Source organism: Nuphar pumila, chromosome 6, assembly GCF_984573655.1.
Source record: "Nuphar pumila chromosome 6, dmNupPumi1.hap1.1, whole genome shotgun sequence".
Taxonomy (NCBI): domain Eukaryota; kingdom Viridiplantae; phylum Streptophyta; class Magnoliopsida; order Nymphaeales; family Nymphaeaceae; genus Nuphar; species Nuphar pumila.
The window spans coordinates 5,994,193-6,066,281 of record NC_143254.1 but is presented as its reverse complement, the minus strand read 5'-3'; the positions used below and the strand labels follow the sequence as shown (position 1 = coordinate 6,066,281).

At 37.6% G+C, this 72,089-nt stretch overlaps 2 protein-coding genes across 2 annotated transcripts; one reads left to right on the top strand and one right to left on the bottom strand.

Annotated features, from left to right (window-relative positions):
• The first annotated feature begins 17,974 nt into the window (after window positions 1-17,974).
• Window positions 17,975-34,950, top strand: LOC149833758 (uncharacterized). Its single transcript, XM_090011002.1, has 9 exons — window positions 17,975-18,200; window positions 18,728-19,006; window positions 19,351-19,695; window positions 26,505-26,566; window positions 26,719-26,793; window positions 27,343-27,442; window positions 27,559-27,630; window positions 27,724-27,834; window positions 34,208-34,950. Exons 2-9 carry the CDS (start codon window positions 18,779-18,781, stop codon window positions 34,625-34,627), a joined length of 1,413 nt encoding a protein of 470 aa, XP_089867128.1. The 5' UTR covers window positions 17,975-18,200; window positions 18,728-18,778; the 3' UTR covers window positions 34,628-34,950.
• A 24,604-nt stretch (window positions 34,951-59,554) lies between these two features.
• LOC149833757 (EIN3-binding F-box protein 1-like) lies at window positions 59,555-63,363 on the bottom strand. Its single transcript, XM_090011001.1, has 2 exons — window positions 63,115-63,363; window positions 59,555-62,342 (listed from the first exon to the last, which is right to left on the bottom strand). Exons 1-2 carry the CDS (start codon window positions 63,137-63,139, stop codon window positions 60,313-60,315), a joined length of 2,055 nt encoding a protein of 684 aa, XP_089867127.1. The 5' UTR covers window positions 63,140-63,363; the 3' UTR covers window positions 59,555-60,312.
• Window positions 63,364-72,089: the final 8,726 nt, after the last annotated feature.

Sequence of the window (72,089 nt, the reverse complement as noted above, 5' to 3'; positions counted from 1 at the left end):
TATATTGTAATGCCCAAAATTTCTAGCTTGGAATATGTAAAAATTTATCCCAAATTTATTTATTTTTATTTTTTTTGAAATTGATAATAGAGATAACACAGCAAAAATATAGTTGAGTTTAAAAGTTGAACAACCTTGGGCAAGTTACAGAAATGAATTAGTAGAACTGGACTGGACCCAATTCTTATCAGCACCGAATCCATCTCCACTCACATAATGCGAAAAAACATTTTCATTCCAAAATCACATAATTTGTTCATAAATTGAAATACAAGTTTGTATAATTAATTAAAACATCTCAAATTAATTGGGACACACAAAAGTAATCTTAGGATTGTCAATATAAGACGAAAAGATGGTTCTAGGCTTCACAGTCGTGCTATCACACTACTTTCTCAATCATCACCTGCACCCCATGAAATGAAGTCAAACTCTTATGAGTATGTAAGAAAATCCACAATCATATAGCTAATAAACAATATCAAAACATCTATCAATGATATCACATTATACTGTCATGGCCACAACATGTACTCCATGTCATTGTATTTTTAGGACAAAATTAAATAATTTATAGTGTACATCTCCATGACATGCTATATATTTTATTTATGTCATAGTGTATATGTATCATAACAAAATCGTGTAGCATTCATTTTAAATCAGCATTGCATGCTACTTGACAAACATGACATTCTACAACCATTTCATGGCATCATTAAGGAACATCATCATATCATGCTTTTTATTCAAGATATGCATCATGGTTTATATAGGATTCATTCCTTGACATGATGTACAAATTTTGTGGTAAATACATATATGTGCATACTTCATCATATGCATCTTACCTCATCATGAATGCATGAACAAATATACATATGCATTCAACATAAGCATGCTCAGTTAGGCAATACATAAAGTTGAATATATATGAGTTATTTTTTGTCATATGCATCTCATCTCATAGTGAATACATAAGCATATGTACCTATACATAGGCATGTTTTACTTGTACATTACATCAAACTAATGATGTATGAGTTACTTCATTATATACATCCTCATATTATCATGAATGCATGAATATACATAAGCATGCTTACTTGTATAATACATCCAACTGAATATATATAAGTTACTTTGTCTTATGCATTATATGCATGCATGGACATATGCACTTGTATATAGGCATTTAATTCATGACCTACAGTGGATATCATATTCATTTGGTATCATTTTAAATTCTCTCTCTCTCTCTCTCTCTCACACACACACACACAAATATATATATATATATATATATATATATATATATATATATATATATATATATATATATATTCTTTTATCACAAGTTTCATGGAGTGGGTTGGGCTAGTCAGTCTACCCTGGTCAAAACACATACCAGATCTGAACCCATGTGGCTCAGATCGGTCTGCTTGGCTGGGTTCAAACCCAGGCTGAACCGAGTACTCAGTTCAGACTGATCTGACTTGCTTGGGTGCAAACTAGGTCTGAACCAAGTGGATTGGTTCAAGCCAGTCTAGCCTGGCTGGTACATGACCAAGTCTGAATCGAACATGGTTCAAACCCAATCGGGTATGTTTAGTATAGACCGGGTTAGAAACGTGTGCATAGTTCAAGCCGGTCTGGCCAACAAGGGTTCTAACTTTTGGTCTGTTGAAAAAAAAAGTTAAGATTTTATTTTTATTAATCTATAAATATGTTTCTTAACATCAAAATATTTTCAATATGATAAACTTTATAAATTGTTTCTTGCCTTTGAAATATTTTCAAAATGATAGGACTATATTAACTTTTATGAACAATAGTTCTTACCATCGAAATGCTTTCGACAATGATTTAAAAATTGTTAAGGCCTCAAGAAAATTTGTGTAGAGCATTTCTAAACTCAATGGGAGAGCTCCTTATGAGCTCTCCTCTCCTCTCTATTATAAATAGGGATGTATTCTCCATTGTACAATACTTGTAGAAAATGCTTTTTAAGCATTTCACATTCTAATAAAAATTTCTTTTTTATTTTTGTGTTTCCCATTTTTACCCTTTTATGGGTCTTGTGTGAAGTGTCTTCCTAGACACTTATTTGGTTGGTTCAAGTGCTTTGGTGGAACACCACCACTTTCTTACATGGTATCAGAGTCGCGGGATTATTAGATCTTGGAGAAAGTTCACCTCGGTTTCTATGCCCCTTGTGCAAAAGGTGTGTTATCACCTTGTTCTTGCAAAAGTGTTTCGTCACTTGGAGAGAAGTGTTTCATCACTTCATTATCGGCTACAAAACATATCATACAAGAACAATATTTTTAACGATTGAAGGTTTCATCATGATAAGACCACATGAATAATACGTAAACAATGGTTCTAAAATGATAAGACACAATGAATCATCTATGGATCAAGTTTCTAATCATGGAGATGCTAAGACATAAGATATGATATATAAACAAGGCTCCCAACTATGAATATGATTCAAAAATGATAAGTTATAATGAATAATAAATGAACAAGGTTTTTAACCATGAATATACTTTAAAATGATAAGACACAATGTATGATATATAAACAAAGTGTTTAACCATGAATGTGCTTCAAAAATGGAATGACACAATAAACAATACATGATAAGGCTTTTAACTATAAATGTGCTTAAAAAATGATAAGACAAACTAAATAATTCATGAACAAGGTTTTTAATCATGAATATGTTTAAAAAATGATAAACCATAATATATAATACATAAACAAGGTTTATAATCATGAATGTGCTTTAAAAATGACAAGACAACAATGAACAACATATGAACCAAGTTTCTAACATGAAACATGGATCAAAATAATGAAACACCATTAAGATTGGTGAATATCATTTTCGACCATGGTTTTAAATTAAAAATATCATTAATATAAGATAAAACACATGTATATGTGCATTTATGGGTTTTTCCATAAAGATCCTTGTCTACACTCATATGCATTACAAGAATGCATGCACTTATGGATGAAACTAGTGTATATTCAAAATATTGTATGAGTGAGAGATCAACTTACTCTTTTTGATGAAATGTTGCTTAACCTTACCAAAATATTCCTTTACTACAAACTTGTGTAGAATGAAGTCCCTTTAAGGTAGCCTACACTATACATTAGTGAAAAAAGAATGAAAGAATCCTCTAAAATTCAATGAATGTAAGAGAGAGAGAGAGAGAGCCAATGAATGACACTCTTCTACTTTTTCAGAGGTATTTATAGGCAAATTTGAAACCATATGAGATGTGTGGTTGTGATGAGGGAAGATGAAGTGTTGTAGTGGAGTCTAACCCTCCACTCTAAAGAACGTTTTATCATGTTGACTCATGCCCTCTTTAAGTCATGTGAGAATTTATACAAAAATGGTAAGCTACTACAAGGCCTTACCACATGCCTTACTACCTTTGTTTTTTCTTGAAAAAGTAGAGATCTTTCTTTGGGATCCCATGTGAAGAGGGTCCTTGGTTCTTACCCCTTGCATAGTTTTCAAGGTTGGTTCTCTAGAAAAAAATGCTCCTCCTTGGATGGCTTAGTTGGTTCCATTCAAACTAAGTCCAACTAACTCTGCCATTATATTATTTAATATAGTCATTCTACTTAAAAACATTTATTTTATTTATTTATATTTTAAAAATTCTTAATTAATAAATTTTTATATTGGATCTTCAATTGGATCTGACTGCAATTTGATCTGATTCAATTCATGCTTAATTTATTTAATACTTAGTGTAAGTCTTCATCAACCTTACTTTTGGTTGATGGATCTAGTTAATAAATTTTTTATCAAAGTATTAATTCACTGTTCTAACCAATTTTTTATTTTCCTCTGCTTGACTAATTGGTTGACTTTTTCATTATTATTGTTATTATTATTATTATTATTATTTTACTCAGTTATTATTCAGAACAATAATTATCATAATACTTAGAAAAAAATCAGAACTTAATTACTTTCTTAAATTCATCACACCTACATATTAACTTTGACCGTTGAAATGAAATTTCCTCAAAAAGTCTTGTTTCAATTTATTGAAAATTTTTATGGATCTTACATATATAGAGAAGAGGGTTTAAAGTAGAGGGAGAGAGAGGGAGTTGATGAAATACATACATTTGTTGAAAGTCATACTTGAGATTTCACTACAAATGAATGCCAAAATTGTCTTATGGGTTCTTTTGAAAAATAGTAACAATGTTCAGGACCTTAAGGTGGATTTTTTTTTTAAACTTTAGATGCATCCTTAAATTATGCTTAAAACTTAGGTGCCAAATTGAAAATTACCTAATTTTCAATTTTAATTAAAATAAAATAATTTAGTATTTCAGAGAACATGTCCCCTACATTCTTTCATTCATCCCAAAGATTGATGTAATTTCTTTTAGTTATGGTAACCACAAAGCATATCTCTCTCTCTCTCTCTCTCTCTCTCTCTCTCTCTCTCTCTCTCTCTCTCTCTCTCTCTCTCTCTCTCTCTCTAGTAAGGGTGAGCAACGGGCCGGGTTTGGGCCAAGGTTTTAGGCTTGAGCCCATTAGGTATTGGGCTAAAACCCAACCCATTATATATGTGGGCCGGGCCGCGGGCTACCGGGCTGGACCGATGGGCTTGAGTTATTTATTACTTTTTAATAAAATAAAATAAAATAAAATAACTATTGCATAGTAACTTGATAACTATTACTATTTACCTAATTAGTTACATTAATTTTATGAAAACTAAAAGGATAATTAATTGGGTGCATGAGAAATTGAGAACTTGTTAATTATTACAATTTACAAATGCATTTGGGCTGGCTCGGTTAGGACCCAGCCTGCTTCACATTGGCCCAATGGGCCAATGGACTGGGTCATGGGCTGCTCTTCAAACCGGACCCCATTAAGAACCATGTCAAAACCCAGCCCTGTTAGTAAACAGGCCGGGCCGCACATCAAGCCCTGTGGGCCGAGCTCTAAACGGACTAGGACTGGGCCGGCCGGATGCCCAACCCTAAGGTGTGGGTGAAAGTTGGTAAGATGACCTTCCAGTTAAATTTTGGTTCAGTTTTCTTAGAGAATCAAATAGCTTACAGAGACATTCATTTGTTTTAATTATTTTTTGTTAGTAGGTAGCTTTAGGGCAAGTTGCATTTGGAATCACATGCAAATCAACTTTCAGCCTTACAAAAAATTTAATTAGCTATGAATCAATTCCTTCTTTTTAGTGGAGCCCACTCGTATTGACATTCGGACGTACAACTGTACAAGCAGTATCATAATAAATTAAGTGCCATTCTCTAATCACTTCATGTGGGCAATTAATAAAGGAGAAATGAGAAAAAAAAAAGGCAAGGTAAAAGTATAGTAATATATTCTATACTTTACTGATGAGCTTTGTTGAATAATTCACCCTTAATTAATAATTATTGCTGGTGCTAGAGCTGGGAAACAAGATGAGCCGCTACTAGCTGATTCATGTTCGGTTCAAACAGGGCTCGTTCGAACTCATGAAATAGACTCGGCAAACTTAAACATGAATAACTAATGTTCGGCTCAGCTAAGCTTGTTAGTGAATAACAAATATATTTTGCATATATTTTATGTCATAGAATAAGGATGATTAAAGCGTTTGGCTTGCAAGCAATAAGCTTTAGAGCTCAAATCCTATTGCTTACAATCATTTATTTTTAAATAATACAATTTGACCTTGACTCAATAGGTTCAGGGTCCAAATTCTATTATTTTCAATTATAAGAAAATATATTTTTTGTTTTTAAATGAGCTCTTAGGCTTTTCATAAGGTCAAGCTCAGTGTGGCTCACCAAAAGAAATGAGTCAAGCTTGAACATCCTCTGTTTGGTTCATTTACCAGCTCTAGGTGTTGTTGCATCGACCTCCACTCTTGTCTATGTGTGTGGGTGCTGAGCATCAGCCTCACGTGTACAGTATTCACACATGCCATGATAGGAGAATGTCTGTGAAGATTAGCATGGGAAAAAGATGACAGAGACAACAACCATTGAATTCCAACCTTTCCCATTCAGGGTTTGAAGAAAGTAGGATCTAACACTAAAAGAAAAATGTGGATTAGCGACCGTCGCTAACGTGTTTAGTGATGGATTATCGACAGAAAGGGTTCGTCGCATAATCCTAGTCGCTAAAAAATGACAAGATTTCTATCAGCTCTTCATTTTCTCGAGCTGCCCCTCCATCCACGCCTCTATCAGCTCCTCTACGCTGATCATCTCCAGCATCCTATAAGAGAACTGAAATGTTAGTATTGATAAACAAAATATAATGAAATAAATTATATGAAATACACCTAATCTAATGCAATCAAAGTAAATAACTGAATGACACATAGACTAACAATAGAGTGAAGGACATTAACAAAATTCAGATATGTGTTCTAAGACTGACAAAAAAATTTCATAGTGATTCAATCATGCAGATATGTGTTCTAAGGTTGTAAAAAAATATCACAGTGATTCACGCATGCATATATGGTTTATAAGGTTGTCAAATAAATGTGTTATGTATAATAATCATGCATATATGTATTTTAAGGTTGTAAAAAAACTTTCATAGTGATGAAATCATTCTTATATGTGTTCTAAGGTTGTAAAAAAAAATTCATAGTGATTTAATCATGCATATATGTGTTCTAAGGCAATCAAAAAAATTTATAGTGATTCAATCATGCATATATGTGTTATAAGACATTAAAACAATTTCATAGTGATGAAATCATACTTATATGTGTTCTAAGGTTGTCAAAAAACTTTCATAGTGATTCATTCATGCATATATGTATTCTAAGGTTGTAAAAAAACTTTCATATTGATTCAATCGTGCATATATGTGTTATAAGTCAGTCTAAAAACTTTCATATATGCTAATATCATGCTCATATGTGTTCTAAGGTTGTCAAAAAACTTTCATAGTGATTCAATCATGCATATATGTGTTTTAAGGCAGTAAAAAAACTTTCATAGTTATTCAATTATGCATATATGTGTTTTAAGGTTATCAAAAAACTTTCATATTGATTCAATCATGCATATATGTGTTATAAGGCAGTAAACAAACTTTCATATATACTAATATCATGCTCATATGTGTTCTAAGGGTGTCATAGTGATGAAAGAATGCTTGTATGTGTTCTAAGGTTGTCAAAAACTTTCATAGTGATTCAATCATGCATATATGTGTTATAAGGCAGTCAAACAATTTTATAGTGATGAAATCATGCTTATATATATTGTAAATTTGTCAAAAAACTTTCATATTGATTCAATCATGCGTATATGTATTATAAGGGTGTCATAAAAATTCTATAGTGATTCAATCATGCATATATGTGTTCTAAAGGTGTCAAAAAAATTCATAGTGATTCAATCATGCATATATGTATTCAATCATGCATATACTAGCTTGAAATCTAATGACATGAAACAAATTACATGAATCTTTATACTTGACGGGCACTGAAGCTCATATTGAATGCAAACGAAGTTCTTCTGTCCCAAAAAAAGTTGCTCAACTCATTATGGACAAGGTTGAGAATGACTTCATGTAAAAAGTCATGCATTTTATCCTCAAGATGTTGACAAACACCATCCCAAGACATAACAGAGTCAATCAGACGGTGAGAGTTGATGTTGGTGGGAGAACTCTGAGAGCCCTGGCTGCAGGAGGCAATGACTGGTGTGGTGTTCATGTTACTCCCAAACCCAAACACATGACCCTTTTGGGGTTCATCGGTTGCCGTCACCCATGCTGCAAAATCAAAAGTTGGATGTTGAGTGGAGTCATCGCCATATCACTCTACCATCTGCTGCTTGTATGACTCCTATAAAGTAATGATTATAGTATGAATTAATAATTAAGAATTACAATATTTATGGTAACTTGTCTATTACAATGTTTATTAATACAATAAATGCATACCGTTGTCGTACGTTTATGTGTTTCAACAAACACATCCTTGTAAGGCACAATACCTTTTTTTTCTGCTTCCTACGAGGTCAAATGATAAACAAATTAATTAAAAAGTATGCAACAATACTTATAAATTTGACAATATATATATTAATGAGTTACCATTTTCTTCTGGTGGCTCCCAAAAGTCTTAGATATACCTATGTGTAGATGAGCATCGGGCATCTTCGCTCAATTTTGTGCAGCTTTTGCTGAGCGGTTTCAAAATTCATTGTTCGCCCACTTATCGCACATTCCCTCCCAATAGTCTTTCCTGATAGTAGAAGGGTCATGACCCTTACACTGCAGTGGATCATTTATCCCACCAGCTTCTTTTATTGTTGCAGTCTTCATATTGTGCAACATGTCGATAAATCGATTGACAACCAACTTCTGCCACACTACCCTTGCATCCCTTACCTCGTTCGCAGTTGTGAAACGATGCGAAGCCTACAAATACTTTCAGAAAGTTAGCACACATGACTATAACAAAAAATTCAATATGAAACACATTAGTTATGATAAACGATTGTATATCATGAATGAGGACAATAATCTGTGCAACACCTCCTTCGTATATTCTTTCCATTGAGTGACTGGTCCTGGAAAATGCTGAAGTAGTGACTTTCTAATTTCTCGTATTACTTCTTGTGGCTCGAACCTTTCACTGCACATGAATTAATACACATTAACAATCGATTGTTGATATACACTATTTGTAAGATAAGTATTGGACAAGTGACAATAAAATACTTACGATCAACTATTTGAATGAGTCATCATGTGTCAGACTGAGAAGACTCTGCATCCGGTGTTGTCTCGTGATGTGTATGACTAGCTGGTGTAGGTGGGTCATGTGTAGGCGAAACATCACGTATAGAATAATGAGTTAAAAAATCACACAATGCACACTTAAACTAATCAAGTATATAATTATTTAAATGATATACCTATTAAAGCATTACGTGAAGATGAAGGCTGAGACTGGCTATCACTGAGCTGGAATCCTATAAAGACGATTGACAAGTAACAATTTTTATATCAACATATAAGAAAAAACATAATGAATGCCTATATTTAAATATAACACAGGCATCTACCTAATGATGTCCCACGACCTCCACTTGGTCCTCGACCACTGTTACCTCCACGAACCATATTCTAACAAATAAAAATGTTATTTGGATCAGTTACATGATATGCAATTCCATGAATACATAATCAAATAAAAAATAACTTCATACAAGCATGAATACAGTCACATTAAACATGACAATACATTCATATCACATCAATGTTCTATGATGTTACAGATATTATCCTAACCAGTTAAAAAGAATCATAAGAATGCTATGATGAAAAAAATATCTAATTTGTCATGCATTCATGATGGATATAATGATTTGATATATATATCACACACACACACATACACACACACATATATATATATAATGTCATTCAATCACAAGAATTATGATGCATGCATTGATAACTTAATATTTTTATGTGCAAAACCATTCATTTGAACCATGTTTTAAGTATTGATAACTTATCATTCATTTTCATGTGCAAACCCATTCATAACACGATACATTCATTTGAAACATGTTTTCATGATACAATTTCACACGAAAGGCATAATCAAATTGAAAATAACTTCATGCAAGCATGAATACAATTACATGAAATATTGCAATACATTCAAATCATTCATATCAAAATAATGTCAAATATGTACCTGCAGCAAATACACTGAGTGTATGAATAGAAAAGTGTTGCATTCAATAAATTAAATAATCTGTGATGCGCTTGCATCACTTACTCACCACGGGTATTTACTCGATTTGCATTGCTTTTTCCTTTGCATTTTATTTATTTATTTTTGCATTGCATTTTTAACCGCATGCGATGCTTAGCACTAAGCATCGTGCAATTAGCTTAGCTACATACCTGCAAAGTAAAAATATACAAAATAATACAATACAAAACAATCTACTGGTGAGAGGGAGACCGTAAGACAGGGAGGAGACTCAGCCCCTCCCTGTGGCGATAAGAGAACAGGGAGGTGGCTGAGCCCCTCTCTCGCATCTTGTAAGACAGGGAGACAGGAAGGGGGCTCGACCCCTCCTTGGCAAAAATAGAACAGGGAGGGGGTTGAGCCCCTCCCTCGCATCCCGTAAGACAGGGAGACAGGGAGGGGGCTCAACCCCTCCCTGGCAAAAATAGAACAGGGAGGGGGCCGAGCCCGTCCCTCGCATCCCGTAAGACAGGGAGATAAGGAGGAGTCTCGGCCCCTTCTCGGCGAAAAAAGAACAGGGAGGGGGCCAAGCCCATCCCTCGCATCCCGTAAGACCGAGATACAGGGAGGGGGCTCGGCCCGTCCCTGGCGAAAAAGGAAACAGAGGGAAAGAAAGGGGCTCATCGGTGGGTGAAAAAGGAAAGAGAGAGGGAAATCGAGGGTTACCTGAAAGGAGTCGGCGTTGGTGTCGGCAGACGAGAGAGACCAAAGTTGAGAGAGAGAGATGAGATGAGGTCGGAAGGAGGTTGCTGGACGGGGCTCGCCAACAGGAAAAATAACGAGAGCGAAAGAGAGAGGGACTGAGTCGAAGGGGAAGGTTGACGAGCGGTGGGCAATGGGCGATAGATGACATGCGACCGACGATGGGCGGTGGGCGACGGGCGACGAGCGAGAGATGAAGCAAAATGGAAAAGAAAGGGACTCACATTAGTGTTTTTATGGGAGAAATTAGCGACGAAAAAAATTCTGTCACAAATCCATCGCCAAGTAGCGACAAAAATTTTTTGTCGCTGATCCGTCACTAAGTTACAATGGAGTTTGAGACATAGTTTTTCCATCACGAATCCATCGCTAATTAGCAACGGATTCATGACGGAATTTTTTCCATCTCTAATTCCGCAAATAATTTAAATGCTAGCGACAGGTAGTTTTCTCTAGCTAATCTATCATAAATTTGCGATGAAAAAAATCCGTCTAAATTTTCGTCGCTAATTAGAGTTTTTCTTGTAGTGTAATCCCTCTTTTCACCGTCTTCATTTGACGCATGAGCATCAATTTCTCAATCCAACAGTGACCCACAAGTGCACTTATGTGGCCTCGGTGGTCGCATCCCTTGCTACAAGGTTGATGCCGGGTGTACTCCTCAGTAGACAAGTGGGGCCTTAAGGGTTTTATCAATAGGAGGCCAGCCAAAGTGCAGTTGGTGGTGGAGTTTTTTAACTTGGATTATAAAAGAAAAAAATATGCTCACAAACTGCCTTTCCTCCCCCTCCCCAATATCAAAGTGCTCCAGGCCACCTGGGTCACTTAATGGGTCTGCCTTTTTATGAAGTAAAACTCTGAGTTGGAGATATAATCACTCAGCCTTATGTGTCCTAACCGTGATAAAGCAACAATAGCCCTCATGTATCATACCGATCTTTCAAAATAGGACATATGCAGTGCGTAGCTCTACTGAGTGAAAAATGCATCGAGTGTAAGAACGCACGATATGTGTTCGCTTGATCGGTGATGCGTAGTGGTAGCACGACATGCGATAGCCATCGATATCGTCATTAGTGCATCGTTGTGTGGAGGCACAAATGTGGAGCGTTGTTCGGTTAAGCGGTGCCAGCAGATCATAGGATGTTACCTTTGGGGATTTGATTAAAGACCTCTCGGCTTGAAAGAGTGTCCCACGTGTAGCGGTTGAACGCAAGGGTGTGTGTGTGGGTTAAAGCTAATTCCCCCAGGGATCATATTAGGTGATTGCAATCGAGTATGGTGACTCGGGGCTAGGTGAGTGAATGCCTAGACACCGATGAATGATTTTGGGTGGTGTTTAATCATCAACTGGTCTTCGGATTGAGGGCCACAAGGTCTTGTTTATTCAGTGGTGAGGTTTTGCTATGTTGTGCGCATGGAGTTGCGATACGCTTCATGGCACACAAAGCTAAGGCAAAGTTTGTGTCTCTTTCAGAAGTGATAGCTGGTATGGGATGATTATGCACTAAGTAAGACGAACTACATAGAATACGCATTTAGAAATGTGCTTGATCAGCTTCTACTAGGCAGTTGCGCATGAGGTGGTGCGCAGGGTCAATAAAAATGATTCAACACATGGAAAGGTGTTGGTACACGACCTTTGGCTGTTAGGTTGGGCAGCTTGGTGCATCGCAGGTTTGTGAAACACTCTATGCTCATAACAGAGCGATAGAAAGGCTTGCAGTGGTAATAAAGAATCGTCACGTCGTACTGGCTTATTAAAAAAAGTAAGTCCGTGACAAATTGATATCAGAGCAGAAAGATTCTTGGAGACCTTATTCTTCATTGTGTGTGATACTATAGAGAATAATAATGATTTATCTTGGTTACGCAAATGTTCGTAGCTGAAGTGTGGTTGACCTAGCACAGAAGCAAGATGTTGGCAATATGGTATGGGATATCTTCTCGATGACAAGCAGAAGTGTAAGGTTGTTGTTCAATTGGCTAAGTGAACGTAGATAAGCTAAAGATTCCTACCAGTTATGTGTTAGGCTCATAGGTAGAGAGTGATGTTTGCCTTATGCATGTATAGAATGCACGTCAGATTCAACTGGATGAATTTGCACATTTGGGTATGAGAGACTCCATTAAACTTCTAGATACTCTCCCAAGATTGTGGGTTAGCGAAGTGCCCATGTTGAGCAGAATGCTCATTGTTTTGGTCCCTTGAGTTGGCAAATCCTTAATGGATTGTGTGTGCAGAAAAAGTTGTTATTCGTGGCTCGTTGATTCCTGCGAAAACATTTTGCTGACTCTAAGAAAGAGTTACAACATGATGGATTCGGGAGGAGAGTTCCAACATTGGGCCAAATGTGCTCATATGAGGACGAGTGCTTAGGAAGACGCTTTGAAGGATCACTTTGAGGTGATACGCAAGAAGGCATCCTCCACTTGAGGACTAGTTTGGATCGTTAGAAAATCACAAGTTGGTGCTTAAAGGAGTTGATATCCCTGCGCCACACATTAGTGGTTGTCTTTTTCTGTGAGAACCACGAAGGGCTTGAAATTGTCCTTGTCGGGGTTGAAAGGTACCCTAACCATGAGCATAAAGACAACAAGTTTGTTGTGTGGGCGAGGATGACCCATTTGTGTTTGAAACAACACTAGGGTTTCACTAGCAGAGAATGCTCAATGTTGATAAAACAGAAGACCACTGTCTAAGTGATCAGAGATGCGTTAAAGGAATGTGACTTGAAGTGTTAAAGGTTACAACAATGGTGGATGTAATCCAGAATAAGTTGAGTAGGTTGAAGAAAAAGAGTAAACAAATAATAAGTACAAAGAAAAATTGACATAACTGTGTTCTTACCTACACCAACATTGTTGAGGATGACAACAATTTTGGGTGAGGAAGAATGTCGTAGGCCGATCTTTCAAAATAGGACATGTGCAGTGTGAAGCTCTACTGAGTGAAAAATACATCGAGTGTAGGAACGTGTAGTATGCGTTCGCTTGATCGGTGATATGCGGTGGTAGCATGACATGCAATAGACATTGATATCATTGTTAGTGCATCGCTGTGTGGCAACACAGATGTAGAGCGTTGTTCGATTAAGCAATGCCAGCGGATCAGAGGATATTGCCTTTGGAGATTTGGTTAAGGACCTCTTGACTTACAAGAGTGTCCCACATATAGCGGTTGGATGCACGGGGATGCATGTTGGTTAGGGCTAATTCTCTCAGGGATCACATTAGGTGATTCCAACTGAGTATGGTGACTCAAAACTAGGCGAGTGAATGCCTTGGCACCAACGAATGAGTTTGGGTAGTGCTCTTTGCTATGATATTCAATCATCAACTAGTCTTCAGACTGGGGGCCACAAGGTCTTGTTCTTTCGGTGGTGCGGTTTTGCTATGTTGTGCGCATTGAACTGCAATGTGCTTCATAACACGCAAGGCTAAGACAAAGTTTGTGCCTCTTTCGAAAGTGATAGCTGGTATGAGACGACTATGCACTAAGCGACATGGGCTACATGAAATATGCATTTGATCAACTTCCGCTAGGCAGCTGCGCACGGGGTGGTACGCAGGGCCAATGAAAATAATTCAGCACATGGAAAGGTATTGGTACACGACCTTTGACCGTTAGGCTGACCAACTTAGACAGCTTGACGTGTCACTGGTTTGCGAAGCATTCTATGCCCATGATAGAGCGATAGAAAGGCTTGCGGCGGTAAGGAAGGACCGTCGCACCACACTGATTTATTGGAAAAATAAACCTGTGACACCTCATACACCGGCAAAATTTGATCCCCAGCCTTCAGCTTACATAGGATCCCATTCACCAAATGAGTAACCAATGTTATCCAATGCATAAACAAATGAAGGGTTTATTCTAACTGGCGGTTTTTGCCAATGCCCATGATTTTATTCATAAAAAAAAAACAGGAGATGATGATGATAGCTATTATTTTAGACAGTCACTACAATACTTGGTAACCATGCAAGCAACTCGCACCAATTTCTGTGGGGCATAACAGGGACACGCTATGGTGCATTCGTTTTTTTTTTATAATTTTCAATAATTTTAAAATAATTAAGCAATGAACATATTTTTATATTTTCAAATATCATTGGTTGAGATATTTTGGTAAATGTTTTATATAAGATTAGCAAATGAGAAGATATGCTTGTGCTCAACCGGTAATGACTCTTTCAAACTCGCAAAATAGGCTTGGCAAGCCCATTCAACAAATAGATGTTTGGCTTAGGCTTGGCTAGAACAGACTCATCAAGTGGTAATAGATATGTTTTATATTTCATAATCTCGTGTAAAACACACAGTGGATGTGTTTGAGTTTCAAACAGTAGATCTTATTGCTTCCAAGTTTGAAACAATGTGTTTTTCCTGTAATAGAGGCAATTTAAGATTGGCTTAATAGGTTAATAGTGTTGGAACAAACTGTGGCCAAAACAAGATTTTGGAAAACCAAGATCTTAAGCTTAAAGCACATTCTTACGATCACTATCTTTGAAACTTCAATTGCCCCACTTCAAGAATTTCAAAGATGCACATTCTTACGATCACTATCTCGACTAAATTATCATGATGCAAAAGAATTTTAAAGAGTGTCACTGATTAGCAAGATCAAGTAACCTCTTTCACACACAAACTTGCAAGCTGACCAAAAACCAAAGAAATAGAAAAGAAAGAAGAAGCTTGATAATAAAAAAAAAATTGATGATCCAAAATACGAAAAAGAAATTTTTTTATAAGACTTTAAGGAGGTTAACACATTCTGAGTAATAAATGAAATTAAAAGGTATAAATTCAATGTTTAGAAAAAATGAACAAAAATGATCCTCAAGAGTCACTCACCTTTGACCAATGGTGAAGGTCTTTCAAAACTGCCCAATAGTCACAAATTCTTATAAACACCTTTTAAATGCTTTTTAAAAGCTCTAAAATGGGCCAAATAAAAGTGAGAACTAAAAGTCAAAGTGGTCTCGATCAAAAGTCAATGTAGACTCAAACCTAAGCGCCTCACACTGCTTCAAAGTGCATCATCAAAGCACCATATTACGCGGCTTCATGCCCAAGCCATCCTAAGATACAAGAGTTTCCAAAATATAATATATATATATATATATATATATATATATATATATATATATATATATATATATATATATATATAAGAAATTTCTCTCCCTCTTGTAAATGAGACTAATAACTTTCAATTTTTTTTTGTGGAAAGCAATACTATATATATATATATATAAGAAATTTCTCTCCCTCTTATAAATGAGACTAAACACTTTCAATTTTTTTTTTTGTGGAAAGCAATACCTGCATCAAAACTTTATAAAAATGTGTAATTTCTCATCATATAAAATAGTATATTTTGAAACTTTTCCAACAAATAGTTCAAATACTATTATTTTCGACTTAGAAACGATGTATTTCTTTGCTAAATGAGCCAGTTGAGCCCAACTCATTTAGTTCCAAGTCACAATGAGCTTGTGCTTATCTCGACTCACTACAAAAACAAGTAGGGGTGGGCAACGGGCCTGTCCAGCCCACTAATGGATCGGGCTGGCCCAGTCAAAGACCATACCAGAGGCCCGTTTCAAGCTTAGCTAGAGCCTAATTTATTGGCCCAAGCCTACCCATGGTGGGCTGGGACGGCCCGCATGCTGCCCGGCCTAGTGCACACCTCTATGAACGCCTCAAGTTCCGTTCGATAGACTTGTTTATCCGCCCTTTTAATATGTGACCAATAAACCACAATATTTTCAAAACATCAAAATACCATTTGTTATTGTTTCAATGAATGGTTAGCACTCAGGTGCAGTAGCACACAAATTTTGTACATATGATTGCACCTGGGCTCTGAGGGGAAGGAGAGGTGGTACGCAGGGATGTCAACGGATCAGATGTAACCCGATATTATACCTGAAATTGAACCAGATTAGTCAGATTCGATTGCCAAATCCAGATCCAATTTAAAATAGGGTTAGGTATTACTTTTTCATCGAACTCCAAATTCAAATCCAGCTAAAATCTGAATCTGATTAAGTATAAATATCCGGTTTTAGACTAGTGGGATCCGGTTCGGATTTATCTTTTCCCATCTGATTTTGAATCTGAATCCGAATCCATCTCTGTTCGGTAAAATTCATAGCTCAAACCTGCCCACATGATATTCAGGTCGACCCAAATAATATTTTGGTCTGTATTTTTGTGCTTATATCTTGATATTGGAGTACAGTTTGGGGTGGATATGACAGCCATAACTTGGAATGAGTAGATGGCTTGACCAATTACCAAGGTCACTGGACCTAATGTCCCAAGTGACCAGAACAGGTTGTCCCTTTTCTAGCTGCAAAGAGTAGGCTGATTGCATCCAGTCCCATCCAACCCTGAGGGCCGTCACAAATATCGGTGATATTTTAAAAAATTATTGTAAAAAAGAGATATTTTATATTGCCTTTTTAAACTACATAATGTCGCATTATTTTTAAAATATTATCATATTTAAATTAAAATGTAAATATTTGATTTTATTATGATATGCTTTATCGATTATTATTTTTTACATCAAAAAAATAAGATGATTTTTAATTTTCATATATTGTATATTTGATATTCTTTCTTTAAATTATGCACTTCCATGTTAGATTATTTTTACAAATATTTTATTGATAAAAAAAATGAAAAAGACGTGAAAATTTCAAATTCTCAAGAAAATTTGGTAGAGATTGGGATGCCAACAAATCGGATTTTATCTGATACCCAACCAAGTTTGATTCCATTTAGTTACATTTGGTAAGCCAAAACCACATATGATTATAATGGGATGCAGATATGGTTTTCATTTTTTGTCAACGAATCTAACAAATATCCAGATTTTTATGGATATCCAAATCCGTTTACATTAAAAAAAAAAATCTGGCATGAGCTTTTCACCATCTGAATTTGAATATGTTTAGCTAAGATCCGATTAGATGATATGGGCCACATCCAACTCGATCCAAACCGTTTACATTCTAACATTGGACAAGAAATGAGATCAATTTAGTTCCCTAAAAAATAGCTTTTTTTTATGGTCTCACAAAAGTACCGGAAACAACCGCTCTTTTTTTGTTTTTTTTTTTCTCTTCTAATTTGTTTTTCTAAATTTAAGCTCCATTCTGAATTGTTCTCTGCCCACAAACAGGTTTGTGACAATAATAAGACAAGTCAGACAACTTCGGAATAATGACCAAAACACCCTCATGACTTCTCCATCGGAGATTCGGAAGCCATCTCATTGCGCCTTCGTTTCGGCGCAGTTTGGTAATTTCATAATTATTTTAACGGAAAAGCGTGTTTCTATCTCTCTCTCTCTCTCTCTCTCATTCAAACATGCTGGCATCCGAATTAAAAAGGCTTTTCTTTTTCCTCAATTTAAAAAACAAAAACAAAAACCAAAACCAAAACCGATCCTCTAGTAAATTGAATAAAAAAATAAATTAAAGAGAGAAGAAAATCTGCATCTCTCTCTCTCGTTTCCAGTGATGCTTTTGGAAGATCCTTCGTTCCTTCGCTGAGTGTTTATTTATATTATTATAATATTTTCTCTCTTTATCCTTCCTTCCATTTGATTCCCTTCGTTTCTTTCCAATCTGTGGATGTCGTTCTGAGAACTCGAACTGGGGCCGATCAAGGTGAGCCAAACGCCCTTTCTATTCGTTTTTCGTGCCGTTTAATCGATTTTATTGGAATTTTCCCGTTCGTTTATCGGTTGTGTCTCTGATAAATCTCCCCTCGATGCTCCCTACCCTACTACCCCTTCGTTTGATTTCATTATATTATTATTATGTTTTTCAAAATCGAAGTCTGCGTCTGATTTGGTGATGCCCCAAATTTCTGAGATCGAATGATGGTGATGTTTGGGTTTACGCATTGAGACAGTTCCTTAGGGTTCAATGCGTTGTGCTGTATTGCGTTCGATTCGTGATCCTAGAGTGTTCTGTGCAGTGTTGTCTCCGTCTTTTCCGGATTTGTCTCACCATAAAACTACTCCCTCCTACTGTTTTTGTGGTTTCCACAGTTGTACCCCTTCGTTATTTCCTTTTTTTTTTTAATTTACGTTTTCGTTTCTTCGATCTTCTCCTGTTGGGCTCGTTTGATTTTGAATTCCTTGTTGTTTGACGTCGAAGAAGTAGTTTTTTTTCTTTTTCTTTTTTGGCAGTGAAGGGAGGCTTATAGGATTTTGGATTGCCCAGAGGGAAGCAGGCCGTCGATGGAGGTCGACAATGCCGTACCAGTTTCCGCGGCGAAGGTTACTCATGCAAATGGGATCAGTGTGAAGGCTCCTTTGAGCAATGGGAAGGTTATGGAGTTGGGAGGGGGGAAAGGGAATTCGGAGATGAAGCAATACGATGGGGAATCGGAAACTATACACGACGCTTCTGATGTTCAAACGGGAGAGGCCGATGCTTCTGGGACGAAAAAATCGAGCCCGTCTAAGGTAATATTCTCACTCTGGGACGAATAATGCTTCTTTGATTTTTGGTTGGTGTGGATTGATCCAACACTCGTGGCTGTATAATTGTCTTTTTGACCATTTTATTCTCAAATCATCAATGCCGCACTGTTAATTTTCATAATTCACATGATCATGTCTTTCCTTTGATCTTTGGTTTGTTATGCTCTGTTTTCTTCTTTTTCACGATTCTTACTCTCTTCTCAACAAACATCAATATGAGCAAAAGTTTGAAATCTTTTACATCGGGTCTTCTGAAATTCAGTTGATCTGCCAATTAGTCTTAGTTATGAGTCTAAGGAGGGGTTAATGCTGTGTATGAAATGTAGGAGAGTGGATCAAAGCAATCTGATCATCCCAAGAACCTGAAACTGCAAAAGCCACAAGAGAGAAGTAAGAACCATGCATTGCCTGCCACTGAAAAACCTCATAGCTCTAAGGTCGGGGTGAGTTCGGTGAAAAAGACCAAGGATGCTAAAGTGATCGCAGATGATACTTTTCCTGCTTCAAATGGTTCGTGCACATCAGCTGCACATACAAAGCATGCTTCTCTCCAACCGGCTGCAACGAGCAACACGGGATCTTCCAACAATGTGCAGGTTGCTGAAGGTGATGGTGTTAGCACTGAAGCACATAGAAAAACAGAACGTGCACCTACAGCCGGTGAATATCAGGTAAACCTGTTCACTGATTTTGTTTTGTATCTGCACTCAGTTTCTTATGTTGCTGTTGTCATGGTTGTAAGTATAGTATAGTATTGTTACCCATATCGGTCAGGTCCAAAATAAGATAAGTATCCCATGGTGACAAAAGTTTAAAACTGCAATTTCTGGGCAGTGAATTTCTGGGGAGATTTTCAACTTTTTGAATATTTCTCGAGTTTTTTTGGCAAAATCTCGGGGAAAATATTAAAAAATCAAATAAATTCTCAAAAAATTTAAAAAATCAAATAAAAATAAACTAATTTAATTTTATGTGCAAAAAAAATATAAAATCTATTTTCAATCCCACTAACCATGTCTAAGAAGTATCAAACATCAAATAAGTATCAAGCATGTGCATCAAATGTACTTCCATTCAAATAAATATCAAGCATCAACTAAATTATCATACATTAAGTATCAATAATCAAGTATAAAAAACAAAAAGAAAATGATCACAAGTTCATGAGAAAACAAGCATCATAATGATTCAAGTTTATACAGAAAACCATTCACTTGCTATTAACTAAGAAATCAAAAGTGTCTTCATCAATTCCTTGGCGTTCAATGCTTTCATCCTTCTTCTCATTTTCTATTTTCTCTTCTTCATTCCTTTCTTCAATTGAGCCATATGCAAATGCATCAATGTCGTCATATACAATAGGCCGAGAATCTTTTGCTTCTTTTTCAACTGAAGTCTTCTGCATGTGCATTATCATGTGCACATACACTAAATCAGTAAGAGTTGTTGGCTCAAGATGGTTCTTCTGTTTGATATGTGCCACTTCAAATGCAATGCTGATGCACTGCATGGTTGACTAAGTATTTTAATTGTTATATTTTGCAAAATAGGGACATTTTCTCTACTCATTTTCCACCATATCCCTGATGAAAACAAAAGTAAGTAATGAAAAATTGATAATATATTCTAAAATAATTTTTTACAAAATGCAAATCAAAATTGAAACTTACATGGATGTGCAGTACGAATAAGAGATATTGTAATCTCATTAAAGATCTTTGGATCTTTTGAATGATAATAAGTCAATTATAAAGCAACCTCATCCTTTTTATCTTCCTTATCAATCATCTTTTTCATTATTTTCTTCAATGCTTCCATAATTTCATTGTTCATCTTCACAAGACCATTATAAAAAAGTTATGAATTTAAATACCGAGAAACAATATATAAGTCACTTCTCAAGTTGACCTCCCATCTACCATCAATGATATCCCATATTCATAGATACTTTGCCATTCGACATTTATAAAAACTTTTTATTGCTTCTTTAACGCTATTTATGCCTTCATACAAGTAACCTATGATAGAACCATCTCCATCTACCATCTTCAAAAGTTTTATAAGTGGTTCTGTTATTATTACTATTTCTCTTCCATTTTTCCAAAACTCCTCTTCTTATATAATATCAGTCACATCTTTTCCTTTTCCTCTTTTCTTAACCTTTTCTAAATTTCTCCATTCAGAAGAAGCAACAAAAAACCTCAACTTATCTTTCATTTTTAATATAGATTGTAAAAATAAAAAATTAGTAGCAAAACGAGTAGCTCCAGGCCTTTGTATCTCTATCATTTGTATAATTTCTTATAAGTTGCAAAATTGTTTGTAATTTGTATATGAAGTTTGTAATCCGTTTTGCATCCAATAATGTATGAGAGAAATTATGCAATCTATCATAATCTTCAAGCATTAAATCAATACAGTGTGCAACACAAGATAATGTAAAAATATGCCATCTTACCTCAACTGCAACCCTTGCTTTCAAGTAATTTGAGTCATTATCTGTCATAAATTTAACCACTTTGTCTGATCCAATTTTTTCAATAGTAACTGGTATATACTTCTCAATATATTCACTAGTTTTTGGTCCTTTAGCACATTTAAATTTAAAAAATATTGTGCCTTTAAGGCATGAGACTAAAATATTGACTAAGACCTTTTCTTTTTCAATTTTTGAGGAAAAATTAAATTCATAAGCAACAGAAACAAGAACATTCTCATGAGACATAGGAGGACATTGAGAAATTGATTGGGAGAGAGAGAAAAACCAAAGTTCAGTTCTAAATAGAGGTCGAAGCCAATGTAGATCAGATCAATGTTGTCAAATTAGTTTGAATAAGCCGATTCAGATCAAATCAGCCCTTATAAAACAGGGATTCGGCTAGCAGGGTGCCGCACCCGCGTCGACGCGACTCGACGTGGGTGCGGGTGCGGCACCGGGTGCGGTCAACCCGACCCTGGGTGCGTTGACCCGCGCCGAGGGGAACCCCTAGACCCCCCTTCTATATATATATATTACATTTTTGCCCATGTCGCACCCCCGCACCCCCGCACCCCCACCCATGTGACATAGCCCTTAGCTGATTTGAAACAGGGGTCAATTCAGCCCCCCTCCCAACATCGACTGATTTTGGCTTGAATTGTCTGAATCAACCATAATTGGTCTACTTGAAGCATAATCAATTCAGAATCGGCCAAATTCTGTTTTTTTTTTATTATTTTTCCAATTGTTTTTGCATTTTTCTGATTTTTTAATAAAAAAATCTGTAAAATCTCCTTTTTGCAGAATACAACAAACCCCTCTCTCTCTGGGTCTCTCACTCACCAGACACTCACCGCCGATGAGTCACTGGTCGTCGAAATCGGTGGGTCACCGGTCGTCAAAACCAACGACTGAGTGAATCAGGGAAGAGAGAGAGAGAGAGAGAGAGAGAGAGAGAGAGAGAGAGAGAGAGAGAGAGAGAGAGAGAGAGAGAGAGAGAGAGAGAGATCGGTTCGATCGACGGTGTCCGCTTGTCGCTCGCTGCTCGTAGAGAAGCTTCGATAGGGTTTCAGGGTTTCAACTTTCAATCTCGTTTTTTGCTTTTTGAAAGAACCGTGGAAAACCGACCCCCCCCCCCCCCCCCCCAAAAAAAAAAAAAACAAAAACAAACAAACATAAAAAGAGTTTAAAAAATGTCACTGATATATTGCGAGATTTACTAAATCTCGCAATACTTTCACGAGAAATTGTCATAAAAAAATCTCGCAAGATTTTCATAAAACTTTTGGATTAAATCTCGCATTTTTTGCGAGATTTTCATAAATATCATGATATTAGTCACCATGACGTATCGTATCGTATCGTAAAAAATCATAATTTTTTCTAAAAGATCCAAAAAAATTATTGAAAATTATTAAAAATTCTAAAAAAATCATAACACATGAAACAATGATGAAGTGCACAAAATACAATCATAAAATCACATACGAAGCATTTATGTCTCTATGAGTTGCATAAGACATCATAACCAAGTTTTTTAAAAATAACACATGAAACAATAATCAAGTTTTTAAAAAAATATACCATCCATCATAACCATCATCATTATCTTCTTATTTTTCTCCTTATTCGACATTTACATTATCTCCAATGTACGTGGGCTCTTCATCATCTACGTCCTGAGCTCCTTCCACGTTTATCTACTGATTGTTCTCTTTATTTAGAATGCTTGTTTCTTCTTGAACCCATGCATCCAATATATAATTTTTTTTCAAACTAATAAGAACAAATTGCACTTTGTGCTTCCTTGATGATAACTTTTCTAGTTGCCTAAAAAGTGATTTGAAAAAATTAAAATTAGTTGGGTTTTGTATGATATAAAAAACTTTAAATAAACACATGAAAATGACAAATAAACTTTATAAATTTATATAGCTTTTTCCTCAGTCGTAAGTTGTAGCGAATGTAGACGAGGTCATTAAGCTGTTTTGTGCTCTAATCTATTTCTTCATTTTATATGTATTTGTTCAAAGATGCTCCAATTTCTCTAACATCCACTTGCACTACACGTTTGACTAAAAATGCGGTTGACAAAAGTTTTCAAGTTTAGAATATTACTTCCAAACCTGATCCACTAAAAATGTTTGAAAAAAACAAGAAAATAAGAATTCAATAAGACAATAACAGATACAAAACATCATAACTAAATAATAATATGAAATTAAATTTGAAATAGACAAAATAAATTACCTGGATGCATCGTGATACGATTTCATACTGCTACAGGTCTCCCCATATCATACAATGCATTATCATAAATTTTCATTTCCTTATGAATTTGATTTTGGACACCATAATCAGGGTTCAACCTTTTAATGCAATCCAAGAGTCTCTTATTGACTTCTCTGTCAATTTTAAATATAGGAGAGTATCTAAATACATGATTTAAATAATATACTTCAACATAAAGAGGTTGATGAAGTTGCCTAATCCACCTATGATCAATGATGTTCCATATAGGGATGTATAAATTTTTTTCCATTCAAATTATCTCTAATGGCCTCTTTTGCCTTATCCACGGCCTCATAGAGATAACCCATAGCTGGTCTATCTTCACTGCCAACCAATCAAAACACCTTTACCAAAGGTATAGTGATTTTCAACAATTTCATGCATGAATCCCAAAATTCATTTCTGAACTACAAGTTCTCTTGACTTTTTTTTTGTGAACGAGGATATGCATTCCACTCATCTAATGATTTTTTTTAGTGCAGTCCTATTCTTTATTGAACTTTGCATTGTCAAAAAATTTATAGCAAATCTAGTAATTGCATTACGAATCAACTCAACACCACTAGTGTACTTTCTCATCAAGTTCACAATACATGCATGATTATAAATAAATTTAGTAACTTCTTGATAACATTCAACAGTGTGCTTTATCTCATCTATGCTGTCGATGTCCTCAAGCATGAGGTCTATGCAATGGGCATCACACAAGGTTCAAAAGAATGACCTATAGTTTTCTTCCAATTATTTATTTGCTGCCCTATAATTTGCCACATCATCAGTAATGAATTAAACACTATTTTGAGGTTGAACCTCTTTCACAACCTGATCAAATACCCTTAGCAATACATTTGCTGTCTTGGGCGTATTGAACATATCAATTGATTTCAAAAACATAGTTCTTTGGGGACAATAGGCAAGAAAATTTATCAAGGTCATTGACTTCTGTCCACCCATCTGCCATGATGCTACACCTAGTTTCTCTCTATGACTGCCTTATCACAATATGCTTTAACTTCATTCACATTAGTATCTAATTTTTTTCTTTCAAAACATGATACAAAGACATTTTATATCCAGGCCCGATACTGGTTATGATATCTGTCATTACCTAAAAATAAAAATTTTTTATTGCATTGAATGAAATGCCGACATCATAGAACCATCTCCTAACCACGACATTCGCTTGCTCGACTAAATGTCAAGGAGTCGTAACAATATGAATGTTGGGTTGTGCCCCAGGGGCAGTCTTAGGAGGAAAAAAGCTCCTAATAGAGCATTTAGCTCTATCTTCTCTTGAAAAACTCCCTCATACTCCTCTTTCTCCTTCTCTTTTTTGTGCCCGCAACATTACTACTACTAGCACCATCCATGCATTTTTCTTTTGCTACAAAACTTCCTACTTCTGATGCTATGAGGGGCTAGATTCAGAAGTAGGGAGCTCATCTTCGTCCTCTTAGGGCTGCACATACCTCATTTCTGCCTCACTCATCTCTTTTTCTTGTTTTTTCTCTCATGTCAGTGAGTAATTGTCATTTCACGTCTTTCGATAATTTTTTTGACGTGCAGACCGCAACATAGATATGTGTCTCGGCTAAATGATGTTTCAACTGAGAGATACCACCTTAAAAAATAGTATGACAATAGTTGCACTCGATTTTCAATCGGTTTTTACTCATTACTTGAGTTCTCCATTGCCATGCTGGATCATTTGATGCCATTTCCCCCCAAAAAACTCAATAAAAAGCAAATAATAAGGTTTTTTTACCTTAATCCACTTGAGTGAAAAAATGATGAAAATGCACTTTTATTTGAACAAACCGCAAAAGCCCTCTCCCTTACTCACTGATAGCCCCTCAAATTGCTCTCATGAGTTCTAGGGTGCGTGGATACCTCTCTAATGACTTCTACACAAACGAAGGAGTCGACCCTCAAGAGGTCTTTAAAAGCCAAAACTGAAAATTTATGATTTGGTCCTTTTTTAGGTACACCGACATTGTATCGTATGATACACCTTGCATCATACGATATAAGATTGCATCGTACAATCTAAGTCACACAGACTCGGCTATAAGGTCGATGCACCCGCGTCGACACTCCTCGACACAGGTGCAGACACGGGGCAGACACGGTCAACCAAGTGTCAAACTTGGTCAACGCATTGGGGCCAAGTCCGTCCACATTTTGGACTCGGTCAACTTTGACCGAGTCTATTTTTGTCCATTTTTTAGAGCAAAAGACATAAAAACTAAAAAAAAAATTGATCTTTTTATATATTTTTAAAAATATATATATAGCCGAGTCTTATTATTGTTATATATATATAGCCGTGTCCCCCTAATAGGCACAACTTTGACCGAGTCTTATTATTGTTATATATATATATATTTTAAAAATATATATACATATATATAGCCGTGTCCCCGTGTCCAAATTTTTTGAAATTGCTACGCACCCGTACCCGTACCCGTACCCGCACCCATGTGACATAGCGGACAATACATACGATACAGATACGATACACACTCATATCGCGATATGAGTGTGTATTGTATTGATATTCCCCATAGTAACGATACTTACAACATTGGCTGTTGTCATTGTCTTGTCTTAAAAGGGGTCTGTATGAGTTGAAACACACTTTTTTATATTGCTTTCAACTTTTACTATTATAGTATTGATGTTTGTGCTTCACTCATATTTTTCTGGCAGCAACTTGGCAAACCCATGTCAACATCATCTATCACCAAGGCTTTGCAATCTGAAGGGTTCAAGTAAGTCTCTGTTTCGCTTAACAGATTCAATGTTTCTGGGTCTTCCCATGTAATTGTTGTCTGACAACTACATACAAAGCCAACTTTGGGATTCTGGTAGATCACATAAATTTGCTCTTTTTTTTGTGCTTATCCATCACCTGTTGCCTCAGAGAACAGAACAAGTTGAAGCCCTTGAAACAAGGATTGCCTTCCAAAGTAGAAGAAGATGGGCAGTCTTCTTCATCGTATCCTCTTGTTTGGAAATCTGATTTTGTCTCTAGCATTTTTTTTTAAAGTTCTTAGATGTGTTAGAGCTTTCACATCCGCTTAACTTGCAAAAGCTTACTATAGTTGGACCTGAATTTCTTGTTAGATTTTCTAGTGTTCTTAATCTTTCTGGCTTTTATCTGGTATCTTGGCAATATAAAAATTTAAAATAAGAAACTCTTTTAAACTAAGTGTTTCATGTATAACATGATCAAGTGATAAATAAAAAAGCTGCAAAAAAGTTAAAAGTCAACCGAACAATCCCAAAAGATAAATTCTTTATTGCTGGTAGATCAGATTTGTCTTAACTTGTGAAGATACCATCTAGAAGTACATGTTTATTTTTATGTTGCAAGAATATATGTCTTGATTCTATTAGAGTTATCATCAGCATTTATAGTTGCTCAGTGTGATTGCTGTTTGTTGAAACAAAATCACTGACATTTATCCCTAACTATCTATCCCAATCTTTTGTTTCTTTTGGCTCGCTAAATAATTATAAAACTGGATTCCTTAAGCACTTTTAGTAGCCCCACCTTTGGAGGTTCTAAACCTCAGAGAATTGGCACTACTCCTACATATAATTTCAATTTTAGATGTAATGAGAGAGCTGAAAAAAGAAGGGAGGTGAGTGATCTTGCTTTTCTAAAGTTTCACTCAGAAGTATATATATATATATATGGATAGGTGTGTGCCTTCAACAGCTGGACTAACATTGGTTGGGCCTGTTGCTTATGTACTAGTTCTTCTCAAAACTCGAGGAAAAGAATAACGCAAAGGAAGCTGAGAGGAATTCATTGCAAGCGAAGTGCAAGGTTATATTTTAATTATGTGAGAGAATTAAGGTCAAATATCTTTGAGAACCCGTGCAACTTTTGTAAACATTGTATGCTTTATTCTGTGGACAGGAGACTCAGGAAGCAGAGATTAAGCTGCTTAGGAAAAGCATAACATTCAAGGCAACTCCTATGCCAACTTTCTATCAGGAACCAGCTCCTCCAAAAGTTGAGATAAAGAAGGTTGATATCATATGACTACAACATTTCTTGTTTGCTTGAAGTATCATGCTGCTGGTTTACTTAAAGTTTTAAGGGTTAAGCTTAAATATTTGGCCAAAAGCTTCATGAAAGCAAGCAATTGATTTCCGATGGATAACAGTCTGTTTTCTATGATTTTTTTAAATGCTGAAGTTGCTCTATTGTGTCTCTTACAACTATTCCAATTCATTAACCACATGCTCTTTTCTGTGTCAAATGAGATAGGTGGATGGTTAGGTTGCACTAGGGTTTTCATGTTCAAATCTCATGGGGGTTATCCCCCCCCCCCCCCCCCCTCCCCAGCTTGCCTATTCGAAAAAAAAGAAAAAAGAAAGAAAGAAAGCTATTTTCCTTTCCTAGTCACATGTATAGGATACATTTCTATAATAACTATGCAATGGCTAATGCACTTAAAAGATATATTCAGTATCCAAATCGTAATCTTATAGGTCATTTATGACTTTTTCCTTTGTGGATAGGCAAGTGTGCCATCACTAATTTAATTATAATCATTTTGATAGCAGAATATCACCATAGCATTATGCAGTTGCTTCGAGTTTTTTTATTTAGTCTTTGAGATTATCCGTATTGTACATGATTTGGTTGAAATCAATTTGGAAGAAAAAATGTAAAAAAGCTCCTATCAAATTGAAGCATTTTGCTGTCTGCTATACCTTGCCTGCTTGCCCTAAGCATTTGCAAATCCTTATATGTAATCAGTGAATGGAAAATATGCATTCTCTAGGACATGATTCTTTGAGTTTTGAATTGATTATTAAACATGTTCCAGGGAAGTTCCTGTATCATTTGTTTTGTTCTTTTGAATTCAGTACTTAGTTGATTTCCACGGAAAGATATCAGCTTGTGATCGGAGCTATAATTGTGTACCTTGATTCTCATGAATTGTTGGACATATCTAGTTAAACCATAGCCATCAGTTGGACATATCTTGGCTATTTCTTTGAGAGGGTTCTTTTGAAAATTAGAATATAAACATAATACGAAAGACGAGAAAATAATGTGTTTACTCGAATTATTCTTACTAAAATACAAAGAAAAGTTGAAAAGCTTTTGAAATATAAAACTCACAAAGGATAAGAGGAAAATATATATGTAAAACACATAAGTTCAAGAAAAGTTAAAATATCATCATATTTTGAATCACAATAATATTGTGATATTTATGTTATGTTGATATTTTGAAATTATTGTCGATTTTTTCACTCTTTTTTTTACTTACGACAAAAATGCATTAATTATCATGAAATTTCAAAATATTGACGAATTGCTATGAGGTAAACTTGTTAATTCATGAAATATGTTTCAGAATTTGTTCAAAAGATGTCTTTCATACGTTGTACTTCACACCTTCATGAACTTACATTTACTAGGTCATTAGATTTCTAGATATGTTGCAGAGAGCAATTGAAGTTCATCAGCTTGTTGAATTATTAGAGTACAATTGTGTGTCAATGGAACTTTGCAGCTTAATTTATTCAGTCCTTGCTCTGTGTAGGGCTACATTTTAGAAAGAGGATAACATTTTCATCTGAAGGCTAAGCTCATGCCACTTTTTCCAGGTTCCCTATTGAAGGCCATGATAAGTATCAAAGCATGGGTATACACTATACAGAGAAGGAGAGAGAAGAGCATAAAGAAAGAAAATGAAGAAGAATACTTCATTAGAGAGAAAACTGAAAATAAGATACACTATATGGGGGTCAGCGCCCTAGAGGTCACGAAAAGACAAATTCTGTTGACCCGATAACCACCTGACAAATTACAACAGTATCCCTATTAGATAATGTTATGTACATAAAAGAGGGGTAGTACAAGACACTAGTAATACATATGATACACAAACATATTACACTATTCAACAATAAGCAAACCACAGTGTGTCTCTAATCCTTGTTCTCTGAAGAAACTATCTATTTCATTACTTCTCCATAGCCATGTAATGGTGCAACCAATGGCCCTGCATAGACATTACTTCTCCATAGCCATGGAATGGTGCGACAAATGGCCCTGCATAGTAAGAAATGTGTATGTTTTTTATTTTATTTATATTCTCTACAGGAATGAATTGTATTTGAATTTATCTCTTGTCACACACAGACCTGGCCCATGCTCAACCTACATCCAACAAGCAGTCCAACAAACCTGTGACCCTCATCCGACTATCGCCTTAAAAGGTTCTTGCCTCCAAGGCATGAGCCGTGTGCCTGGAGGCAAGATCAATGAGTCAGAAGGCATTTGCCTAAAGGTGTTTTAGAGGTTATACTTAGTGATGAGGTGTATGCCTCTGCCTCATGGATAAACTTTTCAATTTTTCTTTATTTAGTACTTGCTGCAATGATCACTAGGGAAGAATATCCGATCCTGAGGCTGCGCCAGAATCTTTTGGTTGCTTGTTCGCAATTTTTTTATCTTTATCTCTGGAACTTGGGAGTGGAGAGGGTTGTGGCCTATGTCACATGGGTGCGGGTGCAGGGATGCGGCACTTCCAAAAAACCCGGGTGCGGGGGTGCGGCAAAAAAAAATATATATATATATACATATATATATATATATATATATATATAAAGTCCAAAAGTTGGACATAAATGACCCTGGGTGCGTTGACTGCACCCAGGGTAAGTTTGATCGCATCGGGTGCGGCACCTAGTTGGAGAATCCCTGTGACATATAGGGCAAAAAAATTTTTCTTGGCAATTTTTTTTAAGTAAAAAAAATTGGACCAAAATGACCCTGGGTGCGTTAACCGCACCCAGGGTCAGGTTGACCACACCCGGTGCCGCACCTGCGTCGCGTCGCGTCGACGCGGGTGCGGCACCCTGCTAGCCGAATCCCTGTGACATAGGTTGTGGCTGTATATGTGGTGGCCCTGGTGGGATTGTTGAGCCTTAATAAGGTCAACATCTGTATGGTTGGGATATTCCCATTCTTCTATGGTAAATGGAGGCCTAGGAATGAGAAGACAAGTAAATGTTAAAATGTGTATCAAGAATTGGAAACTGTGCTTTAGAAGGTGATGAAGGTTATATGAGCAGTTTGTATGTTACTGTTCCTTTGACAAGTGTCATAGGTGGAAAAATGTTGAGAGTTGGGGAACTTGATTTTGGTTTTGAAATTCTAGATGCTTATTCTACTTGATTCTGGTCTAAAGGTGTTGGATGCCTAGTTTAACATGTTTGAGATGCATTTTTGTGTCTATGGAAACTATGTGGATTATTACAATTTGCTTTCCATGTATTAGTTCTTTGAATAACTGCTTGTGCATTTTTTTCCTCTGGGAGGAAGAGGTCTAATATAGTTCAGTTCGTACTGTTTATTATTTTAACAGTTCCAATTTCATAGCCCCGTGGACGTGTGGTGGTTTCTCATAGGTTGGTGGGAGACATGGTGCAAAAAGGAATAAAAACCTTAGACAAGTTCATCTATAAAATTGGATGCACATCTGTGAGGATGTGTTTCTTCTGGATGACAGCGCGTAATGTTTTAAAAAAAATCCTCTTTTGCAGTAATGTTTCTTTATTTTCTGCTGTATTTTCCCATATACTTAGTGCAAAAATCTGGTTATGCTTTTGCAGCTTCTTGTAAATGTAGTAACTTAACAGCTCTAATTGTAAAACAAATGCATGTAGGGAGTGATCCACTAGGACTGACCCTGGACTTGGTTTCTAGGTCAACTTTTCCTCCTGGGATTTTAGAAGATAGTGATTGTTAGTCAGAATGGATTCATACACAGGAAAATAGCTTTTGCGCCTCTATGCGTTAATTGCATTTCATTCTTTCAGTATATGGTTCTCAAGCAAAGTGTATGCAAATTGTCATATGATTTTTAAAGTTTTGTTGCTATAGGCATAATTTTCAGAACGAAGCTGCATAGGATACAGAATCTACATCAGTCTGGTGATATATGAACTAATAGATGACACGTGAGATTTTTTTCATGAATTGCTTTTCTTAGTAACTTATTAGAGATGAATATTCACAGATATTGTTAAAGCTTCAAAGTTAAAGTATATTAAAATCAAGGAAAACGGATTGACTGTGTCACTTTGGCAGTTTGTCTTGTTCGGGACAGAGATGGCACTCTCCATGTTTCCTATGCTTTTATTATTCCTACAGGGTTCTTTGAAGTGGAAGGTTTCTCTACTTATTTTTTGATCTTGTCTACTGTGACAAACAATCTGCACTGAATGTGGATATTCAGAAGGCTTACAATTCTTCAAGATTGAAATTGTTGGATGGGATTAAATAGGTTCTGTCTGTTCGGGGTGCTGGGTGTAATATACAATGACCTGTTGCCTCCCTTTATCTGCTAGTAGTAAGCCCCAAGCTCTCATCTATTGAATCTTCAATAATGGATCTAGCTTTTGTGTTCCTCCCACGTTGTGGTTGCGCCATCACCTATAAGATTGATTTGGAACTGGACTTCCTACTGTAAGGGATTGTTTCACTGGATTTCATTTTATTGAACACACAATCTTCAGATATTATTTTGAAATTGCTTGCTGATTGACTCTGAAAAGTTCTAGGTCAAAGGTTGATTGATAGTAGTGACATGAGAAAAGTAAACTTTGAATAATTGACTAGTAGCTGAACCATGTATTAAAATAGTTATTATCTTGCTACGTTGTCAATAAGCATTAAGTAAATGAGGTTATTATAAAGTTAAATTCGCTGACCCCAATTGTTTTGGGATGAAGGCGTAGTTGTTGTTGTTGTTGTTGTATAAAGTTATTATAAACAAACCAAAGCAGACAAAATAATTTTTGAACACTAAATTGAGGCATTATATGTATATATGGATGCTATCGTGATGCATGATTGGATACATGAATATCTCATACTGTTTGGCAATGCGAACAAATAAATTTTCATATTGTTAAGTGACCTATATCTTCATGTTTGTGTTTAGTCTAATCTGCTGTATATCTGTATGTTGGTACGTAGTATTAAACCCATGAATATTTCATACTGTTTGGCAGTGAAAACAAATAATTTTTCATATTGTTAAGTGCCCTGTATCTCAAGTTTGTGGTTAGTCTAATTTGCTGAAGTATTTATTTCTGTATGTTGGTCTGTACTATTAAACCCTATCTTGGTGGGTGCTGTATTTTCTTAAATTTACAGACATAAACATCAGATTAACCAGAAGTAGTCATGGAGCCCATTTTCCTTGTGGACCTATGCTGCAGGTGCTTGTTTCATCAATTTGTTAGTACAAGTTAAGGCAAACCTATCATCTCTTGGAAATGAGGCACAGACACAGTCAAAGTGCCTTTTCATCTCTGTTCAAAACAGGAAACAATGTTGATAAAGAACACTTCTATTTTGGGAAATTCTAGAAGTCATTAAAGTATAAAGGGGTAAATATATAGTATCAGATAGATGGTAATTAATGATTTCACAAAGTTCTTATAAATATGCTCAGCTTTTTGTGGTTTTGGTTTTTTCTGTAACTTTTATAACTTGATGATCCTGATTGTGATGGTGATAACCATTTCCTTATTTTGTTCTAATGTTAAACCATGGTCTCATAGTTATGTTTGAACAGTTGAAGTGTCGACCATCTGAATTAGGAGAGCAGGGGATGAAGATGGTCTTTGTGATACATTGGACTTATAAAAATATGTGTTTAATAATGTGGAAAGTGAAAGCCTTTTGGCTGTCCAATTGAATATACCTCACTGAGATTTCGTGAATGTTAGATTGTTAACGTCAGATGACATCATTTCCTTTTGATGTCTATCATGGAGGATCAAGAAGTGGCATCTCTTGAGCAAGGGAATCTCATGTGAAGAAGGGGCTGTGTATTTATAGGAAATATGGAGATGCTAGAATTACTAGTGTTTTTTCATAATTTTAATTACCAGATGGTTAAACTGTGATGATGTGATTATCCTAGAATAACTACATGCAGGATCAAGGGCTGGCATGGCAACATACGAGTGGTTTCCTTAGGGTCCCAATTGTTGAAGAACCAAAGGCTATCAATTTACTTGGTCACATACAGAATGTAGAGATGCTAGAGCAAGAAGTGTTTGGACATATGGTCTTTGTCTTCTTTGAGCCAGAATCTCAAATATAGAAAATCTATGAATAAAATATTTTACTCTGTTCCAAGATCCAACAGGTCCCCACTGTTAGGCGTACTGGAGCACCTGATGCTTTTCGCCATTGCCAATAAGCACAACTTCCTCTTCTCACCTTTTGCCTTAATATGCAATGTTTTTTAGCTAGTTAGCAGGATCACATGCACTGAAAAATGACTTGTGGCAGATGGGTCCGTAGCAGTTTTCTTTTGAAATTAGTTGTGTGCTCAAAAGTTAGACTGATGATGCAGATACCACCAACACGACCAAGATCACCAAAGTTAGGCCGGAATAAAAGCTTTGGTGCAGCGGGCAATAGTGAAGGGAACCCTCTTCATACTTGCAGAGTGGGGCGCTTGAGCCTGGACGAGACCAGGACATCTAATCGTAGTCTCCACCAGACCGGGAAAGATTCCAAGAAGCCAGAGCGAAAATATCTCCCAAAACATACATCTGAAAAATCAAAGGACCCCAAGGACCCCAACCATGATACGAATTCAACACATCTCCCTTCAAACACTGAAGTGATTACTGCAGTTGAGGTTGCCAAAACTGGAACTGAAACTGAAACAATTGAGCCTGTTGTCCAGAAGCATTATGAAATGGAGAAGGAACAAGAGCCAGAACCAAAGCCAGAGCCAGATCCTGAGGCAGGTGACAGCCACAATTAGTGAGATTGCGAGAGAGCAATGTTCATCGTTTTTTGTCTTTTTCCAGAAGGACAAGGGAAAGAATGCCAGTAAGTATTGAATTCTGTGGGACTGCTACCCAGTTGTGATGGTGAGAGAGATGCAAGAAAGTCTGTTGTATTATATTTATAATCCATACGCGTCTAGTTGTTTGGGTTTTTTCCGTGAGCTTTTTTCCATTTCGTTTTGTATTGCCGATTTGGTAAAGCAAACTCATGATTAGTTCCCAATATGATGAAATGTTAATTGTATTATTTGTTGACCTTTTGCCTTAATTTGTTTCATGTTACTTTTGTTCTATTTAATCTAATTCTTAGCGGCATTTTTTTCTTCGGTTTAATGTGATCCCGTTAACCTTTCTAACCCATTGTGGATTCTGCATGTCTAACCAAGATAGTGAAAATAACCTGATTCCAGAGAGAGAGAGAGAGAGAGAGAGAGAGAGAGAGAGAGAGAGAGAGAGGTATGAACCCGCCCTTCAAGCCCCCTACAACCGTTCGATAAAAAGATCTGGTGGTCGCAATTGAAAAGAAAAAGAGAACCTGTCTGCGTTTTAGCAAGGGTCACCACTGTCGCTAAAAGTTTTTCTATTTTTGGGTTCTCTACAAATCGGTCCCTGTCTTATTGAGGATTTGCAAAATAGTCCCTGCCTTATGATATTTTGCAAATCGGTTCCTGCCTTTTTTGCTCTTACTGTAAAATAGTCCTGTTAGAACGGCATCAAACTAACCATGGTTAGTGATTGACCATGGTCAGATTTCATGAAAAATGACGATCTACCCCTATCTCTTTGTTCTACACTCAAGTTTTCCCTGACCCTCTCTTACACCCAAGTCTTCCCTAACTCTCTCTCTCTCTCTCTCTCTCAACAGAGTGCTATTCAATGAGAAGGTTGCAGTGAATGGGGATGTTGAAGATGAGATTTCGCTGTACCAGTAACGATAAGGTTTCCCAATGTAAAATTTAGCTGACTGAATGAAATTGATCGACATGTATAGTAACTGGAAACAAAGTCTTCGCTTGGAGATTTTGGTAGGGAGCGAGAGTCTGATTAGGAAGAAGCATACCCAAGGAGTTGGGAAACTCTGCCGTACAATGGAGTGGCCATGTTGGTCAAACAAGACAAGAATGCTGTTATCAAGCAATCCTGCTTTACTGATATACGAACTCCATGGTGTTACTAGGCCATACCATAGTTGCATAGAAACCATATTTTGACCTACATATCCCATTTCAGGAGGATCAGAAACACCAAAAAACCCGTTTCTAGAGTGGATATAAAAGAGGTTTTGATCCATTTGAAAGCTAAATGGATCCCACTAAATTAAATAGGATTTGGGTCCACTTGCGACCCAAATAAATCTTGTTATATATATATATATATATATATTATTTAGTAGATTGAATTTAGATTTAATGAGACTCACCAAATCCAAACCCACCCATGGTTTTCACTCATTGTTTTTCATCCCTTGTTTTCACTTCTTATTTTTATCTCATGGTTTTCACCTCATAGTTTTTACCCCATGTTTTTTTTATCCTATGGTTTTTACCCCCATGGTCTTCACCCCATGGTGTTTCACCGATTGTTTTCTCCCTCTCGCTTGCTTATAAAAGAGCTCTCACCCTCTCTCTTTTTCATATTTCACTTTCTTATTTTTCTCTCTCTATATATATACCATTATCGTTTTCACTCTTCCGAAAGCCACCGCCGGTGACTCCCGTTGGTGCAACCCCACTAGTGCAACCATCCCTACTGCCTATCCTCCTTCTATTGATGACATCACTACTTGCTCGATGGAGGAGTTGCCTCCTCCTCTTCCATCATCTCTGCTATGGTTTATTCCACCACTATCATCGTTGGACCCACGCACTTTGGTACTCGCAACATGAAAGCCGAGGCACACACACATGACCTCGTCCATGTTCGGACGTTTGGCAAGCACAACCTACATTGCGCAGTTCAAAAGAAAAATCTCAAAGGGTATTTCTAAAAGTTTTTTGCTTCGTAAAAAATTATAAATTTTGAGGTAAAGAAAATATGCTAACTCGTATGGTTGTATGATTCTAATGCATGCATGTGAGTATAGGAAAAAAATTACACAAACTTTGATATTTATACAATTTTAATAAAATGCATAGTTTTTATGAGCTTCTACATATGTTTACGAGCTTTTACGTGTGTGTATGAGCTTTTCGATAATACATGTATGAATTACATATGTATGACTTAAAATGCATAGAAAATACATATACTTGAGGTTTAGATGATTCGTATTATATAATACACATGTTTTGAATTATAAAATATAATTAATTCAATGAATCAAATATGCATACTTGAAGTTCAATTTACAAACATGAATTTTAAATAATATGAAATACAATGTTACATGTAACTATGTTATGATGTCAATGTATTTTATGATGTGCTTCTATATGATGTTTAAATACTACATGAGGTGAGGTTATGAATGCATGCGATAAATGTTTAAGCTTAATGATGGAGCTATTGAGCTGCAGAACCCTACCGATATGATAACGTGTGATTACATGTTGAATTGTCATATGATTGTAGTTTATGATGTAATGCATGTTGAACCTATACATGCTTGTACTTGAATTAAAACTCCGAGGCTAGAAACCTTGGTCGGGGGGGGGGGGGGAGGGCTAAGATGGGCATTGGCTTGTACAGAGAGGAGACAACCATGAGAATCAAACCTTGACCACCCGTTAAGTAGCCAAGGCACCACCCCACTAGCTATGCCAACCCCTTGGGGCGTTGGACCCCATAGTTGACAAGTTATACCCCACTGTAGCGGCAAACTGTGCAATGTGATTGCACTTGATCTGCCGGCGTATGGGTCTAGGTGGAGAGGATAGTGCCCAGAGACCACATAACAGAGAAATAAAAAACCGAGCCATGTACCATAGCCATGTACCATAGCCATGTATGTGGGTCAGTTATATGCAATATATGTAACAATTTATACACTACAATGTTGCCAGTAAACGAGTACCCTGAACAATATGTCCTACATGTTCCTTTATAGATGTAGATGATACCACCCTAATGCGTGTTGGCTAAGTTGTGCACTTGATTTGTATATGATCAGCAGAAGTCCATAGTTACCAAGAAGCGAAATGGATACAATAAGTGAAGTAGAAGTGGGGCGAGTATTAAAATGTAATATAAAGCGGGAAGCAATTTAGTTATGGAAGCAATTGTAGAAGCATTGAAAAGGGAAAAGGACACTTAGGGAACAAGTGAAAAGTGAGAGGGAAGCTAGTGAAACAAAAAATAAATAAATAACATGAAAAACACAAGCAACAAGAAGAAAATGAGAGGGAAGTAAAAGAGAAACGAGCCAAAAATGAAAAAGATGCGAGAGGAAAGCATTTTGAAAAGCGCAGTCCCCTTTTGTGGTAAGCAAGGTGCTTCCCACTTAGATAGCATGCTTCTAACAACTATGAGCAGAACTTAGCAATCTTATAACTTGGTTGCTCTTATGGGGGATAAGCAAACATCACAAAGTTTTTACCATTATCTCTCTCTCTCTCTCTCTCTCTCTCTATATATATATATATATATATATATATATATATATATATATATGGGAAAATATTGGCTACCAATGAATGTACGAAAATGAGTAGAAATCCTGATTTCTATAAAAACAAGCATACTGCAAAGTTAGAATTTTGAAAAAACACCAAAAATCTATTAAAATATTTTATTTAGTATTGTGCCATGTTGAGCACATTTGTTGTATCATATATATATATATATATATATACACACACACACACATTAGAAAATACGATCCAGCGTGTGAACCAAGATTTTCAGTCTTTTTATTCTTTTCACTTAAATCCAACTGCATATGCTTGATTTTATAAGAACTGGTTGTTGAATCATCAAATTATGATGTATAAGTGAGATTTTTTAAGGCTTGAAAATCATCAGTTGGGAATTTTCATAAATATCTAAGCATCTAAAAGTCATATTTTTTTTTTTAAATACATGATACAATAGTCGATACCTGGCAAATTCACCACACTGAACACATCTGCTTGGTTCGATTTGGAAAAAAATGTGTCGGAACTGCCTAGTTCACATGTTAGTTGTTATATATATGGAATAATATTTGGCGACATTTGTGGGTAAGGAACCCTCTTAGTAAAAAATTGCAATATCTTTCATTTTTTATTATTTTTTGCATATCCGGCCCTCCAGATGTGATCTATAACCTGTTGTTGGTCATTATCCTCAGCCTCAAGCTTCTTAAATTCTTCATACTTCTTGGAACACTTCACATTAGAAAACATGGGAGTAAAAGCATCCCAACTGTTGAAATTTTATAAAGAAAGCATGTATTGACTCCCCTTCTTGCCTCAAATTCTTAAGGTTCTGAGATAACTGATATCTACGAGCTCAATTGGTTTACTCATAATCTGCTTCAAATAATCTCAAACCTTCCTAACTTCTTCAAAATTCACAATATTCTAGGCTATATTTTGATCTACTAAGCTCAATAGCCAAGATTTTACTTTGGCATTGTCGCTAACTCGCTCTTCAAAAGCAACCTCATAATTTTCGTTATCACTCTCTGGTTTTGGCTTTGACCCATCCAAGTATCCACCACAACCAATACCCTTCACAACAGTTTTTATATATTCATCCCAATATAATTTATCCCGTTCATCCTAATGGGAATAATGTGGATCGAGTCTTTCTTCTCCACACCTCACTAACCCCCAAACTATGGATTAAATTGCGGAACAAAATCACAGAACAATAAAAATATGTTGCAATTTGACCAGCAATACAAGAACAAGCGCATCAATAAATGTTATTCCAAAGAACCAAGTAATAGCAAGCAACCGATATCCAAAACTCAAGTAACTACAACAAAAAGTCACCAAATGAGCATATATTTTGTGCACATACACATGCACAGCCACCCAAAATTGCACATCGCAAAAAACTTCCTTCCCAACACAGAATAGCACACCCAATGACAACAAATGATTAAATAGAAAATGCCGTCAAATGCAAGCAACCTAGAACTTCAACAAAAGAACTCAAATATGAAGAGGATTGCACTCCAAGGTCATGATTCTTGCATATGCAGTGAAATCTCGTCAAAATAACCACACCTGAGATGACTACCACCACTAGCACATCCAGTATTACAAAACAGTCATCGTCTAAAATTTCTATCCAAAACATCAATAAAAATTAATTGAAACACAAGAATAAACAATAAGCAAGAGAAAGATAGAGAGAAAAGAGACACACGATATACATGGTTCGGCAGTGGCGCTTACGTCCATGGGCTAACAATGTATTCTTCCTAAAGTGTATTCAACGCTTTTACATGTTATATACATTACATTTGTGTCTTGATGAGCCTCTCTATGAGATAAGATAGGCTGCTTATCTTTTCTAACTTCCTCCATGTTATCAGAAAAATCTCTCTCCAAAATAATCTCTTGAGCAGATGTGGTTATCCATATCTTTGAGAGACCAAATGTGGTTATCGATATCTTTGAGAGACCGATCGACCTCTAACTATTCATGACAAATATGGGTGTTATCTCTATCGTGATCCAGGTGTTCACGCCAAACGTGTAGAACAGGTCTAGATCCATTGGGTCCGACAATACGCCCCTTCAAACTAGGCGATGGTGCAGTCCACAAGCCAAGTTTGGGTCAGAGAGAATGGAAGACGACCTTGGTCAGTGGCTTGGTAATATATATCATCAACCTGGAGATGGGATGGAATAAAGGCGGTAACAAGTTGATGTTGGGTGACCTTCTCACGCATAAAGTGGTAGTCGATCTCGATATGCTTAGAGTGATTGTGAAACACAGGGTTCATGGTCATGTGCAAGGCGGAGAGATTATCACAGAAAATTGTAGGAGCTTGTGAAATGTAAAGGCTGAGATCACGAAGGATAAACATGATCCAAGTGAGCTCAGCAGTGGCAAAGGCTAAAGAGCGATATTCAGCTTCAGTACTCGAGCAGGTGATCATTGGTTGCTTCTTTGCACTCCAATAAATGTAATTACCGCCAAGATAGGTATAATAGCCAGAGGTAGACCGACGGGTGGTGGGACAGCCCGACCAGTCAGCATTCGAAAACCCATATAGAACAAGAGGATTATGAGTAGGAAGGTAAATGCCAAAATGTATGGTGCCTTTGATGTACCAAAGAATATGCTTGACAAGCTGAAAATGGAACTCAGTAGGAGTGTGCATATATTGACAAACATAATTAACACTGTAAGAGATGTCCGATCGAGTGAAAGTGAGATATTGGAGGCTCCCAACTAAACTCTGATAGTAGCGAACATTGACATAGGGAGGAAAAGAAGTAGGCGATGACGGGCAGCCGACCATAGGAGTGAGATGGGGAGACAATCCTTCATTTGAGCCTTATCGAGAATCTCATAAGCATAGCGAGTTTGATCAAGGAAAAGACCTGTAGCAAACCGTTGAACTTGAACTCCCCAAAAGTGGTGTAGATCGACAAGATCGATCATGGCAAACTCTGTGCTTAACTGCTTAATAACATTAGTTAGAAAAGCAGGATTGCTCCTAGTGATAATGATGTCATCAACATACGATAATAAAAAAATGCATCCATAGGCATGGCAGCATATGAAAAGCGAGAAGTTAGCCATACTTTAAAAGAAACCCATACCCAGCAAAAAAGAGCTAAAGCGATCAGACCACGTGTGAGAAGATTGGTGTAACCCATATAAAGCACAGTGAAGTTTACACACATGAGTTGGTTTGGAAAGATCATGAAAACCAGGGGGTTGGTCCATGAAAACAGGTTCATCAAGGGAGTCGTGAAGGAAGCCATTTTTTTATGTCAAGCTGGCAAATAGGCCAAGAGGAAGTTAAGGCAATGGAGAGGACAATGCGAATGGTGGTGGGTTTGATAACAGAGGAGAAAGTCTAAAAAAAATTGACTCCGAGAAGCTGGGAAAAACCCTTGGTGACCAAGCGAGCTTTGAGATGATCTAAGGAACTGTAAGGATGAAGTTTGGTCTTAAAAACTCATTTACAACTGACAATATTAATGTCGGGGGTCTTAGGAACAAGTTCCCAAGTTTTGGTATGAGAAAAAGCAGTCATTTCATCCTGCATGACCCGAAGCCAACCGGGGTGAGAGAGGGCCACTTTAACAGTTTTGGGTTCAAGAGGAATATCGAGCTCGACTAAAAAATATTTTGGGTTGGGTTTGACAACACCAGCTTTGGCACAAGTCAACATAGGATGAGCATTAGTAAGGGGGGTGGTAGAATGAGAGGAAACATGAGAAGAGGTCAGGAGAGGAGTGGCAGGGTTGGCCGAGGTGCCCATAGGATTAGTGTATGAGGACACAATGGGTGGCAGTTGTTGAGTAGTGTGCTCCAGATGATCGAGGATGGAGCTTCAATTTCGATCATCAATATATACGGCTGGACGGTGTGGTTGACTTGCTTCCAATGAGAAATATCATGACCATGATACAAGTTGTCATGGAAAGGGAAGCAACTTTCATAAAAAATCACATGATAACTGATGTAAACTCGATCAATATCAACATATAGGTAGTGATATCCCTTATAGTTATCGCTATAGTCCAAAAACACACATGGTATAGACCACAAAGAAAATTTGTTCTTGGCATAATCACATAAATGTAGAAAACACCTTATCCCCAAATTATGAAGATATCCATATTTAGGCCATTTGCAAAATAACTTCTCATGTGGGGACACCATTTTTAATGCGGAGCTGGGTAAGCAGTTGAATAACCAAACGGTCGTGAGAAAATCTTCTACCCAAAACTTTGTGGGCAAAGTAGCATAAAACATCATGGCAAGGCTCAGTTCAACAATACTATAATGTTTCCTTTTTGCTCATCCGTTTTGTTCGAGCGTGTGAGGACAAGAAACATTATGATAAATTCCATTTTCTCTTAAGTATTGTTGAAATTTATGTCCCATGAACTCTTTGCCACCATCAGATTGAAAAATTTTAACGGAGGCATTGAATCTGTTAAAAATTTACTTATGAAACTCATAAAATTGATGAAAAAAATCAGATTTCAATTTCAATGGGTATAGCCAAACATATCGGGAGAAGTTGTGGACCATAATGACACAATACTTGAAACCTTGGTGAGAAACCTTGGGTGTGGGCCCCAAATATCATAATGTATCATCTCAAAAGGTTTACTAGAGGATGCCTCAGAATTAGTGAATGGGAGTCGACTGGACTTGGCCATGATGCAACTTTCACAAGTGGTTGTGTTACTTTTATTTGCAGGAAAAGAAATCAAACTTTTATTTTGCAAAAAATCAACTATCTCTATACTCAGTTGTCCCAACCGGCGATGCCATTATTCCTTGCTCACACTATGCTGTCTATTCGAAAAGATGTAGAGGTCGTCGCTTCTAAGCCTCTGTCTCTTGGTCACCTTGTCCTTTATAAGAAACTAATCATTATAGAACTCAAAAAATAAAAGCTAATTATATGTTAATTGGCTAACAAAAATCAATCTTTTTTTCATATCAGGAACAACTAGAACATTATCAAGTCTAAGTTTTTCCTGACCAATTTTAAGATCAACTGAGCCAACATGGGTTATCGGGAGTTTTTCTCCATTTTTCACCATTATCTTTTCACGATCGAAGTAGGGATTAATGTAACACTCCAATTATTTAACTTAAAAAATTTGGAGTACATTTTTTTTAAATCACATCAGAATAATTGATTCACCATTCGGTCGTATAGTTGGGTGAGTTACGAGGTATAACAGAAGTTGTTCATGCCACATAAAATATTATTTCAATAAATTAAAAGTCAAATTATTATTACAAAATGATAGTAACAAATCATAAAGTCTATCAGAGATCCGCAGGACTATAAATAATTGATCTCATGACTCTGCTCATAACGACGCCCACAATATGCTTCGTGTACCTCATTTACTTGTTGAAAAAAAAACAAGAAAGGTATAGGGGTCAGACTATAATCAGTTTGAGTAAGCAACATTCTATAATTGTATATGTGCATAGTGTCGTGTGTACAGGTAAACATGCAACTATTAAAATTTTAAATATATACTTTTGCATATTCTATACGAGTTACATCAACAGTATTCAATAATCATTTGAACCCAAGTATCACCATCTCGAAACTACAAACATGTAACAATACAAAATAAAAGTAAAAATTTAAGTTTGTCTTATTAACTCGTTCTTTGGGTACGCATAGGCTAAATATCGTAGCAGACTAAGACCACTCGAGGGTTTATTAAAATTTTATTAAGTGACTCGAGTGACTAGTCGTACGGATACGTAACCAAAGGAGATGGTTCATGACTAAGAGAGTACTCCCCAATGTCAAGAACTAGAAATAGGATGCATCCTGAAAACTTCTACAGAAGACTTAGACATACTACCTAGGACACATTGGTAGTCATTGCCCCTAACTCAAAGGACTGGGGAGTGAGTGATATGCCTTGCTCTTACGAATACAAGAATGTCCTACGGAGTTTGTACCGTCTACTTCTCTATATAAACCGCGAGTTTGATAACATACACCGTCTTTCAGGTGTACCAAGAACCCAGAAAATCCAGTAACATATATCATCTTTTAGGTATACCCAGAATCCCAAATTTTTAGTTAGGAGTGTTTACATTGGTTTGTATATTATTTTGGTTCATATCAAAATATCTCATAGAGATGCCAAAATTCCATCCCGCACTCAGGTGGTAACGTGTAAACGGGTCCGACATAGTGCAAGTAAGCAATCAGACAAATATCCGCAAACCACATGCTCATGTTTGCCTAACACTCTTTTATTACATGTCAAGTCACTTTGACAACTCACATGCACATAAATATGCCATGTTCTTATAGAATTCGCTAGAGCTCTTGTGGCTCCATATGGTTTTGGCGAATTCCCACATGTATTTCTGAGTTTTAGAAATACACAATATTCCCTTCTTAGGGTACCACTAATTTTTAACTGGACACAAGTTTATACTCGAATTCTGAACCAAACCTAACCCGAAATGGGTGTAAGTTTTTTCAATATAGCAAACATGCATTGTTTTACTTATCTGTCATTTTTTTTTGTTTAACACACCTGAACCATAACCAACTTACATGCATAACTGCATATATATTCTTTTATTTGAGAGGCGAACTGGGCTGCAACAACACCCCACCATCCGGGTTTGCAGCACCCAACATATCTAGTAACTATATGTTGGTTTCTGGGGTAAGCTGAGCTGAGGCATACCTCGTTGGTCTGGTTTGCAGCGCCTAGCACCAACTGCATATTAGATTTCAATAAGCCGGCTGGGTTGCGGCAGAATTCGGCAGTTCGGGTCTGCAGTGCCCAGCCACCGTGTATTTATGTCATTATATATATATATATATATATATATATATATATATATATATATATATATATATATATATATATTTCTGTGACACAATCTTCATACATACAAGTTCCAGAACATCATAGAGTTCAGATATATAGATTTACTGTTTCCACCGTGAATCAAGATAACAATCTAAGTCACCATAGAGTTCAACAATATCAAACCGTAAATCACATGCATGCATAACTATTATCCTTTTTGTTTGTTTTGACACACATCAACTATGAATGAGATATTTATGTAATTTCTCTTATTAATTTGACATACATTAAAATGAATGAGAAACATAGATATTCCTTTCTGTTATGACATTCATCAAAATGTGAATGAGCATAACGATATGTTATATATATTTTTTTTCTTGACAGGGCTACAACGTTAATTAGGGTATATGCATCACCACAGATCTGCAACGTAAATCAAACATGAAGTAGGTATCTGTATGTAAATGTTCTTTTCTTTGACAGATCTACAACATAAATAAAAACATGAATGATATAGCTATATTCTTCTTTTTTTATAGATCCAATAGTAAATCAAGATATGACAAGGTCATAAATATTTTTGGACAAATCTAATAATAAATCAATATATGACACGGTCATGCATATTTTTGGACAGATTTAATATTAAATCAAAATATTACACGATCATGCATATATTTTTTGACAGATCTAATATTAAATAAAAAATATTACATGGTTCTGCATATATTTTTGGACAGATCTAATAATAAATCAATATATGACACGGTCATGCATATTTTTGGACAGATCTAATATTAAATGAAAATATTACATGGTTATGCATATATTTTTGGAAAGATCTAATAATAAATCAATATATGACATGATCATGCATTTTTTGGACATTTAATATTAAATCAATATATGACACAATCACGCATTTTTTTTGGACAGATCTAAGCAGTGATTCACTAGGTATCACACATATATCTAGTCTCACGGCTACATATATGTATGATTATACATATTCGGACAGTGGTGTCTAGGTGTGTCACACGTTCTTAAGCAAGCATATATATAAGAAACATAATGCCCTTACCTCTTTCGACGATTTGAATCACTGAACACTCCCTTTGCATGGCCGGATCTAGGTTCATAATCCTTCCTCCGATCGCTCCTTCGTCCATTGCCCCACTATGTGTGATATTACGGCAAGACAGAGGTAGAAGGGAAGAAAGGAAGAGAAGGAGAGAGGAAAAAGTTAGGGGAAATAAGAGAGAAGAGAGAGAGAGAGGTTGAGACCTAACAACAATAAAAATCATGTATTTTGTATTATGGCAATATCAGTAAATTTCCTCTTATTATTTTCTTTCATTCTTTGCCATAAATCAGACTTTCTTGAAACCGTCCCTCCCATTTCCTTATTCACGCACCATCAATTCTTTTTCATATTGTTTTCTCATTACTATTTCAAAACCTACCTTCTCTTCTAACTATACACACAAGGCAAACCCCTTAACCCTATCAAGAAAAATCGTGATCTTGGAAGAAGGAAATCTAATTTCCCAAAATTAAATTTTCAACCTTCCATCCTTCCATAGTTCTATCTTAAAGCCCATAGGGGGAAAACGTCTGCTAAATGGAGTATTTTCTTCATGTTTCTAAAACCAAGATTTTGAATACCAAAACCCTAATTGTGTTTCTTAATTTAAAATTTTTGATTAGGCAACAAACCTCTCCACAACACTATTGTTCTTTTCGTTGCAAATCGAGTCTCCATTAATTTATTTATATACATAGCCTTTTTGTCAAAAAAGAATGTAACACCTTCTTACCAAAACCATGTGTGTGTGAGTGGTGGGATTTGAACTCATGTCAACTCACAAAGAGGCAACAAACCTCTCCACAATACCACTTCACTTTTTGTTGTAATTATGTCCACATTAATTCATTTATATACATACGGGTTTTCTAAAGTATTTTTGGATTATGGATTGGATTCTCCAGTACTATGAATTTATAACCCCCTCCCCCAATTGGTTTTTGGATCTTGATTGGGGTTATACAATATTTGGATCCATTAAGATCCAATTGAATTTTAATTAGTTTTGGATCCATTTGAGATCCAAATTCATTTGCTATATATGGATCAAACTATTGGTTTTGTATGATCTGGTTCAGATCCAAGATCCAATTGGACCCAATGCATTCAAATAACTTTATATAATCACATTTATTCTAAAGAAAAGTTACTTTTATTTATTTAAAAAATGGTCAAAATTTTCAAGTTTTAATTCCTTTTTTTCTAAGAGGAATTTCGTCCTCAAAATTCGTTACATATACTATTCAAACAAACAAGGTTACTTGTCTCGCATTGCCACCTCGGGGTTTCAAGTGCATTCTTCTAGGCCGTGATGTTGCCATCACATTTTGACAAATGGAACGGTCTTGTTCCATATTACTCATTCTCTGTGATCTATAATTTTAATTGGTCTCTCCTCCACTATCAGGTCTTCTTGCACGTTTATGTCTTCAAAATGGATCACATGTGAGGGGTCTTGTATGTACTTCCTCAACATCGATACATGAAATATGTTATAAATCTTTGCAAACTGAGGAGGCAATTCCACTCAGTACGCCATTTCATCGATCTGCTCCAATATGACAAATGGTCCCACATATCTAGGACTCAATTTTTCCTTCTTTTTGAATTGGAAAATACTTTTAGTCGGCAACACCGTTATAAACACAAAATCCCCCACCTCAAAGGTGTGCTCCCTACGTTGTTGATCGGTGTAACTTTTCTGCCGACTCTGAGAAGTGCACAATCTATCTTGTATCATCTGGATTTGTTTGGTATAATATTGGAGTACCATCAATGAATCCATTGTTCTTTCACCAACCTCATTCCAATGTATCAGTGATTTGCAAGGTCACCCGCACAACGCTTTAAATAGAGTCATTCTGATGCTTGCATAGTAGTTGTTGTTGTAAGCAAATATATCCAGTACCATGTGAGCATCCCACTCTTCCTTCCAGTCTAACATACAAGCATACAATATGTCCTCCAATGTTTGTATTATTCTTTCGGACTGACCGTCAGTCTGAGGGTGAAAGGTTGTGCTAAATTGCAACTTTGTTCCCAAAGTCATCTGCAAGTGACCCCAAAGGCGAGATACAAATCGAGATGATCGAGACAAAAACTCTATGCAGCTGCACTATCTCCTTAATATATAAATTTGTCAATCTATCCAGGAATTATCCCTTTTGCATTGGTAGAAAGTGCAATGATTTGGTAAGTTGATCGACCACAACCCAAATTGCATCATGGTTTCTATGGGTTTGTGGCAAACCCATCATGAAGTCCATCATAATATTCTCCCACTTTCATTGAGGAATCTCCATCAATTGCATTGTTCCCCTATGTCTCTTATGCTCAATCTTGATTTGTTGGCAAGTTAAGCATTTTGTGACATATCTAAAGGCATATTTAAATTTTAATATTATTAATTTGAGTCGACAAGGAGGTAAACTACTTAAAAATTTATACAAAAAATTTGCTTACCTAGCGACATCCCGTTTCATGCCATTCCACCAGTACCCGCGTTGTAGGTCCTTGAACATCTTGGTATTGCCTGGGTGGATGGTGTACTTACTCTTGTGCGCCTCTTCTCTCATATCTGAGTTATTTGGCACCCAAACTCGGTCTCGCATCCATATGCTTTCATCCTCTTTGCGCCAGAATGTGGTATCCTCCTGCTATGTCAATGCCTTCATTTTCCCATACTATGGGTCTTTTTTCTACTTAACTATAATTCTTTCTTGAAATTCAGGTCGAGCTGTCAGACTTGCTACTTTTATCTTACCTCGATCATTTGAAAAAGGCTTCCACTCCACAAAATTGGCTATCAAATTCTATCCCATATTCACCAGACTGGCCAAAGTACCCCCAACCTTGCAGCTAAGGGAACCAACTACCATATTTGCTTTTCCAGGATGATAAGAAATGATGAATTCATGATCCTTTATAAAATCAAGCCATCTTCTCTGTCGCATGTGAAGCTCTTTCTGTAAGAACAAGTACTTTAGACTTTTATGGTCTGTGAATACTTTGAATTGTTTTCCGTACAGATAATGCTTCCAGACTTTTAGGGCAAATAACACTATCGCCAACTCCAGATCATGGGTAGGATAATTCCTTTCGTGGGTTTTCAACTGTTGTGATGCATAAGTGATGCCTTTGCCATGTTGCATTAATACACAACCCAAACTGGTACTAGATGCATATGTATAGACAACAAATCCACTGCTTCACGATGGCAAGGCTAATACTAGTGTCGTTGTGAGCTTCGTCTTGAGGTTCTGAAAGCTCTCCTTGCATTTATCATTCCATTCAAACTTCACTCCTTTCTTTAGGAGTTTCGACATAGGCATAGAGATCCGTAAAAAATCTTATATGAATAGCCTGTAATACCCTACCAGTCGGAGAAAGATCCGGATCTTATTGACATTCTTCGGTTGTGCCCAATTCATTACGAACTCGACTTATTAAAATAATTGGATTTTTAATTCCCAATAAAAAAAAAGGTGTTAGCCAATTATGAAATTTTCAGTAGAGTTAAGTAATCACCTTTGCAGGATCCACTGAGACTCCATTCTTTGAGATCACATGCCCATGACCTCGTCGTATCAAAATTCATATTTTAAAAATTTGGCATACAACTAGTGCACTCAAAGGGTTTCCAAAATGATCTTAAGATGTTCTCGATGTTCCTCTGCATTCTCAAAATATACCAAGATGTTATCGATGAAAATAATAACGAAAGTATCTAAGTAAGGCCTGAATACCTGATTCATCAGATCCATGAAGGCAACTGGGGCATTTGTGAGTCCGAATGACATTACTACAAATTCATAATATTTGTATCTCATCTGAAATGCTGACTTTGGAATGTCTTCCTCCTTTATTCTTAGCTGATGGTAACCATACCTCAAGTCATTTTTTAAAAAGTCCTTTGCCTTCGGAAGTTGGCCGAACAAGTCTTTTATGTGTGGCAATGGGTATTTGTTTGTCATCGTTGCCTGGTTAAGTATTCTATAATCAATGCATAACCTCATGGACCTATCTTTCTTTTTTACGAACATGACAGGTGCTCTCCAAGATGATATGCTTTGTCACACGAAACCACACTCCATAACCCTTGCAACTGCTTCTTTAGCTCCTTCAGTTCTGCTAGTGCCATCTAGTAGGGTACTTTAGAAATTGGCTTTGTACTAGGCACCAACTCGATCTCGAATTTCACTTCCCATTATGGAAGTAATCTTGAAAGTTTCTCTGAAAATACATCGAGAAAATCATGAACAATCTCCAGTTCTTGGATAGATATGTGCTTAGCTCCCATTCATGCCACATCTCCTATTCGTAGATACTTTTGAGCTTTAAAGGCAGAGATTACCCTTTGTTTTAATACAGGTCTCGAAAGTTGAAACTTGACCTCCGACATACCTGGTCGGGATAGTATGACCTTTCCTTCCATACAAAGGACCCTAGCATAGTGTTCGAAAAGCCAATTCATACCCAATATGACATCATATTCTGTCATGTCAAGTAGAATTAGATTTGTAAGCAAATTCTATTCTTCTAGTATGAATTCTACGTCTGGCATATAATTTACACAAATCTCATTGAATCCTATGGGGTTATACACTACCAATTTTTTATTCAATGATTCAGTGGGTACCCTAAGTTGTTTAGCAAAATTCACAATTATGAAAGAATGTGTTGCACCATAATCAAACAATACAAGGGCGACTCGACTAGATATAAGCATTGTACCATGTACCAAGTCTCCCTTCTGCAGTTGTTCTGCTGAGGTAGCATAGACTCTACCCTCCACCTTTATTTGAGTCGTTTATGGTTGTTGCGGTTGTTGCTGCTCCTGCAGTCCCCCAATCACATGCCTCGCTTCATCTGCCTACTTCTTGTGACGCCCTTTAATGTAGTGTCCCATCTTTCCGTAATATAAATAAGCACTGGTCTCACGGGGACACTGTGGCCCAGGGTGAAAGTGATTGCATTTCAGTCACCTCTGATTTTGCACCAGTCTTTGCTTGTTCCCCCGTTGTGCTTTTGTGTCTTGGCCAACAGGGTGAATTTCTTTCTTTGAAATCTCTTTTTAAACTAAGGTTTTTGTACCCCGATTCGATTCTTCTGGGACTTCTGTCTCTCCTTCCAGTCATCCTCCAACAGGGTAGCAACCTGCTCAAACAATATTAGATTCGAGGGTTAGATTTTTCTAATACTCTTCAAAAAATATTTTTTTTAACTAACAGGTTTTAAAATGTAGGCCTTTATTACCTGGATGGTCTCGTCTAGAGTTTTTGGATCTCTTGTGTATAGACAGTTTCTCAGACCTGCCTTTAGTCTTCGAGCAAATTTCATTGCCCTATCCTCGTCGATTGTGTATGCATTCAAACAATACCGTTCCAAGCTATGAAACCTCATGATGTACTTCACCAAGGACATTTCTTCTTGTTGCAGTTTCAAGAATTCCTGCATCTTTTTGGTTCACTCATGCGTTGGAAAGTATGTGACATTGAATACCTCCACAAACTGTGCCCAAGTCACCAGACTATTCTGAAACTTGACCTCATGGGTAGTCTCCCACCACTTTTCATCATGCTCCTTGAGGCGGTATGTTCCAAAATTAACTTAACGATCCTCTGAAACTTTGAGCACTCAAAAAATTTGTTCAATCTCTCTTAGCCAAATCTTCGCCGCTTCTAGATCAGTCTTTCCCAAAAAGGCAAGTGGGTCCATGTCCTTGAACTTTTTATAGGACATACCCCCACCACCGGTCATCTTCTCTTATGCCACTTGTTGCAAGCTGGCGCCCATCTGCTGCTTAGTTTTCACCTGCTGCCTAACAACCTCGGCCAGGTTGTTTAATGTGTTCATGATGTTACTGCATCTATTTGCCCATGCCATCTAATTGCAACAGAAAATAAAGGAATAGTTAAAGTTCTTTATTTCATATCGGTTCACATGCAGTGTTTTTATTTATTCTACACTCATGATTTTTAACTAAATTATACTTAAAGAGTGATTGCATGTCGTTGAAAGAGCCATGAGTCTACTTATTTGTCCTGCTTTAATATCAAAGCTATAATGACCCAATTATTTAACTCAAAGATTTTTGGAGTAATTTTTTTTGTTTTCTTTAAAATCATAGCATAATAATTGGTTAACCATTCGGTCGTATAGTTGGGCGAGTTACAGAGTATAACAGAGGTTGGTCATGCCACATGAAATATTATTTCAATAAATTAAAAGTCAAATTATTATTACAAAATGATAGTAATAAATCAGAAATCCAAAAGACTACAAATATTTGATCTCATGGCTCTACTCATAATGACGCCCACAATACGCTCTCACTTTCTGAAAAAAAAAACAAGAAAGGTATAGGGGTCGAACTATAACTAGTTTGAGTTAGCAATATTCCTGTATATGTGCATAGTATAGGTAAACATGCAAATAACTTTAAATGTATACTTTTGCATATTTCATACGAGTGACATCTAACAGTATTCAATAATCATTTGAACCCAAGTATTCCATACGAGTTAATTACATCAACAGTATTCAATAATCATTTGAGTTTCGATTTTGGGCGGTTGGGTCGTGGCGATTTTGATGGATTGTGGGTGGAAATAATGGGTTTGTGATGCTTGTTTTCTTATATGGGGCCGTACTGAGGAATCAGGTGGGTTTTGACGAATTATAGGCGGGAACGATGGGATTCTGATGGTTTTCAAATTGTTGGGTGGCAGGAAATTCGGGTTTCTTACACCTGTTTTCTTGGTTTGTTGGGGTTTGAAGGGAATTGAATGAATCATGAGGTTTCTGAGCATGATGGGCAATTCCTTTGGATGCTCCACGTCGAGGGAACGTCTGGTTTCTGCCACGAGAGATGGAGAATTTCAGGAAGTGAAGGCTCTATTGGAATGCAATCCTCGACTTGCTAGGAAGCGAAGGAACTATTGGAATGCAATCCCCGACCCGCTGTATTCCCTAGGAAGCAAAGGCTCTATTGGAATTCAATCCGACTTTCACTTTTACTGGAATCAGGGGTGGACATTAATCTGTCGCTAGGATTTTGGCCGCTCAGCCCAACGTTGTTGCAGACGCTGATCGTCGGGTCTCCTTCCAGTTGCAGAGAGAGAGAGAGAGCAAGGCGGATTCCGATCAGGACAATGAGATTCCAGTGTCTGTGTTGACAGATCACCATTAATCATCAAAAAACGAACATTTGAAACATAGCTTTTGAGTCCGGTCCAAACAAACGTTAGACTTGAAACAGTTGTTACGGAATGAACAGAACCAATGTTTTGTTCTGTCTTTTTTGTTCATTTTGTCCAACCCTGAACAAGCCATCAAACATAACCTAAAAGTTCATTTGGTTCAGAGAATTAGATCTAATATGTTCTAGCCTCATTTGGCTTGGTGGGATGCCATTATTCACTTTTGTAATCAAAGTTGCAGTTGCTGCATGGTGGGCGTGCAGTGACCTGCTTGACAGCTAGCCGACACTTTACATTAGGGGGTGTGATGTTCATCCCTTATCTCCAGAAACGTTGTGATTGATGGTCATTAGTAGGGGTGTCAATGGGTCTTGGACCCTAACCAAACCCTTTAAGGGTCTGGGTTGAATCTACTTGAGTCCAAACCAAACCCGACCCGACCCGTTGCCCCTAGTCATCAGCAGTGCTGCATAAAAAAAAATCACCTCATTCAATTTTGGGCTCATTGAAATCCCAATATATGTGAAACACATCTGATATCGTTAACTGATGAAGAGACAGAGAGCTAAAGCCTAATTTAGAAGTCCAGGAAGATACTTTTTCTCTCTTTCTTGCTCACATACAGCTGGTTATGATGAGCTACGTGTTCTCAACCTTGACCAGGGAAACGAGTTGAAAATGGACAACTGATAAAGTCGTTCAAATTGATATTCTCATTCATCAGGTGGGCGTGTCACACAAATCCCCTACAAAAAAAGAGGAAAACAAGGGGGAAAAAAAAAAAGGTAAGACAAATCGTGGCCGTTTCTCTAACAAGATGGCCGGCAACACAGCCTGGGCTCTTCCTACGCGCCAATAGGTTGATGTAACACCTGCCCTTCAAAGGCAGGCTGGGGCTCACTGGGGAACTTTTTGAATGGAGCAAAATGGCCACGTGGGTGGTAGGAAACCTTTTTCCCATTAATTAATTTGTCGCTTTCCCTAGAGAAAATGTCCCGTTTAGATGACACTTTACTCCATCTCCTTGGAACATTCAATGCAGATATGTTGCAAAGTACCTGTCATCCGACAGGTGTTACCTTCCCTTATAATAAATTCCCTTCTTTTTCAGTCAGTTTTGACAAGCAACGTTCATGCACTTAAAGAAAATTTCAAAAAGTTGGATTTACCAAAGTGATTATCTTTAACGTGCATCCATTCTACAAGCTAGAAAGGAGTAATCTATATATATCCCAAGAGATATGATCCGCAAATAGAGCTTTCACTAGTCTTAAGGAGAATAGTCCATGCATAACATCACGATGAGTTTTGTGGAGATTTCTACACATATATATGATCACAGTTTGATTGCCAGAATTGTGTCTGAGCTTCATCACAATTACGACAGGACAATAAAATAGCACATGGGTCTGCTTTTATATTTGGTTGGACTTGGACCACCAAAAAAGTGTCGGCTCGGTTAACCATCTGTATCTCGAGCTGGTCCAGTCTCACAACACAACACACTGCATTTTTTTGTTGTGACCAACTTATCAACTTTCACAGTTGAGATTTCAAAATCACAGTCTACGCGTTTTCATGTTTGTGTGGCTTGTGATTCTTATGTGATTGTGATCAAGAAACGCAGATAGCTTAGAGAAAGTCCAGGAACCACAGGGAAAAATCCATCCAAGTCAATGCTAAAATGCCCGTGGTAAACGAACGAACCGATATTAAGTGGATTGCATGATAATCAGTCCGATTCGACGGGGCGCTGTTCTTTCTCTTGCTCGACTTTTTACGTACAGAAGCATCTGGGGAGAAGTATAATGGTTTATGATGAAGGCCAGCGTTCTGCGTCTAATGTTGCAGAAGGGTAGTATTGGCGCCCTTACCTTATCCTAATCCTATCACAGGATTGGTTACCGTATATCATGGGCTGGGCAATAACAGCTACCTACTTTATTGGCCCTCATCATATCGCAGGATCGGTTATCGTATATCATGCGCTGGGCCATCTGGCCATAACAACCACTTACTTTATGTTTTCTGTAGATTTTTTTTGTTGTATTTGATGTTATCAATATCTTGTAATCTTTTCTTTTCTTTTCTTCTTCCAATTTTTTTAAACACCACAGATTCCTTATTGAATGAAACAACCTTTTTTTTTTTAGTTATCTCTTATTTCACATGGTATCAAGGCCATAAGGGTGATCCCAGCTCTCTCTTTTTTTTTCATTTTTCTACCATGGTTGATCAAGCTCAAATAACTCGTCCTGTTTCTGATGCTCATCAGGATTCATCCTCCGAAACAAGAACTAATGCTTTATCACCATACTTGTTGCATCACTCCAACAACCTTGGAACCGTGCTTGTTTCCTTGTGCTCACGAGCGATAATTACTCGACCTGGTAACATGCTATGATGATGGCCTTGAGTGCCAAACACAAATTTGTATTCGTCGATGCTTCTCTCCCAAAGCCAATGAGTTCATCAACCAATTTTCAATCTTAGTGACGATGCAATGACATGGTCCTGTCTTGGCTTCTCAATGCTCTTTCTAAAGACATCGCCAATAATGTCATCTATACAGACACAGCTCAGGATGTTTGGATCGATTTAGAAGAACATTTTTCTTAAGAAAACACTACTCGGATTTATCAATTAAATCTATATATCAATTAAAGAAAACACTTTGGGATGAACTCGGTTCATACTCTTCTCTTTCAACATGCATGTGTGGTGCATTCAAAAACTTCAATATTTGTCTTGAGCGAGAAAAAATATACCAATTTCTCATGAGGTTGAATGAGACATTTGCCGCAATTCGAAGTCACATTTTGGCATATATCATAAAAAATCCTATGTTAGAATGCCCCAACAAAACAGACAGGTTGAACGTAAGCATCGACACCTCTTAGAAGTGGCTAGGGCTTTACGCCTTCAATCCCATCTTCCACCATCCTTTTGGGGAGAATGCATTCTCACCTCCGCTTACTTAATCAATCGCCATCCCTCTAAGTTTTTGAAAAATAAAATACCTTATGAATTAGTTTTTAGAAATAAACCTCAATATCATCATTTATGGGTGTTTGGTTGCCTATGCTTTGCTAAAAATCTCAATGCACGTCAAAATAAATTTTCTTCTCGCACCAGGCATTGCTTACTAGTCACGATGTAATATTTTATGAAACAGTTTTTTCTTTCCAAGGTCATGTTGAAAAAGATGACATACCCATTGTCATGACTCTCTTAATACTTGACACTGATGATGATCCGGATCCGACCACTATTTCTTATGATCCAGTTCCCAATCCACCACCATCCAATTCACAACCCAATTCCACCCATGTGATATTCCCAACGAGCTAGATCCACACCATCTTACCTTAAGGATTATGTATGTTCGGTCCTCACACCTGAATCAAATAGTCTATCGTCGGCTCTAAAACCTGCTTCTTCCAAGTGTCGATACCCCATTGAATTTTTTCAATATTTTCATTCTCCATCCCATATTGCTTTCCTCTCATCTCTTCTTTTCAATGAAGAGCCTATACATTTTGGCGAAGCAGTAAAACATCTGCATTGGTGCGAGGCAATGTCAAATGAAAACCGTACTTTGGAAGATAACCACACTTGGTCTATAGTTATATTACCTCCTGACAAACACCCTATTGGTTGTCATTGGGTGTATAAGGTCAAATACCGATCATATGGATCCATTGAGTGCTACAAAGCACGACTTGTGGCAAAAGGATACACACAAATTGAAGGGTTTGACTATCATGACACGTTTGCGTCAGTAGCAAAACTAACCATTGTTCGATGCTTACTTTTCTTAGCAACTATAAAAGGTTGGTCCCTCTATCAGTTTGATGTAAGCAATGCATTCTTACATGGTGATTTGCATGAAGAGGTTTACATACGACTCCTTGGTTTTCGAGTTAAAGGAGAAAATCAAGTATGTCAACTTCATAAATTCATTTATGAATTAAAGCAATCCTCGAAAAACTGGTTTATGAAGCTCACTTCTGCTCTTAAGGATGCTCAGTTCATTCAATCTCGAGTTGACTACACTTTATTTACGCAGCAAACATCCAACAGTTTCATTCTTATTCTAATCTATATTGACGATATTATTATTGCTGGCAATAATGATTTGACAATTACCCAAATTAAGAATTTTCTTCATACACGGTTTCACCTTAAGGACTTAGGTGAACTTAAGTATTTTCTTGGCATCAAGGTGACATGTATTCCTTTTGGCATTTTCCTCAGTCAGCGAAAATATAATGTCGGTCTTCTTGGGGCAAAGCCCATAGAATTTTCTATGGATCAGAAATGTTGACTTAGACCAGATAATGGAGATCCATTACCAAATCCAACTCCATATTGATGTTTAGCCAAGAGACTTATTTATTTAACTGTGACATGCCTAGATATTGTGTATCCAGTTCAACTATTAAGTCAATTTATGCAAGCCCCATGGACTACGCATCAAGATGATACCTTCAGAGTCCTTCGATATTTGAAGTCTTCACCCGCAAAAGGGTTTTTTATGCATTCAATTAACACTCTACAATTGTCAGCTTATTGTGATTTGGACTGGGCCACCTGCCCCACAACCCGTCGTTCAGTTACTGGATACTTCACTCCCATCTCATGGCGATCTAAAAAGAAAAATATGGTATCTAGATCCTCTATCGAGTCTGAATATCGAGCTATGGCAATAGCCACTTGTGAGTTAATTTGGTTATATGCATTATTACAAGATCTTGGTTTCCCTGAAGCTACATTGCGACAACCATTCAGCACTTCACATCGCTGCGAATCCTATTTTTCACAAACACACTAAACACATTGAGTTGCATTGTCATTTTATTCGTGAAAAATTACGAACAGGCCTTATCTCCACACATCACGTCTCTACCAAAACTCAGCTCACTGATGTGTTTGCTAAGCCACTTGGTAGAGACCGATTTCACGAGCTTATTTCCAAGTTGGGCGTCAGACTCCAACTTGAGGGAGAGTATTGGCGCCTTACCCTATCCTAATCCTATCACAGGATCAGTTACCGTATATCATGCGCTGGGCCATCTGGCCATATCAACCACCTACTTTTTGTTTTCTGTAGATTTTCTTGTTGTATTTGATGTTATCAATATCCTGTAATCTTTTCTTCTTTTTGTAATCTTTTTAAATACGGCAGATTCCTTATTGAATGGAACAACATTTTTCTGAGCTATCTCTTGTTTCTCAGGTCGTTTGAGTTGGAGGTGAAGAAAGCTAGCTTACAACTCAGAAATCTGCCTCTGATATATACACACAAACTGTGCTTTAGCAAATAGATACATTCTTGCATAGGGCTGCTAAAATTCATCCTTCTGTAGTTTCAATATTTTCTCGGTTTCTATTTTGTTAAATTCAAAAATAACATAATTGCAGACTCTGGAAGGGAAATTAATCTTTGTTGTACTTATCGAATTTAGTCTTTGCGTTTGATTTCTTGTTCAAACTTTGATGTACTTATCGAATTTAGTCTTTGCGTTTGATTTCTTGTTCAAACTTTGATGTACTTATCGAATTTAGTCTTAATTGATGACTAAATCACGATGAGAAAATTTAATAATGGTGGTGGTGTGCGGGGGGGGGGGGGGGGGGGAGAGCACAAATTTGGAGGGAAGGGGTGTCATGTGGCACAAATTTGGATCTCCCATTGATTTGGTATCAGTCCAGACCTTTTTAATAATTTTATGCTTGATTGAAACTGCTGTGCTTTTCAATTTAGAATCATGATTAGAACAAATCATAATAATGCTCACTTAACTCTACAGGGGTGTAAAGATGCCTGTGTTACGAACCTCAGGCTTGAAGTCACTAAAGTTCACGAGTATGATTATTCTTTGTTCTACTTTTTTTTCCAAATGGTTCTTTTAATTTTTTGCTAATTTTTTAACCACTTTTGTTTGGTATACCGATTCAAAATCGTTTCAATTCGATTCAATTGTGGCCGATTTTCTGAATCATTTTAAGATCGATTCACCCGCTAGTCGATTTAATTTGAACAATATATATATATATATATATATATATATATATATATATATATATATATATATATATATATATAGAGAGAGAGAGAGAGAGAGAGAGAGAGAGAGAGAGAGAGAGAGCTCGTCTCATCACATATGCACAAAATAAACCAAACCAACTACAAATATATTATCATGTTGGGTACAGCTCTTACATACAGCAGCTTGGAAAAAAACTAGTTATGGCTTCAATGGAAAAACAACACACAGGTTGTCAAGGCAGACCCAAACAAATTGCCGCCATCACACCAAAGCCGCTCATGAGAGCAAAGAAGAGATCCCAGCCACCAAACGAGCTGCAAAACCCACCATGATTACAAACACCAATTGAAGACCCCATAACAACTCTTAACACAGACACTGGAAAGACTGGACAGAATAGACCACCATGACCAGACAGAAGGCCATGGCTAAAACACCAGGGGCACGATGACATTGTAGTGCCACTCAAGTACAAAACCACGTCCCCGTTAAAAATCCCACAGCAACTAAAAAGTTAAAGCCTAACTTTGTGAAAAACCACGGTGACACTTCACAAGGAACTCTTATGCCCAAAGGGTGAACAGGCCTTCTCCCCAACTACAGGGGAGGAAGAACCTGCAAAAACAGAGCAGAGCGCCCTCTGAAAACAACCAAGTTTTTCTCTCCCACCACTGTTTCTTCTACTCGCTTCTTCACTGCAAAAGCCTTATTATGGAAGACGAAACAAATAAGCCCAAAAAGAGCACACACAGAAACCCGACCTATCTGATAAGGTGGTGGAGGCGTGGAAGAAACTGCCTCAACAACCCCTTCTTCTGAAGAGATACTGAACCAGATGTCTTTCTTTCTCCAACCACCAATTCCTCATCCATTTCCTGCAGATCAAGAGAGGATGTCACACCTCCACATCCGCTCCTCAAGCCACCCAACTGCCCTACTGCTGATCAAGTTGCAGTGCTGAAGGTTCAGGCCAACCAGAGAACCGCTCAGGTTGCCCAAGATTGGCAAGCTCTTCTCCGATACCTGCGAGCAGCCGGAGAGTGAGAGGATCTGCAGATCTGGCAGCCCCTTCTCGCATGTAGGGTGGGATACAATCCCGTGATCGGTGATTGAGCACCTTGACATGTCCAGTTCCTGCAGCATCGGGCAATTGGCTAGGATGGCCACCAGACTCTCATCGGCCACCCTCCTGCAACCACCAAGGTTCAGGATCTGCAGGCTCCCACCATGAAACATCACCAGACGGGTAACGGCATTGTCAGTCAGATTTGCACACCCATTCAGGTTCACCTTCACCAGGCCGGCTTGGCAATTCTCCATCATGGACAACAAACCAGAGTCACTAAGGCCAGTGAGTCCACTGAAATCAACATGCTGCAACTGGGGGCAAGCCTTCCCAATGATGGCCACGCCATGGCTTCCAAAACCAGGGCAATCCTGAATGGTCAGCGACCACAGCGAGTTGCATGAAGGCAGGGAAACTAAACCCGCATCCATGTCCTTGATCCCCATGCATTTCACCAGACTAAGCGACTTCAGCTTCGCCTTGCAGATGGAGAGAGAGCTCAAGATCCCGGTCTGAGTGATACGGTTGCATTCTTCTAACTGCAAATTCTCTAGTGAGACTGCAACCCTGGCAAATGCTCTCAACCCGTTATCTGACAGCAAGCAACACCTTCGGAGGCATATAGATTTCACAACAGGGCAGCCAATGCCTACAGCTTCAAGACCCATATCTGTCATCCCATTGCAGGATGAGATAGAGAGGGCCTTGAGCTTGTTCAGACCATGGGCATTGCCAAGAGCCCAGAACCCACGCTCGCCTACTTGCTGAAGGCCCATGAAGGACAATTCAGTCAATGATTTACCATAGTGACCGATCACTGCAAGTGAGACATCGGAAATGTTCACACCCTGAAGCTTGATCTTTGTAAGTCCTGTAGCAAAGGCAACCAGACCGGCCACACCTTGATCACCAACAAGCGGGCAATCCTTGATACTGATGGACTGAAGGTTCAAACATGAACGGCCGATAGCTTGCAGACCTTCATTTCCAATAAGTGAGCAAGACTCCAATGTCAGAGATGATAAATTCGGGCACCTCTCTGCGATTGCAAGCAAGGCCTTGTCCGTGATCGCTGGGCAATGAGAGAGATCAAGTTTCTCCAATAGGTGACACCCTTCAGAGATCTCACAGATTGACTTGTCACTGATGGAGGAGACGTTCCAGATGGAGAGAACCTTGAGCGATGGGCACCCGCGAGCAATGGAAGACAGCCCAACATCTGTAATGCAGCGAGTTGCATTACTACCCCGTATCAGAAGCTTGCCCAGACCACCGAGCTTGGTAGAACCTATGGAGATGGCGGCGAGTCTAATGTCTGTGGCTTTCTTACCTTCCAAAGACCGGGTAAGATGTCCAGCATCACTCTCAATTCCCTCCTCTGCATCACCACCATCAACCTCAATGGGGGCAGGCAGCACCCTCTGTCCATCAACATCCTTCAACTCCATTTTGGTGTTTTGGAGACCTGCATCCTTGTTGGTTGCAGAGGCTTCCTTTGTGGCAATCACAGGATTGCAATTGCCCACGGGCAATGGAACGAACTCAGACCTGCAGATGCTGCTCTGAAGAATGAGCCATCGCTTGGAGACGCAGGCGCAGGCGCTCCTGTCGCGGAAGCTAGGCAACCGTGTGAAGATCTCAAAGAGGCATTCATCCGGGAGGATGTCCATCGAAGGGACAATTTTCCGTGGCTCTTGCGCTTGTTCCCTGAGGACGAAGGGCGCGTTGATCCGAGCACGCTTCCGCTGCGGGCAGTAGACATCGATGTGAGGAGATGGAGAAAGGATGGGGCTCGAATCCATGAGGCTCGAGAGGAATGGTCCCCCGGAGCAGAAATGCTCATCCCCTGCAGGAAAACAAAAACATATATGAAACCTACTGTGCCGATTGCTGGAAAAAACAGAAGGAGCGGACATCAAAGAAAGTAGCTCCGATCTCTACCCAAAACTTCCTTCCTCCATCCTCTGATTTCCATACAAACTCTGTAAGGGAACCAGAGAGGAAGATTAAAGAACAGAAAAGTGTTCTTTATTCATCCAAATGAACTGTTCCCGGGTGTTCCTCAAGTAAAGCCATAACCCCAAAGCGAGCACCCTTTGTCAACATCAAGGGTGTTCGGTGCTCCTCTGAAAGAAAGATGTTGAAGCGTTCCCCACACGAAATCTCAACCCGAAACGTGCAATTTGGTCAGATCCAACCAATACAATGAAGAAGAAAGCCCAACACCAACACTAATGTTGGAATTGGGTGGGGTCTTAAAACTATCAAAAGAACATTTGTCTTACAAAAGAGAAGAAGGGAACATAGAAACGAAAGTAAATTTCAAACACCAACTTCATACAAAGACGAAAGCATGAAAGAGAAGAACAGGTCTCGGGGAAATCAATGAAAGAAGAACCAAGACATAAAGATTAAACCACCCTTTTTTATGCAAAAAAGAAAGGAGGAAAAAAAAGAGAACCATAATCTTAACCATTCATGAAAAACAAGAACACACAACAAAACCAAATTCAATAATGACCCATCCGCACGAAAAAAGAACAAGTAGCCATGAACCAAAATCTAAAAAAAAGAAGGAAAAGAAACGAAGGGGAAGGAGGAAGAAAGAGGTCCCTTACCACAATACCTAACGAGGGTAGGCATGAAAGCGTCGTGAATTTCACCAAGGAGCACCGCACCACCACCACCAGCAACCCTTCAACCCCACCACAAACACCACCAACAACAAGCAGAAGGATCACAAAAACCTCTTCCAACGAGTCCCACTACAGGCTTACTCCTCCCTTATTCAGAAAGAGAAAGGGAGAGACGAAAAATCACGCGGTACGTTTGGGCTCATGGGCCTTCGCCACGCCCTTACCCCCCCTCACCTCATGAATAAGTAAGAAGAATGGAGAGAGGAAAAAAAAATACGACAATTTTTGGGTCAGTTCAGCCCCCCCCCCTGTCTTGTCAATTCCTATTTGGTCCTTGCCCTTTTCATTTTTAATCATCTCTCTCCGGGTCCTTGCACAGTTGTACCATGCTCACAATTTGTATGTTTGATATCTTCCACGTTCATTCAAACAAAAAAAAATCTTCCACATTCATTCCGTCTCTGGGCCGCCCCCATTCAATGCATATGTGTCGAATTTGATTGTAACCCAAGTGAAACCAGTCTCGGATTTTATCAGAGATGCTGGTACAGCGTTTGAACTTAGGTTTAATCAGACCCACTATAACAGAATAATCATACCTGGATTCTATAAAGATTACATCAATCAGACTCAGATCGTACCCAATAGAATACTTTATTTTTATATTGTTTTTACGTTGAAAAATTGCAGATCTTAGTCACAACTGAAGTGGGCTCGAGTCTGGTATGAAATTCACAAACCTTACCCAGCTTCATATATTAATCGGACCTATTGAGGTCGACTCAAATTCTAATCGAGCCTCCATGATGATCTGCTCATTTAGCATGTTTAGGGTATATATTTTATTTTTTATTTAAAAAAATATTTTTTGTATATGAGTTAGTTGATGCTCCGCTCATTTAGCTCGGGCTTTACATTAGCTCAACACATGAAATGAGTTAAGCTTGAACACCCTCTGTTCAGTTCGTTTACCAGCCCTATGTTATATGGTACAAGCTATGACTGCTCTTAACTAAGTCCAGTTTGAAACTTTGGCTAATTATGTCTCATCATGCCTTCTCCCTCCCTCCCTCCCTCCTAGGGGTGGCAAGCAGGTCGGGTTGGCGGGTCGACACAACGGGTTGGCGGGTCAGCATACCTCAACATGAACCCAACCCATTTATTAAATGGGTCAGCTGTGGCAAACATGAACCCGACCCATTTATTAAACAGGTAACCCAACATGACAGGGTTAACCCGTTTAATAAATGGGTCGGGTCGGGTAAACGGGTTGACGGGTTGTCAGGTCAGTTTCAGGTAAGCGGGTAAACTGGTTGGCGGGTGGGTCGGGGTCGGGTAAACGGGTTGGCAGGCGGGTTGGCGGGTGGGGTCAGGTTCGGGTAAATGGGTAAACGGGTCGACGAGCCACTACCGGGGAGTGCTCCAGTCCTTGCTGTACATCTTCGTCGGGAAAGCCGACCGACTCCACCAGATCATCACCATCATCTCCGAGGCCGCAAAGCAGTCGCTGAAGAGGAAGGGACTCCACTTCCCACCCTGGCGGAAGCCCGAGTACATGTGCGCCAAATGACTCTCCCCCTACGAGCGGACGAAGCCGAGCCAGGGCGAAGAGGAGAAGAAGGCCGCCACCACCATCGCTGTGAAACCCTCCGACCTCTCTACCACCAGATTTTCCGACGAGTTCGAGTTGCGCTTTAGCGACAATCTCGGCCAGGGAAAGGACGCCACCGGTGGTGGTGGTCAGATGAGGGTGGTGGTGATGGAGTGGACGTCGCCGGCGATCAAGCCGAAGAGTGCCCACAAGGAAGGCAAGATCGTCGCCGAATTAGCCTCCGTTCTCCGAGAGAAACCCTAAATCCCTAATCAAGTATTCAAAAGAAAAAAGGACCCAATGGTAAATGGGTAAAAGGGTTGGTGGGTGGGTCAGGTTTGGGTAAACGGGTTGACCCGCCCGCCTAACCCGTTTATTAAACGGGTCAGACGGGTTGGCATACCCCTAACACGAACCCGACCCGTTTAATAAATGGGTTAGGCGGGTTGACCCGTTTACGACACGAACCGGTTTAAGTCGAACTTGAACCCGCCTAAGAAGCGGGTTGGCAGGTCATGTCAGAAATTGCCACCTCTATTCCCTCCTCGTGGGGTACAGGATTTAAGGGTCTTTTTTACACATGCATATATTATCTTAAGTTGACCAAAGTTACTGGTCTACACATTATTCCATGTAGGTTGTGACTGCTTCACTCCTTTCATGTATGAGCTCTTACAACCCGTATACTGAAAGAACTGAGATCTGGTGAAATGTGATTGCACATTTTAAGTATGTTGTTGTATTTAAGTGCAGATCATCTCTTGTTGGGCTCTACAACTGACAAGTTATATGTCAAAGATGGATGATCAGATGTAGCAACACACTGAAGGCATACAATCACATTGCACTTGATCCTCTCCTGTACTGAAACCCCCATCTTCCGTGTATACAAATTCACATTAATCTTCATTCCCGCTTTCTTGTTCTGTTAGCAATCATCTGAACGCAAGTTTTTTATTTTGTTGGATAATCCAAGGGAAAACCCCCATCATCAGCTTCATATTGGCTGGTCTCCCGTTGGTAAAACCCTTTAGATCCCCTTGCCGATCGATGAGTACTTTGAATCACTCACACTCAATGATCAAAAGAGGTTGGATCTGAAGGAGCATGTTGTTACGCTTTCGATCTTCAAGAATGGATCTGAAGGAGCATGTTGCATACTCTTAGAGCTGTCAACTTCAGAGTTCATCGGGCTTATTGAAGCTTTATTATCACAATATATTTGGACAAGTTCATTCGAGATATCCAGTCTCAACTCACTCAAGAAGTGACTAATCCAAACCTCGAAGGTCGTAGTCATATTACAAATTTATATCTAGCCTCTTGAGTATGAAAACAACCTTGTTTCTTACAAGACCAATAAGAACGAGAGTTAAACTCTATGAGATCTAATCTCCCGTTGTTTCTCAGTAACTCAATGGTAGAGTGATTGGTTGTTAACCGATTGTTCATAGGTTTGAATTCTACTTGGAGAGATTAATCAAGGGTCTCTTTGACCATTAGGAGTAGGTAACCCGTTCTTTGTCTTAGTTTCTATTGCATTCTATCTCATCGTATGACATTCTATTCTACGATATTTGAGAATCACCGTCATAGAAACATATCCAAAAATAGATTTTCTATCATCAATGCTTCCTGCAAAGTCAACATTTGAATAACCAATAAGCTGGTAACATAACTTAAGTATTGTAGTTCCCTTAAGATACCTAAAGGTTATTTTTACTGCTTTCTAATGAGAAATGTCAGGATTATTTTAGTATCTACTCACTAGACTCATAGCAAAACTAATGTCTGATCTAGTGCGTAAAATTATATACATCAAACTATCAACCGCCTGAGCATAAGAGCTTCAAGTGTTTTTGTTCATCTTTTGAACAACCATTCTTGCTTAATTTCATTCATTTAACAATAGGGGTTAATTTGATACTATTATCGTTCATTTTGAATTTTTTAAAATATAGTCAAGATATCTTTCTTGATTTAGGTACAACATTCTAGATTGTTTGTCTCTTGTATTTTAACACTAAGCACATATGATGCTTCACCCAAGCCTTTCATCTTAAAATAAGATGATATTCATTCTAATATCATTTTTTACTATGAGTATATCATCAATATATACAGAAAGAATAGTAAACTTACTCTCACTTTTCTTGATATAAACATAATGGTCTAGCTTATTTGCAACATAACCCAATTTGGTAACTGGCTTATGAAATGTCATATATCATTATCTAAGTGATTGCTTGAGTTAGTATAAAAAAATTTCAACCTGTATACTTTATCCTCGTGACTTTTTATAACAAAGTCCTCTGGTTGGAGCATATATATAAAGTCTCTTTTAGTTCACCATTCAAAAAGTTTTTTTTTACATCCATTTAATATAACTCAAAGTCAAAGAATGCCATAAATGCGAATATAATTAAAATAAAAGCAAATTTCATCACTGAAAAGTAAGTTTTTATAATTGATGCCCTCATATTAAGTATAACTTTTTGCAAATAATCTTGCTTTGAATTTATCAATGGTCTCATTAGCTTTTTCTTTCTTATGACTCATTTGGAACCAATTGCCTTATGATTATCAGGTAATGTTATATGTTTTTATATTCCATTCTTTTCTATTGAGTCAATTTCATCTTTCATTACTCCAATCTATCCATTGGATTTATGCAAATCAATTGCATCTTGAAAGTTGGGATTATCAATAACTTATCTAAATTAATGTAGTAACATAATTCATGTGACAAATACACATAGTAATCATCCGATTTGGATGGAGGAACTATAAACCTTTTATGTCAAGTTATACGCTATGGAGATTGCTCGTCATCTACAACTGACTCTTGGTCCTCTGTAAACTGTACAAAGATCTCTGGTTCATTCAATGGCATATCATTATCCTATTGAGAATCAAATCTTCATTCATTTTATTCTAAGAATTCAACATCCCTACTCTCTATAAAACCCTTTTCAGGATTATAGATTCTATACTCCTTTGAACCTTCAGAATACCTAACAAAAATACACATAAGTGTTTTGTTGTGAAGCTTATCCCTCAAATGTCTAGGAATTAGAGCATATACAACTGACCCTGACTTTCGTAGGTGAGTTATATCCGATTTTCTATCAGTCCATAACTCATATGTTGTTAGCTCAATAGACTTTGAGGAGACTTTCTTCAAAATATACATGGCAGTATAAATACCCTTTCTCCAAAATTTCTTTGAAAGGTTTGCATGTGCCATCATTGATCGAGTCATATCCATCAATGTTCTATTTTGTTTTTTAGTTATACTATTTTGCTCAAGAGTATAAGGCATTATAGTATTACAAGTAATATGGTTGTCATGATAAAAGGCTTTAAATTCATTTGAGTTGTACTCACCTCCTCGATCAGATCTGATGACTTTGATCTCATTGCATAACAACCCTTCTATTTCATACATGTATGTCGTAAACCTATCAAAGGCTGATGATTTCTTAAAAATTAGATAAATATATATCTTGAATAGTCATCTATAAAAGTAATAAGGTATGACTTCTTCTTATGGGTTTCCACAGTCAAAAGTCCACAAATATCTGAGTGAACTATAGTCAACAACCCTCTATCCCTATTGCCTCTTGAAAAAAGTTTTATAGTAATTTTTTCAGCTATACAAGGTTCATATCTGTCAAAATCTATGTTTTGAAGAATAGGTAATATAGCTTGACTTATTATCCTTTTCATTTTATTAATATTTATACGACCTAATCTTAAATGTCACATATATGCTCAACATGCAAGGCACAATCACAACTAGAAGCATTTACTTTATGTATAACATAAGCAATTACATCAAGACAGAACATACCATGATGAAGGTCAAAATGTTCACTGAGTTTTACTTGTCCATGTTTCCCAAAAGTGACCTTATTTGGTCAAAAATGGACTTCAAAATTTTTCTTGACAAAATCAACATAAGACACCAGATTCTTTCTCATGAAAGGCACATATAAAACATTAGTCAATAAAAGACGGTTGCCATCAACAAACAACCTATACGACCCAATTTCCATGATATCGCAATAGGTATTGTTCTTCATATAAACCCTTCAGTCTTCTACCTTCAACTCCTTCATCTCTACAAGGTCCTCCTTGATTTTTATGACATGTCGAGTCGAACCTGAGTCAATCTACTATCTAGGCTGGTTTCCATCACGCACCAATGACTTAAAGATTATGCAAACAATCTCACAACTACCTCCTGGCTTAGTCGTTGTCTCCTTTATTTGCAAATGTGGGCAATTCCTCTTGAATGGGTTCCCATAATGAAAACAATTTTCTTTTGTTGCTGGTCATGAATTTTTCTTCTAAACAAATTTCCCTTTATTGTTATTATTTTTAAATTCATTCTCCACGATGAAGGGAGGCTAGAAAGAATGGTGGACATCTGCATATAGTCAAGATCAATCTTTAGAAGTTTTGAACCTCTTTCTGTAATTTCATTGACTATTAGAGGTGGGTCTGAGTCAGCAGGTCAGATCTCTGACCGACGGATATTCATCACATCGGCAAATCTGACTATCCGAAGGAAGATTTAAGCTTACAACAGCCACATCTGTCCCTTTATCGGTAGATCTAATCCCTAGGAGGTCGAATCTGGGCTAAGATCAATAGATTTGTTCCCTGATCAGCCAGATCTGACTCTCGATCAACAGATTTGTGCCTTAGATGGCCAGATCTCTCTTCTGATATGCAGATCATAGCCTGACTACCAGATATGTGTTTTAATCGATAGATTTGAGCCCTAGATGGTTGGACCTGTGCTCTGATTGATCGATCTGAACCCTAAAAGGCTGAATTTGATTCCTAATTGGCTGCACTGACCCTCTTCTCCTTTAGAGAAGGGGATATTTCACAGTAGGTGGTCTGATTCTTTGTCCTTTTTTTTTTTAAATATATCTCTTTGCGTACCTGCACCATGAACTAAAGCAGATACACAAATCAAACGTCGAAAGCACGCAGCAACAGGCAGCACGACAACAGTGACACCTGAGCTCTGATACCAATGTTGAATCGCTTGCAGTCAATGATTCGGAAGAGGTCGGATCTGAAAGAGCAGGAAGCAGATCAGGTCATGCTGAAAATGAGCGTTTTTGCTCATGCTGACATCGTGGCCATCCCATTTGCATTTTAAAAAGCTTCGTTCTCTCTTTCTTTGTGTGTGCTCTTTTGAGAATGAGAGAGAGACCCAATTCTTGGTAAAAACGCTTCCTCCCTCCCCCCCTCCTCTCTTATATATCCTTAACTGTTGAGCATGTAATACATTAAATACATTAGATTTAATTTTTGTATTTATTTCAATGCATTTTAGTTTTCATACGTATATGAGAGGAGGGCCGACTTATATCATGCACGCACAACACTCCAGTCCGTTGAGATTGCCCTCTCTCAACGGTCCTGGATCCTCTCCTCTCATCAAGGAAAGTTCAATCCTTTCCTTAATTAAGGATCTTATAGGGTTATGACCACAGATCCTTACATGAGTACACCCATTGTAGTCCCATTTGAATATTCATGCATATATAATTACAGTTCATTTTTATTCATGCATGTACCAATGATTCCCCCAATTTCATTTTTAGCTGATTATCTTGAAATCAGATTGGAAGCAAGCAAATCAAGATCCAACTTTGGTGACACATTAAAATCTTTCGCTAATCGTTGGAGCCACCCTGACCTGCAATGGCCATATGATACTAATTTTAATGTTATTGTCTCGGGATACTATGTACATGAAATCATAAGAACAATGTTTATGTACCTTGAATAAACTGTACTACCAAGCATTGAACTTGGAAACTTGCAATCTACATGTCATACATTTCTTGTAGAAGCAAAAACCAGTAAAAGGTCACAACCGTCTATCTTAAAAAATAACTGTGTGCACCTTCGTGCAAGTAGAAATGTACCAAGTTGGCTCATATTGATAAGCATAACAAGGACGCAATCATTCAATTGTTTTTGAAAGGCAAGCTAGTGTTAGGCCGACCCCTACCAGTTATTATTCAACCTACCACTGAGGTTTTGAACCTGCAACGTCCCACCACAGGAAGACGTGCACTAACAGCTCCTACCAAGGACGCAATCAATCAATTCATAAAACAAAAAATGTGCACTTTGTTGGCCAAGATTTGTTAGGGCAAAACAATGCAACCAACTATTCATGTTCATTGTTCACCATAAACAAATATTTACCCTAACAGGAAACATGATATCACTTTCAAGTATTAACTTTTGTATTCACAGTCCCTCCCATGGAATGGTGTATTCACAGTGGCCTCATGCTATTCGGCTTTGCTTGGAAGCGGGGATGGATTGGCTGCCTAAAGGGGCGGTTTGAAGCCATGGTCCTTCACCCTGCTCTCAGTTTATGGCTGGCTTGGGTTCTGTTGGCAGGTCATGTAAACACCTTGGATCGAATACAAAAATGGGGTGTCCAACTAGTAATTCGGTGTTTATGTGTGAGCAAGATTTAGAATCATCTGAGCATCTATTTTGGTCATTCCAAAACAATAAAAATAAAGACTCGTAACAGTAGGCTTCACTTCAGAAGGTCCTGTTTATAATTAATATCGTCAAGTCAAGCATTTGAAGAGACCAACCTTCTCGTCGGGGTTGCAGTTTTAAGGGTACCCCAAAGTGGTCCCTAGGCTAAAAAGGACAAGCGGGTGGGCTCCACCCAAGCATTTTTCTTTCTTTTCACACTTGGGACTTGGAAGGGTGCATGCACGTCCTTTGTGCCATCACGCTTCTCAAGAAAAAAGGGGAGAGCAAAGAGGGAAGGTCTCTAAGCCTACTTAGGGTGACCCACTTGGAATTCCTTGGGGCTACTATCTTTTGGAGGTTGGAATGACTGAGAAGAAAGTACAAGCCCTACTTGCGCAAATAAAATCAAGTTTGCTGCAGCCCCACTTGGATTATTTTAACTTTCCTCGTACGACAAACTTTTTTTTAATACATATTGAATTGAATCGCTTTGTCACGTTTAGATCTTGTATCATAAACCTCTCTCTCTCTCTCTTTGCGTAATTTTCAATAGAAGGCTGTAGGCTGTTTGCACATCCTTCATTTGCGCTTGCATTATATTGGAACCCTCGTCGCATTATCCCTTCTCCTTTTCTCTCTCTCCCTCCGGTGCATGCATGTATAGCTGTAAACCCATCTCGTTGTACTTGTTAACGGTAATATTATATCCTCGCACCACTTGTGTTATTTTAAACCTTCTACATCATTTCTCTCTCTCTCTCTCTCTATCTCTCTCTCTCTCTCTCTCTATATATATATATATATATATAACTTTTTCTCATAGTTCCAAGAAGTT

Excerpts from the sequence above, each read along its gene's own strand:
- LOC149833758 (XM_090011002.1), top strand. The coding sequence starts at position 18,779 with ATGGAGGTCGACAATGCCGTACCAGTTTCCGCGGCGAAGGTTACTCAT. Across the intron at positions 19,007-19,350 it reads AAAAATCGAGCCCGTCTAAG|GAGAGTGGATCAAAGCAATC; the intron begins GTAATATTCTCA and ends TATGAAATGTAG. Across the intron at positions 26,567-26,718 it reads TTGCAATCTGAAGGGTTCAA|AGAACAGAACAAGTTGAAGC; the intron begins GTAAGTCTCTGT and ends CTGTTGCCTCAG.
- LOC149833757 (XM_090011001.1), bottom strand. The coding sequence starts at position 63,139 with ATGCCTACCCTCGTTAGGTATTGTG. Across the intron at positions 62,343-63,114 it reads TACCCTCGTTAGGTATTGTG|GGGATGAGCATTTCTGCTCC; the intron begins GTAAGGGACCTC and ends GTTTTCCTGCAG.